Below are 72,089 nucleotides of genomic sequence, written 5' to 3'. Positions count from 1 at the left end.
GAAATAAGCCTCTTTCCAGAGAAAACAAGCAATGATCTTACTGAGTGGAAGATGAACAGACTGTGTCAGATGACACTGTTGTGATGTTTGCCCGTGGTCAAACTGGCCAATCACTGAAGACAGAGCAGTGTCAAGGTTTGATCTCACTGGCTGCTGACAAGGAAATGGAGTATAAGGGAATGAGCCCCAGGGCGGTAGCGAGCTCTCTCAGGAACAGGAGTTGTCTGATCACTGGCTGGAGCAGGCTGAGATGGAACAGGCTGATCACATGTTACAGTCTGATCTGGAGTGGTTTCTTCAAAGAGGATTGTGAAACCTCACCACGGGTATTGGAGGTTATTAAGAACAAGGTTTGTTGTAAGTCACATGATTGGTGATGAGTGTTACTTTGCTGTCGGCCCCTGCTCGGGCTGTGTTTAAACAATGCCTGGCTTCAGTGAATCCTTGTTGCTCTGTTTCAGTTAGAGTGAAGGCTGCTCTGGACCAGCTGTCCAGCTGATCTCTGCAATTTCTAAAGAAAACCACGTTCAGGGTGGGACAGGCAGCTGCCAAAGGAGAAGTGGGCCATTCAGCCCATCAAGGCCTCCCTGCCATTCAATGAGATCACAGCTGACCTGATCATCCACAACTTCACTTTCCTGCCTATTCCCCATAACCTTGATTCCTTTCCTGATTCAAAAGCCGTCTCAGTCCAATCCTCCATTCCCTTTAAAGGAAAGGCCAGCATTCCACCTGCCTTTGTGATTATCTGTGGAGTTTGTATGCTGGCCTTTTGGGATTTTTGCCTGAGGACTAAACATTCCACTGTGCTGCACTGGTCTGCAGACTGAACCCACTGAAATCATATTCATCTCCTGTTGGCTTCCTGACAAACTGCATTACCACCATTTTTCCACGTTATGGACTGTATCAGACTTTGGACACAGAAAGGTCCAGTCCTTTCCAAACTGAAACAGCTGGTATTAATGGGAAAAACCAAAGGGCCACCACAACTAGAGCTGAAAGCTTTTTGAACCTGGAGAGCCCAGCTCACGGTAGAGTACGGCACATTATTCCAGACAGCAAGAGTGATTGTCCTGAGCAATGGTCGCTATCAAATACTGGTTCAACTTCACCAGTACCATTGAGGGGTCTCCAAAATAAAGATTTTGGTGAGAGGTTGTGTCTGGTGCCAGGATTGGGTGCAGACACAGCTGCATTGGGGGCAGTGCCAGAGTGCCCCGTGGCCAAGTACTGCCAGCAGCTGCCACACATCCGTGGGAATGGCCAGGTAAAGCTTGGACTCGGTTTCACCTCAACTACACAGGTCCTCTCATGGGTTCAATGTTCTTAGTCAATGCAGATGTCCACTCAAAGTGACTGGATGTGCAAAGGGTCTATTTGTCAAACATGGGGACAACAATAGAAAAATTGTGCACATTGTTTACAATATACGGAGTCTTGGAAGTGTTAGTCACAGGTAACAGCCATCATTTACCTGCAGGGAATTTAAGTGTTTCTTCAAGTCAAATGTGATTCAACATTTAAGGACAGCTCAATACCACCCCTTACTCAATGGCCTGGCAGAAAGGGCTGTCCAAACTTTGAAGACTGGATTGAAGAAACTGAAATCATGTACATGGCCCTGCATCAGTAAGAGGCATGGTCGATGTGAAATCAGGGTCAGTAATGTACAACATTCATCTACGTGTGACATTCATCAATAAACACTCGGACCAAGTGAAAGCTGCAATTTCACAAACAGTGCAGGAGCAAATCGTGCCCTGCCCCTCGGAACCTTTGGGAAATGCTGTGGATCCACCCTCTCCTTCAAGCATTCTCGAGTCCCCTGACTCAGAGATGGACATAACTGAAGTAGCTGCCTCGCTGTCTTTGCCACTGAAAGCAGGGAGTGAAATTCTACCGAGCTGCTCCTGGAGCAAAGGGAGAGCTCCTGTGCTTTACACGCTTCCCGTGTTGGGTTCCAAGTCAGAAGAACCTGACCTGGTGCTAAAACACCCCCAGGAAGCTTTCCAAGGAAAAGGTGCAGCCTATGTCCTCAGATTCAGTGGGTCAGGGATGCAGTGATTGTAACAAGGTCAGCTGTGTAGATCTCATAGAATATGAGTTCCCTGATTGGGGCTGTAACTCTGCTCCAGTCAGGGAGCCCTGGCTGACAGATATAAAGGGGAGTATCAGAGAAGCTGTCACTTTGGTATGTGCCTCTTTATGAGACTGTACTGCAGTGAAGGAGTGTTCATGTGTAACAAAAGTGTGGCTTAGTGATGGGATACCGGCCTCTGAAGAATTATTTGACTTCAGAGACATCTGTAAGTGGTTAGTGACTTGACAGGTGCCAGAACATCAGAGCAACAGAGTTCAAGAAGAAGAAAAACATTTTCTGAAAGCAAAGTATTACAGTGAAGTGTCTGTGTGTGTGTGTCTGTGTGTCTATGTGTGTGTGTCTGTGTGTCTATGTGTGTGTGTGTGTGTGTGTGTCTATGTGTGTGTGTGGTTATGTTCGGGGGATATTTTGATTCATAATAAGCTTTTGTACTTCAACATCATTTACTCCATTCAATAATTTCTACTGGTAATAAAGTAATGAATTGTGAAGAAACCTGATGGATAGATCTTGCTGTTTAGAACCTGCTGTGGGTAATGCTTTTCAACTGATTATCTTGATAAATCTATATAATTTTTTCAGTTGTGTTGTGGACGGTGGAATAGTGAGACTCGAATGATAGGAGCATCGGTCGGAGTAACTCAACCACATGAAGTCCAGTTGGAATCTCACCCAGGGATCTATTTGCCTTTCGCTGAGACATTCGGCAACATTGACTTACCGGTGGTGTGCACACAGTGCTCTTTACACTGATAGTTATCGGGTTGGTTCTTCTTCCAATTTGTAAAATCTGTTAAAGATCCATCAGTCCAGACGAACGTCCCATCCTGTGGAGATATAAACTCATACTATTTAAAAATATACAGTTTGTTTCCCCTAAATAATGTAAAGTAGCAATGCCAGTAACGTTACCTTGTAGATATCATTCAAGCCAATCCAAAAATTTGTAGATGGAGATGAATTCTTTATAATGATTTGATTCTGCTCCTCCCAGTGTATGGAAGCAAGATGACCACCAGGAGCCAATGTTCGGCAGTACAACTTGAAATGATTTGAAAAAGACAATTTACTCCTGGTTATATTTTTATATTGAACACATTCAATTATGTTTCTCCACCAGGTTTATTTTTGAAACTTTGCTGCATTGGAGAATATGAACAATAAAACTACAGCCCCATGATTGTGTGTCCACAAGGACCTGATATGGGCTGACTCCAATTTTCAGTGAATGGTGCCACACTGAGGCTGAGGATTTGGGACCAATCTCATTGTGGCTTCAACCAATCAGATAGAAATGTCAGCAGCTTCTGTGTAACAGCTGATATTGGGCTGGGCTTGTGCTCGAACGCTCTGTGGGGGACGTTGTGTCTCCTGTTCTCCCCAAGTTTTATCCACACACAGCTGCCAATCCAGATGTGGACAGTCACTGCAGTCCATGTCACTGTGCAGTGACCACATTGACAGCAACAAATTTCTCACAATGACAGACCACAGCGCACAGATGCTTGTCAACTTTAGATTGCATTCTCAGGAGATCATGTGACTCAGTGATAGGTCCTTAGGAATTTAACAGGTTGTTGCTGTAGGGATTGTAAAGTTACACAATGACTGATTCTGGTTCAAGCTGAAATGTACAGCCAATGGATGTTGGAGAAGGGCAGAATCTTGTCAGGGCCTGACCCACATGGGATATGGTGAGAAATGTGGCAGAAACATGTGAGAGGTTCTCGATATCAGGAACAACACTCTGCAACTTTAAACTACGTTCTGGGCAATAAGGGGAGATTCTCCCTCAGTTGTGCCAGCGTCTAAAATCCTTCATGGTACATCTCCAATCCCCTAACATGGTGCTTCTGCCTTTCAATGCTGCACCTCAGCATTGAGCAAGAGATATGCAGAGATCACAGGCTCACAGTCCCACAGTTTGGTCGTTCTGTTTAATGCAGACTCAAAGCTGGGAAGGTTGTCTGGGTTGTGATCAGTTGTCAGACAGATCAAAGGAGACAACCTTGACACAGGGGGTCCCAGCACAGTAAGGCAAGGGCAGCCTCCAATACCAGTCTAGGGCCTGGGACATGGCCAATTGGCTGCTCAGGGCGGTCAGAGACAGGATGCTCAGGAGCTGGATATTGAGCATCCCACCAGCCGTCCTCACCCTCCCTGCCCTACTGTGAGCTGTTGCTGTCTGTAATGAGAGAGCATCAGGAATTGTGGGAGATAAAAGTGAGTGACTCAGCTGCTACTTTTGGTGCAGGTGCAGAGGTTCCCTGAGCGAGTGAGTTGGTAGCACTGAGGGTTTGCAGAGCCAGTGGTGTCAGGGGACAGGGTGGGTAACAGATGTCAGAGAGTCCACAGACCTGGTTGGCAACATTGGAGTGAGATGGCAGGGTCCGGTATCATAATTTCCACTGCCAGTGCTGGGGGTGGCTAACATTCCAACTCTGCACCATCCCACCACCAGGAACTCCAGGTCCCTGTCTGCAAAGGGGAGGTGCCAGATTTCCCTTTTCTGCCCTGCCCCAGGACAAGAGATCTCACTGAGCTTCAATGAGAGAAACCCTCCATGAGACTCAATGGAACTGACCCTTCGCCAACAAACATAAGATTCAGCCTGTGGAGGGTGATTGCAGCTTGAAAATGAATGTGGAAATTAGAAGGAAATTCATTCTCTAGAATGAGGACTCTGCGCTGGAATCCTTTGCTCATTCTTGCATTTAATTTGTCTGAGTGCCCAGATATTTGGAGAATGAAGCTTCAGGATACACTCAGTTTTAAAAAAACTGAAACTGACATTTTCAAAATGTTCAGAATATTCAATTCTGTCCAATAATATGAAAAGGGCACATTGCTAGATTTTCAGTCAATCATTAATGTGAGTGTCACTGAAGGAGTTTGAAGGTTGGTTAGAAAAGATGGGGAACATGGGAGACAGCCAGTAACTGAAGCCAACTCTGTTTTAGCAATGCTGCAACTGTGTGCACTGCAGGAAGGCAGCTGAATACACAGAATCTGTGTCGGGGACTCCATACGAGTTGGATCACTCTGTGCTATTCCACCAAACTCAGGGAGAAGTTCAGGAATTAACAGGCAGCTCAGTGTTTGATTCAGGAGAAATCCTGGGGAATGAGAAAGTTGCTGATTCTGTGTTAGGGGCTGGGGTCCGGCCTCAGAATAAGTCCATGAGCATGAATACTTCAGTCCAGCTGAGAGTGAGGGGATTGAAAAGCTCACAAGCAGTGTTTACTGGGTGGAGCTGAGGAAGATTGGTTCTTGGGGTGGGGTGTGTGGAATCCCAGGGTAAGACTAGCTTGGTGATCTTTGGTATCGCTGAGAGCTGGGGTTATAGTGAAACTCAGTACTGGAGTGCAGGTTGGGAGTCTCAGGGAGCTACCCCCCAGGAAAGGAGGGGAGAATCAACCAGAACGGGTGCATTCCAGGACTGAGACGAGAGAGAGGAAAATAAAGCCACATCCCCTCCCCATTATTGCAATGTAAAATGATATATGAGAGTTTAAAATTGAATCCAAACATATCCTATACCATTGCTATGGATCGCTCAACTGGAATTTGTTAATTATACTGTGAAACCAAAATATAGTCATTAATATTTCCATATCTGCAGTTCAGTGTTTTTCCATTATAAAATTGGACTAAACATGTAGACAGGAAATTCAATGCATGTACAGCGATTTACTATCATATATATCCATGTACAGGTCAATCTTTTGTATAAGTAGATCCCTTTCTTTGGCCAAAAAAATCATGTATTTTCCATATATCTTGTGCATTAGTTGACCCTGTGTTATAAACCACTTACATGATCCCATTAATCCACTTAGACAAAATCACATTCATTCATTCGTACTGGTAACTCTATTCATTGCTCTTTGTTTACTATATTGTGTCTTCATTCATTCATTCACTCATTCATTTATTAATCCATTCATAATTCTACTTACTGCACTTGGTTTATTACAGCACGTTTTGATTCATTCATTCATTCAGACTGGTACTAAGTCTATCAATATTTATTGCACTTTATTCACTACACATCCAAAAGTTAGTATCATTAAAAAATTAATCATTTCAATTGTGCCATTATATCTGAATGAAAGTGAGGTGTATTAGACAAATGTCGGTTTATCTTTAGTTCTTTGACAGGTTTGTTAATGTTGTTGAGGTTCAGAACATACAAAAGTAAATGGGAGGAAAATGGAAGAATTTGGCGGGAAAGTTCAAGATGCTTCCACATTCAGAATTTAATAAATGTTTCATTTTCCGAGTGCAATTATACCAGGCCATGATGATGTTGAACAGTGTGATTTCGAAGGATTTTATGAATCTTTAACATATAAAATTTTCATAATGATCTCTTGCTTTTATCTGGTAATTACCTTTACTGTAGTTCATTGTGTTTTTCTTTTTTACCTGGGATTAGTTGTGCGATCAAATCGACTTCTGCTAATAATATAGTATTTTGAACTGCAGCATGAATTTCAGCTTCTCAAAATGAGCATCTGTGTATTCGTCCACCCTCTAAATTGAACCCTTAATAGTTGTCTGACAAATTCAACCTGACACCTGTCTGTACTGTAATTCAGATCATGATTATATATGGCATATTTACAACATTTGCAAAAACACTGATAAAACCAAAATATTATGGAAATCCACCAAAGGCTCTAAATAAGCTATCCCACCCGCTGAAGCTCCAAGTGGAAGGTACAACATTTGAATGTAAAATATAACGTGGAACAGGACAGACAGGCCGTTCAGCCGACCATTTGTGATCACCGTGATGTCATTCTAAATGGATCCGACTTTCCTGTATGTGATCTGTCTTCTCTCTATTCCCAGCCTGTTCTTGTGTCTGTCTAAAGACATCTTCAAACATATCTGCATCTGCCACTTGCCCCAGCCATATATTCCAGATGCTGACTGACCTCTGGATAAAATATGTGCCTCATACACATCCTTTCAACTTTCCCCTTTCACCTCAAACCTATGCCACCTAGTATTTGACATTTTCACTCTGAGAAAAAGATTCCGACTATCCACCTGATCTGTGCATCTCTTATACATTCCTCAGGTCACCTCTCAGCCTCTGCTGCTCTAGTGAAAGCAATCCAAGTTTACCTCATCTCCCCTAGAGAGCTAATACACCCCAAAACAGTAGCACCTTGGTAAACATCTTCTGCACTCTCTCCAGAGCTTCAACATCCTTCCTATAATGTGACAAACAGAACTGCACATACTATTTTAAATGTGACCAAACTAAAGTTTTATTCATTTGCAACATGGTTTGCCAACTTTTATCCTCTGTGCCCTCACTGATGAGGGGAAGCATGCTGTTCACCTTCTTTACTGCCTTATCCACTTGTCCTAGTCATACAGCATGGGAACAGATCCTTCGGTCCAACTTGTCCATGCCAACCAGACATCCCAATCTGACATTGTCCCATTTGCCAGCATTTGGCCCACATCCCTCTGAACCCTTACTATTCATACACCCATCCAGATGCCTTTTAAATGTTGTAATTGCACCCACTTTCTCTGGCAGCTTGTTCAATACACGAATCACCCGCTGCATGTAAAGGTTATCCTTCAGGTCTTTTTTCCATCTTTCCCCTCGCACCTTAAACCAATGCCCTCATGCCCTCATGTCCTCGGGAAAAGATCTTAGTTATTTACCTTATCTATACCTCTCCTGATGTTATAAAGTTCTGTACAGTTACCTCTCAGCTTCCTATAGTGCAAGGACAAAAGTCCCAGTCTATCCAGCCTCTCCTTATAAATAAACCCATTATAAGGTCACCCATTACTCTCTGATGCTCCAGAGAAAACAGCTCCAGCCGACTCAACCTCTCCCTATTGCTCAAACCCTCCAATCCTGGCAACATCCTTGTAAATATTTTCTGAACCCTTTCAAGTTTCACAACATCCTTCCAATAGGAAGGAGACCAGAATTGCATGCAATATTCCAAAAGTGGCCTAACCAATGTCCTGTACAACTACAACATGACCTCCTAACTCCTGCACTCAATACTCTGACCAAAAAAGGAAAGCATACCAAATGCCTTCTTCACTATCCTATCTACCTGCGACTCCACTTTCAAGGAGCTATGAACCTGCACTCCAAGGTCTCTTTGTTCAGCAACACTCCCTAGGACTTTACCATTAAGTGTATAAGTCCTGCTAAGATTTACTTACCCAAAATACAGCACCTCACATTTATCTACATTTAGCTCCATCTGCCACTTCTCAGCCCATTGGCCTATCTGATCAAGATCCCACTGTAATCTGAGGTAACCTTCTTCACTTTCATCTGCAAACTTACTAACTATACCTCTTGTGCTCACATCCAAATTATTTATATAAATGATGAAAAGTCGTGGGCCCAGCACCAATCCTTGTGGCACTCCGCTGGTCACAGGCCTCCAGTCTGAAAAACAACCCTCCACCACCAACCTCTGTCTTCTACCTCTGAGCCAGTTCTGTATCCAAATGGCGAGTTCTCCCTGTATTCCATGAGATCTAACCTTGCTCACCAATCTCCCATAGGGAACCTTGTCAAACACCTTACTGAAGTCCATATAGATCACATCCACTGCTCTGCCCTCATCAATCCCCTTTGTTACTTCTTCAAAAAACTCAATCAAGTTTGTGAGACATGCATGCATAAAGCCATGTTGACTATTCCTAATCAGTCCTTGCCTTTCCAAATACATGTACATCCTGTCCCTCAGGATTCCCTCCAACAACTTGCCCACCACCGGCGTCAGGCTCACTTGTCTATAGTGCCCTGGCTTGTCCTTACCACCTTCTTAAACAGTGGCACTCCGTTAGCCAACCCTGCAGCCTTCCGTATCTCATCTGTGACTATCGATGATACAAATATCTCAGTAAGAGGCCCAGGAATCACTTCCCTAGCTTCCCACAGAGTTTTAGGGTACACCAGATCAGGTCCTAGAGATTTATCCACTTTTATGCATTTCAAGCCATCCAGCACCTCCTCCTCTGTAATCTGGACATTTTTCAAGATGTCACCATCTATTTCCCTATATTCTATATATTTCATGTCCTTTTCCACAGTAAACACTAATGCAAAATACTCGTTTAGTATCTGCCCCATCTCCTGCGGCTCCACATAAAGTCTGCCTTGCTGCTCTTTGAGACACCGTATTCTCTTCCTGTTACCCTTTTGTAATTCACACATTTGTAAAAGCCCTTTGGATTCTCCTTAACTCTATTTGCCAAAGCTATCTCATGTCCCCTTTTTGCCCACCTGCTTCCTCTCTTAAGTATACACCTACTGCCCTTATATTCTTCTAAGGATTCACTTGATCTATCCTGTCAATACCTGACATATGTTTCCTTCTTTTTCTTATCCAAACTCTCAATTTCTTTAGTCATCCAGCATTCCCTATACCTGCCAGCCTTCCCTTTCACCCTAACAGGAATATACTTTCTCTGGTCTCTTGTTACCTCATTTCTGAAGACTTCCCATTTTCCAGCCATCCCCTTACCTGTGAACATCTGCGCCCAATCAGTTTTTGAAAGTTCTTGCCTAATACCATCAAAATTTGTCTTCCTCCAATTTAGAACTTTTAGATCTGGTCTAACATCCTTGTAAATTTTTTTTGCGCTTTTTCCAATTTAATAACATCCAACCTGTAGCAGGCTGACTAGAATTGTACGCAGTACTCCAAATGTAGCCTTACCAATATCTTGTACTGGTGTAACATGATGTCCCCAGTTTCCTCAATGACCGATGAGCACAAGTGTGCCCAAAGTTGCCTTCAACACCTGTCCACCTGAGACACCACTTTCAAGGAACTATGGGACTGCACCCCCATGTATCTCTATTTGACTACATTCCCCATGGCCCTACCATTGACCGTGTAAATCCTGCCCATTGCTCAACAAAACCCTATTCATTGCAGGTGTAACGTTAATAATTGATCTTGTATCCACTGCTGTGTGTGGAGCATATCTCGCACCCTTTAGGTGCTCTCCCTCTTTGGAAGGCAGCATGGATCTTGCAGCTGCTCCTGGGATTGCAGGCTTAATTAAAGATTTATTATAGTTTTATTAGAGTTATTATATGTTGCTAATATTAAGACTTGTATTCATTCTGTTTTAATAAAAATTTAAAATCAAAAATACCAAACAAAATTATTTTTTTCAAATGGACATTTTTTAAGACAACTTTTTCAGGGTCGATAGTGAATGGCTGAGTTTTTTATTCTAAATTCAGAAGTTACAAAAAAACTATTCACGCTTTTAGGTTTTGTTTTGAAAAGCCAAACAGTTTCTTTTAAAATAAAGTGCCGTGTTTTTGTTTCTGGGTGTCCTACACATGTTCATCTCTGGAAAAGATTATTTCTTCCTTTGAGTAATTTATTGAGGAGAAGTCATTTTTAAAATTCAGTTAATCACCTAAGTGATTGATTTTACTTAAGTCTCATATGTTTGATGTATAAATTTTAAAATTCTTATCCATTTTAACATTATTTTCTGTGGGTAATTAGAGGTAGCTGATTTGATATAAAAGGTGTTATTGGAAGTTTCTTTTTTAGGTGTAATGTTATTGGTACATATGAGATGGCTAATAGATTGAGAAAAATGTTTGCATACCAGGATCAGTCAGACAGATGGGTGACTGTCAGGAAAGATAATGAGATATTCAAAAGCCTCCGCTCGCTATTCCTAAATGGAAGGCCAGTCAGTTATTGGACACTTGGAATAATTCTAATGTTCGGCAACGTTTAACAACATTTCATGGAATTATTGTTACAGGGGAGTCTCCGTCATAGACTGGAGATTCTGTGGTGGTCAGTGTAAATTTAGGATGGCTTGTTGCTTTCCTGGTGCAAGGATTAAGGACTTCTCTAAGTGTTTCAAATATACTGTTAAAGGTGAGATTGAGAAGCAGGAAATTATTATATTACTTGTTCACATTAATGTAATAATGTCAAATGGCATTTTTAGGAAAAAAGATTAAAGCAGTACAGAGTAAATATAAGAGGTTAAGTAATTGATTTTAAAAAAATCTCAAAAATAGTAATTTCTGTTTTATTTCCAATGCCAAACTTGAGTCAGACAGCACAGAAACAGATCCTTTGGTCTAATCCATGCCAAACATTCCAATCCATGCCGAACATAATCCCAAACTAAACTACTCCTACCTGCCTGTTCCTGGCTCATATCCCTCCAAGCTGAAAATGTGTTGCTGGAAAAGCGCAGCAGGTCAGGCAGCATCCAAAGAACAGGAAATTCGACGTTTCGGGCATAAGCCCTTCATCAGGAATGCTTATGCCCGAAACATCGAATTTCCTGTTCCTTGGATGCTGCCTGACCTGCTGCGCTTTTCCAGCAACACATTTTCAGCTCTGATCTCCAGCATCTGCAGACCTCACTTTTTCCTCATATCCCTCCAACCTTTCCTATTTTGTACCTATCCAAATGTCTTTTAAACGTTGTAATTGGACCCGCATCCGCCACTTCCTCTGAAAGTTCATTTCACACACAAAATACCTGTCTATCAAAATTGCCTCTTATAGCTTTCTCCACTCACCTTCAACCTTTGCCTCCTAGTTTTGGTTCCTGTACCCTGCAAAAAGATCTTAGTTATTCATTCTATCTGTGTCCCTCATGATTTTATAAACTTCTGAAAGCTCACCCCTCACCCTCTGAGGCTCCAGGCTTTGAGGAAATGTTGTCGAGCGGTTTGGATACTCCCCAACGATATCTATTCCTGTCAACATTTTAAAAGCAAAAGAACTTCCTTTCCCAGTTACCTTCACAACTGAAAGACATTTAGTTCCTTGAACCACTTTTCTGTCTCTGCAATGCAATGATCTTTAACGTCAGGGACCTACTTCAAACTTGAGCAGAATAATCACAAACATTTTGAACAATGAACTTTAGTGAACACCATTAAAACGATGCATGTGTAAGTCACAGAATGTTCTATTGGAACACAGAAAATCATTTTGATATTAAGTATCCAAAGAAGAAAATTCTTAAATTAAAATTGTTATGGGACAATTTTAAAACTTGGTTCATACTTTTCATTCATTGCTAAATTATTTTGTTAAGGGTCCCTCCATATCAAGCAGATTCAATGTCATAGTTGATTGTGGAGTTCACATTACCCAGGTAATGTAACACATGGCTTCAGAAATGTTCACAAATATACAAGAAGCTTCTTTCATTTTGTGTTCAGTCATTTCAGAAACACTGAGGAACAAACCCAATATCTTACAATGGAGTTTCCAAGGACTTACCTCAGCATCAATCCAAGTCCTTTTCTCAAGAACAAACTTGTAGCAATGACTAAAATAAATGAAGCCACCAGGACAATCCTGTTCATCCAGGAGACTACATTTCGCAAGGTCCTCAGCTGCAGATTAAAACAAGCTGCAATAATCACATCATTCACAGTTCACTTCCCTTTCATGAGACAAGAAACTGATGAGCACGTGGTTAATGGGGCCTGCTTCAGAGTGAGACTTTCCACTTGATTGCAATAACCTTCGCACATGGAAATACAGAGAAAGTGCAGCACAGAAACAAGTTGCTCCATCCAGTTAGTCAAAGACAGTGTTTATTTCCTACAGAGGTCTCCTACTGATCACTTCCTCCAACACTACCACCCAATCACTTCATTCCCTTGGGCTTGTCTACATTGCCCCCAATGGGGCTGTACAGTCTGCATCTGGTACACCGTGTAATGGCAAGGTTCACATTCTCAACACTCTGGAGGAGGCCATTCTCATGAATTCCTTGATTGATTTGTTAGTGACAAGCTTATATTTTATAAACCCACTTAAAATAGCATCAACATTACTCCAAATTTTCACCCTTCATTTGCCTTCATGGTTAATCTCAGCCTGCCCCCTTCCTCAATATTTCTGTTTCTGAGGTGACACTGTCAATGGCAGAATGGGATAAATGCCCCAGCTCCCACTGATGCCATCATTACACTTACTCCCATGTCACATTCTGTAATGATGCCACGGTCAATGCCAGTGTTTCTGATATCTCTCCTGTTTCTTCCCAAAATGAGAGCTCACTCCACAGTGAGTCCCTTCAACTGTCCCATTTCCCACACTTCCCCAATTCCTTCTGTTCCTTCCAAGAATCATGTTAGAGTTTGCCTTTCCCTGATCCTCTCAGACCTCCATATTGTTCACATTATCACCTCATATTTCTGCCACTTCATTCATTCCCATCCCCATTCAGCATTGCAAGACCCTGGTCAGTTCTTCAAACACTTGTCACTTGGCCATCGTCAGTATTTATGAGGTCTCATTCTCCATCTTCTCACAGACAGTGCTCTTCCTCCAGTGTGGTGGGGGAGGGGGACGGTGCAATCCTGAGCCATAAACTGAGCACAGGGATCTTCAATTCTTAAAAAAGGGAATGAGGGCGCTTCTTAAAAATGGCAGTGTATTGGAAATGAGGGGGAGAATGGGATTGGACTGGGTGAATATTAATGACTATGGGGAGTGAGCAGGACAGTGGGATTTGATTGATTTGGATATTAAATAACATGGAGAGTGAGCAGCAGGAGATAACTGAGTGAGATATGTATGCGGAGGAAATGTGAGAATAGGATCAGATTGAGTGGGTCAGTAATGGGTCTCTGTGAGTGAGAATAGAAAGGCATTAGTCTGTGGGAGTCTATTAAAGCATTTGAGCAGTGAGCAGGAGGGTAGGTTTGGACTGAGTGGAAAATGAATTCATGGAGAGGGAGCAGGAGAGTGGGATGAGAGTGGGAATGAGCAGGAATGTGGGATCAGACTAAGAGAGAAAGCTGGGCTGGACATTACCATGTGCCTGGGCACAGACAGGCAGGAGGGGGAGGGGCAGTAAAATTAGGTGGGATGGTGAAGCATGCTGTGTCCATATGGGGAGTGGGCAGACAGGGAATGTGGAATGTGTAGAATATCAAACACGTGTCAATGGTTAGGTCATTGCTCACTTTCAGAGATTCCTCAGGTACCGTCTCTGTCTGTTTTCTCTCATTCACACAACAGAACATCCATTAACTCCTCAGCTCACAGCATTAACCTGTTCTCACACACGATGTTAGGTTGACCCTACCTGCAACATCATTGACCATCAATGTACTCAGCACCAATCCCATCAGCAGCATCATGTCTGCAGTGAAGTTCCTTTCCCCTCACCTGAAACACAACAAAAATGATTCAACATCAGTGTCCAGGTTTCACAGTTAAGATGGGGCTCTCCTGCTCCTCTTCTTACCTCTCCCTCTCCGTCTCTCTCTCTCTCTCTCTCTTTCTCTCTCTCTCCCCGTTGTCTAAAGTGATGAGGTGTCAAATCTTATTGTAAATAATTATAACAGACCGTGAAGAAGGATGGGACCGTTGAAATCAGATCCAATTGACTCGAGTATCAATAATATCCAAATTTCTGCTGACCAATCAGAGACTGACAGCTCAGCACCGAAGGGATTGGAAGTCATGAGAATGTTCCAGGAGTTACACATTAAATTGTACAACGTGGCACTGGAACAGCTCAGTGAGAAAGGAAACTGTACTCATAGTTCCTGGTCTCTGTAATCAGGTGGACATGAATGCTTTGCTCAGGAAGTAATGAATGAGAATTTTAAAATGTATTTCCTGATGAACGGCTCCAACCCAAAACATCGATGTTCCTGCTCCTCGGATGCTGCCTGACTTGCTGTGCTTTTCCAACAACACATTCTCAACTCTGATCTCCAGCATCTGCAGATCCTCATTGTCTCCTGATCTTTGAGGGACCCTGTTCTCTCCCTCATTATTCTTTTGACCTTGATGGATTTATAAAAACCCTGTCCTAACTCTATTTGCCAAAGCAATCGCATGTCCCCTTTTAGTCTTCCTGATTTCCCTCTTAAGTATATTCCTATTGCCTTTATACTCTTCTAAGGATTCACTTGATATCTCTTGTCTCTATCTGACTTATGTTTGCTTCTTTATCTTAATTAAAATCTCAATTTCTCTAGACATCACTGGCTGGGCCAGCATTGATAGTTGAAGGACTTTAGGCTCAATCTACAAACTTAGTTTCTTTTATGTGTGAGCCAAGTCCTGCGTGCTCTTTAAATAAAGCAATAGGAAAAGATATTTAATCTCACACTTTTAGTTTTATTCTAACAATAAGTGGATAAAGTATACAGAGCTCTGGGTCTCAACCTTTCTGTCCCTGACAAACTACTAAGTCAGTCAGTTCACAAAGAACAAAGACGTATATCTGTCCCTGACCCAGTCTTTTATACCATACAAAACATCATACCATCACTCAAGTGAAATTGTCTTCTAATTGGCCGTTGCTCTGACTCCATTCCCCGCCTCCTCGCATTCCCGGATGTCCGATCCCACGTGACCTTCCCTTTTCTGAGACAAAGGAACACCACGTGGCCTCCTTTTGGGCGCGAAACGGCAGACTCGCATACTTCCAGGGCGCGAAATGGCCAATAACGTGACCTCCCGGCACTCTGCCGGAGCGCAAAACAGGGAGACCACATGACCGCGCCCGCGTCTCGGAGCACCACGTGGTCATCCTCTGTGCACGCATCAGAGGACCACGTGACCTCCGTGCGCCGAGGACACGCCCCCTCACAGTCAGAATCCATCCTACCGGTAAGCCTTTTATATATATATTTACATAGTCCATCCCTATTTGCCCTTGAGAAGGTGGTGGTGAGCTGCCTTCTTGAATCGCTGCAGTCCACTTGACTTTCTAGTGACTCTTACAACTGAGTGGCTTGAGAGGCCATTTCAGAGAGCAGTTGAAAGTCAACCACATTGCTGTGGCTCTGGAGTCACATGTAGGCCAGACCAGGTAAGGATGGCAGATTTTCTTCCTTGAAGAACATTAACAAACCAGACGGGTTTTTCCAACAGTTGACAATGGTTTCATGGTCATCTGTCAACTCTTTATTCCCAGATTTTTAAAAATTGAATTCAAATTCCAACATCTGCCATGGCAGCATTTGAACCAGGTTCCCGGAGCATTATTCTGGGTTTCTGGGTTAATAGTTAAGTGATAATACCACTAGGTCATCAACTCCCCAGGAGAGAATGTTTACAGTGCAGTCAGTATAAGTGAATAATATTCACATGGATGTGTGAAATATTTTGCCATTTGATCTGATGAACAAGATTGTTATACCGGATCGGAACTCCATCTGTCCCCCATTTCTCTCCTGGTTGGGAGGTTTCCTTCATGCAATAACAACAGTGAGATTGAATCTAATTATAAAGAACAGGTTCCACTCACAGGCTGCTGCTAAATGAGGACCAGGGGAAATTTATTATTCTTTGTAGAAGAAGTAGTGGTCCCAACACCAATCATTGTGGTATTCCACTGGTCACAGGGCTCCAGACTGAAAAGCAACCCTCCACCACCACCTTTGAGCCAGTTCTGTATCCAAATGGATAGTCCCTGTATTCCATGAGATCTAACCTTGCTAACCAGTCTTCCATGGGGAACCTTGTCAAACGCCTTACTGAAGTCCATATAGATCACGTCCACTGCTCTGCCCTCATCAATTTGCCCACCATCGCCGCCAGGCTCACTGGTCTGTAGTTTCCTGGCTTGTCCTTACTACCTTCCTTAAGCAGTGGCACCACGTTAACCAACCTCCAGTATTCCAGCACCTCACCTGTGTCTATTGATGATACTAATATCTCAGCAAGGGGTCCAGCAAGGGGTCCACCTCCCTAGCTTCCCATAGAGTTCTCGGGTACACTTGATCAGGTCCTTGGGATTTATCCACTTTTATGTGTTTCAAGACATCCAGCACTACCTCCTCTGTAATATGGACATTTTTCACGATATCACCACCTATTTCCTTACATTCTATACCTTTCATGTCCTTTTCCATGGTAAACACTGATGCAAAATACTTGTTTTGTATATCCCCTATCTCCTGCAGTTCCACACAAAGTCTGCCTTCCTGGTCTTTGAATTCCCTCTTTAGTTAACTCCTAATGTCTAATACATTTATAAGGATTCATTTGATCTATCTTGTCTATACCTGACATATGCTTCTTTCTTTTTCTTAACCAAACCCTCAATTTCTTTCATCATCCAACATTCCCTATAACTATCAGCCTTTCCTTGCACCCTAACAGGAATATACTTTCTCTGGACCCACGTCATCTCATTTCTGAAGGCTTCCCATTTTCCAGCCATCTGAGAACATCTGCGCCCAATCAGCTAATGAAAGTTCTTGCCAAATATCGTCAAAATTAGTCTTCCTTCAATTTAAAACTTCAACTTTTAGATCTGGTCTATCCTTTTCCATCACTATTTTAGAATTATGGTCGCTGGCTCCAAAGTGCTCCCCCACTGACCCTCAGTCACCTGCCCTGCCTTATTTCCCAAGAGTAGGTCAAGTTTTGCACAGTCATTCATCTAGTAGGTACATCCACATACTAAATTAGAAAGGTTTTCTGTACACACTTAACAAATTCTTCTCCATCTCAACCCTTAACACTATGGCAGTCCCAGTCTATGTTTGGAAAGTTAAAATCCCCGACCATAACTACCGTATCATTCTTACAGATAACTGCGATCTCCTTACAAGGCCCCAATGGATCCTTCCATATCTGTCGCAAATTCACCTGCACCTCCACACACATCATTTGCTGTATCCGTTACACCCGATGTGGTCTCCTCTACATTGGGGAGACAGGCCGCCTACTTGCGGAACATTTCAGAGAACACCTCTGGGACACCTGCACCAACCAACGCAACCGCCCCGTAGCTGAACACTTTAACTCCCCCTCCCACTCTGCCAAGGACTTGCAGGTCCTTGGCCTCATCTATTGCCAGACCCTGACCACACGACGTCTGGAGGAAGAGCACCTCATCTTCCACCTAGGAACCCTCCAATCACACGGGATGAACTCAGATTTCTCCAGCTTCCTCATTTCCCTTTCCCCCATCTTATCTCAGTCCCAATCCCCGGATTCAGCACTGCCCTCTTGACCTGCAATCTTCTTCCCGACCTCTCCGCCTCCACCCCCTCTCCGGCCTATCACCCTCACTCTCACCTCCTTCCACTTAACGTATTCCCAGTGCCCCTCCACAAATTCCCTCCCCCCTACCTTTCATCTCAGCCTGCCTGGCACACCAGCCTCATTCCTGAAGAAGGGCTTATGCCCGAAACGTCGATTCTCCTGCTCCTCGGATGCTGGCTGTCCTGCTGTGTTTTTCCAGCATCACATTTTTCAACTCTGGTGACTACAAATGTGCAGCAATGATTGGTGTGGGGTGCAATGCTTTTGTCATTTTTATAAATGATTTGAAAGTGAACATAGGACGCATGATTAATAACGTTGTTGATAACAAAATTGGTAGTGTAGAGGACGGTGCAAAACTTACCTCAGAGGACAATGGGTCCTTGATCTGATGAGCAATGGGCTGAGGAGTGCTAGATGGAGTTTCACGTAGATAAATGTGAGGTGCTGTGATTTGGAAAGGCAAATCAGGGCAAGACTTATACACTTAATGTTCAGGTCCTGAAGAGGGTTGCTGAACAAAGAGAGACCTTGGGGTACAGGGTCATAGTTCTTTGAAAGTGGAGTTGCAGGTTAACAGGGCAATGAAGGTGTTTGGTAAACTTGTCCTTATTGGTCAGTACATTGAGTACAGGGCATTGGTTAGGCCACTCTTGGAATACTATGTTCAACTCTTGTCTCCCTATTACAGGAAAGATGCTGTGAATCTTGAGCTGGTTCAGAAAAGATTTACAAGGAGGTTGCCAGATTTGGAGGGTGTGAGCTATAGGGAGTGTCTGAATAGGCTGGGACTATTTTCCCTGGAGCGTTGGAGGCTGAGGTATGCCCTCATTGATGTTTGTAAAATCATGTGGGGTGTGGGTAGGGTGAACAGTTATGGTCTTTTCCCCAGGGTAGCAGAGACCAGAATTAGAGGGCAGAGGTTTAAGGTGAGAGAGAAAGATTTTAAAAGAATCTAAGGGGCTATGTTTTCCCGCAGAGATGGATGTGTTTATGGAATACACTGCCAGAAGGGGCGGTGGAGGCCGGTGTAATTACAACATTTAACAGGCAGCTGGATGGGTATGTGGATAAGAAGGGACTCGATCATTTTCGAATATCTTGTGGACATTGATGAGTTGATACTGAAGGGTCTGTTTCTGTGCTGTACATCTCTGTGTCTCTGTGACTCTAATCCTTCCTTTGCAGAAATGAATTATAAACTATCCATGTCCCTGTTCTGCTGTCTCCTCCCCAGTATAGCATTGAAAGGACAGATGAGTAGAAAGCATCAGTGGGACAGGAAGGCTGCTATAAACTAGACTCACAGTAACAAACACACAACTCATGATGCAATTTTTATTCTTGGCTGAGAAACTAAGTCAGTACAGTCATCATTGGCTGTGACCGCAACTACAAGCAGATTGAGGCACTACATTCACTCCCAGACAGGATCCATGGAGCAGCGATAGACTCTTTCACTCGTAGCAGGGAGACGGCAGTTTGTAGGAGCAAAGGAAACACAATTTTGAATCACAAGGCAGATCGTTCCAATCAGGTTTCCATGCTGGAGAAAAGAAAAGAGTTTGGTAAATCAGACAACTATTTGTGTGATTGGTTCCTTCTGTGTTTTTAAGAGTATCAATCATCTTGTCATTTTCCCCATTACTTTATTTAGAGCATTGGTCGTAACCCTAAGCCACAGGGTGATGATGTGTAAATACCACACGATCCATTAAAAAACACCAATATTATAAGGAAATAGCTTTCATGAACAACCAGAATAGACTGGCCTGAGGTCAAGGTTCATTAAAGTTGAGAGTTAAGCCTCTTTCCAGAGAAAACAAGCAATTGTCTTACTGAGTGGAAGATGAATGACTGTGTTAGATGACAATATTGTGATATTTCTCAATGAGCAAACTGACCAATCACTGAAGACAGGGCAGTGTCGAGGTTTGATCTCACTGGCTGCTGACAAGGAAATGGAGTATAAGGGAATGAGCCCCAGAGTGATAGCGAGCTCTCTCAGGAACAGGAGTTGTCTGATCACCGGCTGGAAACAATGACTGCAGATGCTGGAAGCCAGATTCTGGATTAGTGGTACTGGAAGAGCACAGCAGTTCAGGCAGCATCCAAGGAGCTGCAAAATCGACGTTTCGGGCAAAAGCCCTTCATCAGGAATAAAGGCAGAGAGCCTGAAGCGTGGAGAGATAAGCTAGAGGAGGGTGGGGTGTGGGGAGAAAGTAGCATAGAGTACAATGGGTGAGTGGGGGAGGGGATGAAGGTGATAGGTCAGGGAGGAGGGTGGAGTGGATAGGTGGAAAAGGAGATAGGCAGGTAGGACAAGTCCGGATAAGTCATGGGGACAGTGCTGAGCTGGAAGTTTGGAACTAGGGTGAGGTGGGGGAAGGGGAAATGAGGAAACTGTTGAAGTCCACATTGAAGTGTTCCGAGGCGAAAGATGAGGTGGATCACCGGCTGGAGCAGGCTGAGATGGAGCAGGCTGATCACATGTTACAGTCTGATCCTTGGACAGGTCCACGTTATCTGGATCACTAACAATTATACGTACAAGGGTCAGCTTGTGAAGTAATCCTAGTTTTGCTGCAATTTGTTGTGTACATTGCTTCAATACAGGGCAATTAGGTCCTTTCCTTTGTTGGGATTGCCTTGGAATATTGATATCCAGTGTAAACCAGACAGACCGGGAAAAGCAGGAACAAAAGCTGAATAATGTGTTTTGGATGATATAGTTTTAAATCAGGGAGTCAAATCCTGTCAAGAGGTGGAGGGTTACTTGGAGCTATTCAGGTGAGTTCATATCCTGGAAAGTCTGCCTCTATCTGATTTGGAAAATCTAAATTAGGACCAATCAAGATAAACCTCTATTAATCATAAATGTTCATCTGGTTCTAATGGAGGTCAGTACCAGTGCACCCACATCAGTGATCGCAGAACCAGTTTTTGATCAAATTTGCTCTGGACTCCAGCCCTGAATTTTATGCAGGACCTCAGCTTGGCTGAGAATCTATCCGATGGAACCTTTGCAGATTAATGGTTCAGCCTCTGTTTCGGTCTCTTCTGAAAGGCAGCTGGTTCAGTTACTAGTGATTATAGTAAAAGACTCAGGCACAAGCTTAATGGGGGCTGCTCAAGATTCATCTAGGATGGGTTAAGATTTGTCAAATAGAAAATAGCTGCTTGAGTGAAGTCTGAGTTAAATGTCCAGAAATCTTCTCAGAAGGCGTAGAATTTCATAGAATCTCTACAGTGTGGAAACAGGTCATTTGGCCCAATAAGTGCATATCAACTCTCCAAGGATCATCCCACCCTGATCCTACTCCTGCTTTCCCGTGGCTAATCTTTGGATTGTGGGAGGAAACCAGAGCACCCAGAGGGAAGAATATTCAAATTCCACACAGAGAGTCACCCGAGGCAGGATTTGAACCCGGGTCCCTGGTGCTATGAGGCAGCAGAGTTAGCCACTGAGCCTAGGGACTATCTGAGGAACCCAGGCCACCTTGCATGTTGACCATCCATCAGTTCTGAGATTCTGCAAGGCCTGCCAAGTGCCATGTGCCTTATAGGCAAAAGAAGAGGCAGAAGTGAGAAGGCTGGAAATTGAAGGAATCATCAAACCGATCCAATTCACGGAATGGGAAGCACCGGTTTTACCAGTTTTGAAGCCTGATGGGTCGGTGCACCATTTTGGGGATCTTAAATGAAATGGTGATCCCTATTTTCGCAGCTGAATAAATACCCAATCCATGGGTTAGAGGATTTATACACAAAGCTGTCCTTCAGCAGGACATGAGCCACACTGAATTGCAATTGCAGTTTGACGAGGATTCCCAGTTAATACCCACAACGTTTTGTACCAGTATACAAAACTGCCATCTGGGGAATCATTACAGCGGATTTTCAGCGGATGATGGAGAACATTTTGCAAGGTTTACTTCAGGTCAATATTTACCATGAAGATGTTGTAATAATGGGGAAAACCAATAAGGAACACTGAGAGAACATGGACATAGTCCTTTAAATGTTTTTCCTAAGTGGGACGATGCCTTACAAGTGAACCACGAATGTTCCAGGTTCCCCAAGTGACCTACTTGAGTTCCACCCATTGGAAGATAATGTGAGGGTGATCAAAGATACCCCAGCTCCCATGCCTGTCCAGGAACTCAGCTCATTCCTTGACCTGGTAATTTATTACAGAAAGTTCAAACATAACCTGACATACACCCTGGTGCCGTTGCATCAACTTCTAATGCAGGGTCAGCTTTAGAAATGGTCTCAGACATTCCCAAGCTTACAATGAAGTAAAGTTGAAGTTATTATCCTCAAAGGTGTTGGCATTCTACCATCTCCATATGGCATTGGGGTGGTATTAGCTCTAATGTGGCTCAATGGTGAGAAATACCCAACAGCTTACACATCCAAGTCTTTTGCTCACGCAGAGCATAAATCACCCAGATAGAATACGAAGGAGATTCGGAGTCAGAAAGTTCCATCAATCCCTTTTGTGGGCTAAAGTTCATGCTAATCATGGACCACAAACCCCTACTCAGTCTGCTTAAAGAGGGCAAAGCCAACTATGAGAGAGAAAGCTGGGCTTTATTTCCTCTGTGTGTGTGTGTTCGCATTGAGTATAATAACCTACTTCTACATCACCAACTATGTTAAATCGATGAAGACTTCAATCGATAAGTTCTGTTACGAGAATAAATCAATGATTCATTAAGAAACCTGATTGATGGCTCTTTATGCTTAAAACCTGCTATAGATAAGGCTTTCAATTGATCATCTTGGTAAAATCAGTATAATTTTTTTCCAGTTATGTTATGACTGGTGAAATACTGCGACTGGAACAACAATAGCCTTGGTCGTAAGAAACTCAACTACACGGAGTCCAGTTAGAATCTCATTCATGGATCTATTTGCCTTTTCCTTAGACATTTGACAGCATTGACTTACCAACGAAATGCACAGAGTTCTTTACCACGATAGTTACAACGAATAAAATCTGAAGAAGATCCATCAGTCCAGTAGGAAAGAGTTCTCCTGTGGAGATATAAGTTCACACTGAAAAATATATCGTTTGCTTCCCCTAAATAATGTGATGCAACAAGACCAACAACGTTACCTTGTTGATATCGTTGAAGCCGATCCATGTTTGTTCTCTTTGAGAGAATTTCTTTGCAATAATACGATTCTGCTCTTCCCAGTGTATGGAAGCAAGATGACCACCAGGAGCCAGCCTTCGGCAGTGCAACTTGAAATGATTTTTAAAAAGACAGTTTATTGCTGGCTACATTTTTACACTGAACATATTCAATTATGTTTCTCCACCAGGTTAATGGTGAAAATTTGCTGTATTGGCATTAATTTTTCTTTTATGGACACATTGCTTTTTCCCATTATAAAATTTCACTCAAAAGTGTGGATAAGAAATGCAATGCCTTTGCAAAGATTTACTATTTCTGATCATCAATCTATCTAACATATTTATGACATTTCCAAAAACAATGCTCAAAATAAAATATCATGGAAACCCTAACAACAAAAAACTCTTAATAAATTATCCCACTTCATGTACCTGCTACAGCTCCAAGTGGAAAGTACAACATTTGAGTCCACAATACAGCACAGGAACTGGCCCATCAGCTCACCAGCTCTGTGATGACCATGGTACCATTGCAAAGATTTACCATTTCTGATCATCAATCTATCTAACATATTTATGACTTATCCAAAAACAATGCTAAAAATAAAATATCATGGAAATCCGAACAACGAAAGACTCTTAATAAATTTATCTTCTACAGCTCCAAGTGGAAAGTACAACATTTGAGTCCACGATACAGCACAGGAACTGGCCCATCAGCTCACCAGCTCTGTGATGACCATGGTACCATTCTAAATGCATCCCATCTGCCTGTATATGGGAGGATTCCTCTATCTCCAGCCTGCTCGTGCGTCTGTCTCAATAGCTCTAACACATATCTGTGACTTTCCCTGGCAGTGTGTTCTAGCTGCCGACTGTCCCCTCTATAAAAAGTATGCCTTGCACAGATCCTTTAAAACTTTCCCACCTCAGCTTAAACCTATGCCACCTCGTATTTGACATTTTCACCTTGAGCATTTCTGCGCAGATCATGGTGGCATTTTGAAGTAATCCCATCTGCCTGCATATGGCCTGTCTCCCTTTATTCCCCACCTGTACATGTGTCTGTCTAAATATTTCTGAAATGTAGCTATCATAGCTGTACCCACCACTTGTTCTGGCAATGCATTCCAGTCACCGACCACGCTCTGTATTAAAAAAAACTTTGTCTTTCACATATCTGTTACGATGTGGAAGACAAACCCCTCTGCTAATTAAACTAAAACACCCAGAAAAACTTGCCTCACTTTGTAATCTGCTGGAGTGTGAGGAGTGAAAGAGACCTCCTAATTTCCACTGTTTAAAGAAAAATAGCAATTTATTTTCCTAACTTTAACAGTGAACACTAAACAAAAACTTGTAACAGATCCAAGCCTCACCTTTTTCTTAACTAATTACTGTCCGATACCAACTCTATCAAACTGTTGCTCCAATAACACAATTATTAAACATTACATTAATTTAATCCCAAGTCCAAACAGACCCTTACGCTGTCTTCCCTCCAGCCATCAGAAACAGTTACTTCCTTCTGTCCTTCCTATTCTGCTGTCTTCTCCCTGAGTTGTCTTCTTACTTTCTACTGCTTTTCCAGGAAAAGATACCTTCTGATAGATTGTGCTTTCTGAGACATCTTTGAGAGCAAGATGTTCATTTCTTCAGATGATGGTTGCTCTCTGTCAGTTGCTTTGACCAATTTTCAAAATTCCCTGGTATTTTATACCCCCCAACATCATACCTTCTCATTGGTCTGATGTTGTCAATACAATAAAGTCAAATTCAATTGGGTTTAGCATCCTCGGCGTAATTTAAATTAAATGGTTAAATTCAAATTGTTGTCAAAACTGCAAACAAAACTCAGGTATCCATTGAACAGCTGATAGTTACATGTATGTATTTTGGAAAAGCCTGTCTGTAAACTAGCAGCTGGGGCTGTACTTTAAATTTAGAAAACCCTTTTTATCTTAAAGTGACCAGACACTCTTTTGACCTTGGACCATATCCTTTAAACTTTTCCCCCTCACCTTCAACTTATTCCACCTACCATTTGACATTTACACCCTGGGAGCAAGATTCCGACTATCCTCCCTATCCATGCCTCTCATAATATTCAAAACTTCGGTCAGGTCCTCTCTCAGCCCCTGATGCTCTACTGAAAAAAATCCAAAGTGCAGCGAAATCGACGTTTCGGGCAAAGGTCCTTCATCTGGAATAAAGGCAGTGAGCCTGCACCCTTCAGGCTCACTGCCTTTATTCCTGATGAAGGGCTTTTGCCCGAAACATCGATTTCACTGCACTTTGGATGCTGCCTGAACTGCTGTGCTCTTCCAGCACCACAGATCCAGAATCTGGTTTCCAGCATCTGCAGTCATTGTTTCTACCTCATTGATTTTGACCCTACTGTGAATCCTCTTGCAAGGATGCCTGCCTTGAAGAAGTTTTCCTCCTCTCTCTACAAGAATCTCAGGGAGTCCCTCTCCCACTGAAACTCCCAGGTCATTTCCTCTGCCCTGAAGCTCTTCAACCATGTTGTGAAACAAACTCGCTACCACAGCCACATTTGCTTCCTCAGTGCCTGCCTCTGTAACCAACTCATCCCACACGGACTCCGGACCACCTTTAAACCAGCAGAGTTCGGACCCGAACAGGACAAACAGTACAGACTACAGATTCAAAAACACCAGCAACGGTTCTCCTTCAAGATCCTCCGCTCCACACACGAAGCAATGCGCAGGCACCTAACCTCTGTACAGTCAGCCCTGCCTCAGCTGATGGCCACACTCTCTCAGAATTGCAAAGGACCCACTCTGTACTACATCCTCAGGAGAATTCATACTCTCAACAAACAGTATTTCAATTCCATCTCAAACATCAAAAACTGTAAGTACAGCAAACTTTTATCCACCCACCTCCATAACCAGCGCTCCTCAAACATTCCAGAAGATTCCCCTGGCCTCAGAAACGACTCGGACACCATTAACCATGTGGCTGATGCAGCTACCACCCCCACGCTGATGGGTGATGTCACTTCCGCCCCCATCATGGCCACTCCCACAGCCACTTCCGCCCCTCACATCATCGCTGATGCCACACGCTCAGTGAATTCCTCCACCACTACTGCCGTGGTCATCACCACTTCCGCTCCCACCAGCACCATTCACCTGCATTCTGCTGACACGCCCCCACAGACCCCACTGTCACTATTCCCACCCCCAGAACCCCGAGAGGAACACTACCCCTGCTCCTAACTCCACTCCCACTCCCCCCACCATCACACCCACTCCAGTTACTGGCTCCGACCCCACTCCCAGCTCCACACCCACACCAGATCCCAGCTCCCAGCCCTGCCGAGTTTTCATCATCCTTCCAGACCTTCCCCTCACTGAGGATGAATGATCAGTCCTCAGCAAAGGACTCACCTTCATCCCCCTCTGTCCATGCATCAATGAATTTAACACACTCCATGACATCGAACAATTCTTCCGTCGCCTCCACCTCTGAGCTTACTTTCACAATCAGGATTCCTGTCCACCTTCCGAGGACCCCTTCGCCCACCTCCAACACACTGCATCCACCTGAACGCCCCGTGCTGGCCTATTACCTGCACTCGACCTCTTCATTTCCAACTGCCGTCGGGACATTAACCGCCTCAACCTGTCTATCCCCCTCCCCCACTCCAACCTCTCACCGTCACAATGCACAGCCCTCCAATCCCTCTGCTCCAATCCCAACCTCACCATTAAGCCGGTGGATAAAGGGGGCGCAGTGGTAGTCTGGTGCACTGACCTCTACACCGTTGAAGCCAAACACCAACTCGAGGACACCTCTTCCTACTGCCCCCTCAACCATGACCCTACCCCCCCATCACCAAACCATCATCTCCCAGACCATACAGAGCCTCATCACCTCAGGAGATCTCCCACCTACAGCTGCTAACCTCATAGTGCGGGAACGCTACACTGCCCGGTTCTACCTCCTTCCCAAGATCCACAAGCCTGACCACCCTGGCCAACCCATTGACTCAGCATGCTCCTGCCCCACTGAACTCATCTCTACCTACCTTGACACTATCCTATCCTCCCTAGTCCAGGAACTCCCCACATACGTTCGAGACACCACCCACTTCATCATCTCTCAGGGAAGGTTGATGATAATCTGTCCTGAATGCACTGGGAAGTTGAAAGATTGATGTCAATCTGGGATGGGAAAGGTTTCAGAGTGCAGTAAGTATTCCATTTTGATGTGACATACTGCTCACTGAGCTGATGTGGTATATTATACTCATAGAGTCACTGAACTGTACAGCACAGAAACAGAGCCTTCAGTTGAACTCCTCCTTGCCAACCAGATATTCTAAATTAATCTAGCCCCATTTGCTGCATTTGGCCCATATTCCTCTAAATCCTTCCTATTCGTATACCCATCCAAGTGCTTTTAAATATTGTAATTGTACCAGCCTCCACCACCTCCTCCAGCAGCTCATTTCATACACGAACCACCCTCTGTGTGAAAAAGTTCCTCCTTATGTCCCTTTTAAATCTTTCCCCTCTCACCTTAAAACTATGCTGTTTAGCTTTGCCCCCTCCAGTCCTGGGGAAAGGCCTTTTTATTCACCCTACCGATGCCCCTCATGATTTTATAAACCTCTATGAGGTCACTCCTTAGCCTCTGACACTCCAGGGAAAGTAGCCCCAGCCTATTCAGCCTCTCCCTATAGCTCAAACCCTCCAAACTTGGCAACATCCTTGTAAATCCTTTTGGAATCCTTTCAAGTTTCACAACATCCTTCCTATGGCAGAGAGACCAGAACTGAATGCAATATTCCAAATGTGGCCGAACCAATGTCCTGTATAACTGTAACATGACACCCAACACTGATACTCAATGCTATGACAAATAAAGGAAAGCATACTAAATGCCTTCTTCACTATCCTATCAACCTGTGACTCCACTTTCAAGGAAGTATAAACCTATACTCCAAGGTCTCTTTGTTCAGCAACACTTCCCAGGACCTTACCATTAAGTTGATAAGTGCTGGCCTGATTTGTCTTTCCAAAATGCAGTGCCTCACATTTATCTAAACTCAACTCCATTTGCCACTCTTTGGCCCATTGGCCCAACTGATCAAGCTCCCGTTGAACTCTGAGGTAATCTTCTTTGCTGTCCACTACCCTTAAAATTTTGGTGTTGTCTGCAAACTTACTCACCATACCTCCTATGTTCACATCCAAATCACTTATGTAAATGATGAAAAGTATGGCCCAGCAACGATCCTTCTGGCCCACCATTGGTCAGAGGCCTCCAAGTCTGAAAAGCAACCTTCCACCACCATCTCCTGTCTTCTACCTTCAAGCCAGTTCCACCTCCAAATGGTTAGTTCTCCCCGTATTCCTTGTGATCTAAACTTGCTAACCAGTCCTCCATGAGGAACCTTGTTGAACGTCTCACTGAAGTCTATATAGACAACACCCATCATTCTGCCCTCATCACTCCTCTTTGTTCCTTCTTTAAAAAACCAACAAGTTGCTGAGGCTGAAGCTGAATGTACGATGGAGACAAGGAGTATTGATGAAACTAAGTATTGGAGTGCAGGTGTGGAATCTCAGTAAGCTTACTTCCTGGAAATGGAGGAGGATATCAATTAGAACAGATGTATTTGATGACTGAGACTCAAGAGGAAAATAAGGCCACATCCCTTCCCTGTAAATGCAATGCAAATTGATGTATGAGAGGTTAAAATTAAACCTATGAAATCCGATTGCACTGATATGGATTGCTATCCTGGAATTTATTAATTATCCTATGAAACACAAATACAGGCATTCATTTTACTTTTACATAAACATGGGTATTTTCCCCTATTATAAAATTCGACTCAAAGTGTGGAGAAATAATGCAATGCACACACAGCGATTTACTATTTCTAATCATTATTCTATTCAACATATTTATGACATTTCCAAAGCAATGTTAAAAATTAAATATCATGGAAATCCTGACCACTAAAGATGCTAAATAAATTAGGAGAAAGTGAGGACTGCAGATGCTGGAGATCAGAGCTGATAAATGTGTTGCTGGAAAAGCGCAGCTGATGAGACAGCATCCAAGGAGCAGGAGAATAAACGTTTCAGGCATGAGCCCTTCTCCTGAAGAAGGGCTTGTGCCTGAAATGTCGATTCTCCTGCTAAATAAATTATCCCACTTTATTTACCTGCTACAGCTCTAAGTGGAAAGTACAACATTTGAATGTAAACACAGAACAGAACAACATTGCACAGGAACTGGCCCAACAGCTCACCAGTTCTGTGATGTCCATGGTACCATTCTAAACTCACCCCATCTGCCTAGGAATGGGAGGTTTCCTCTATTCCCTACCTATTCATGTGTCTGCCTAAATAACTGTAAATTTGGTAAGCTTGGCTAATTAAATGATTCAAATTAATCCCTTCAAACTACACTGTTTACATAATCCAAATTTGTCAGCAGGACCAGAATATTGAGTTAATGATTAAGACCAGATTTTGTTGAATACAGTTAAATAAGACACTCATCTCACAGTCAACAACAATTTCACTCCCAACTCCAAGACCTAGACATTATAATCGTATGAAACTCAAAATCGGCTTCAAACTGGGCCCAGACCCGGGCTCATGGACAGCTTCCTTCCTCAAACTGAAACATCTCTGTGTAGGGTCAGGGTCAGAGATCACAGGGACCAGCTCTGGCACCCTTCCCCCAGACCCCACACACTGTCCTGATCCCACACCCTGCCCCTACCACTATACCCTGCCCCCGACCCCCACACCCTGCCCCGACCCCCAGACCCTGCTCCTCTCCCTCACACCCTGCCCCCGACACCCACACCTTGCCCCTGAACCCCCACACACTGCCTCGACCCCCACACCCTGCCCCGACTCCCACACCCTGCACCTGACACCCACACCCTGCCCCTGACACCCACACCCTGCCCCTGACATCCACACCCTGCCCCCGACCCCCACACCTTGCCCCAACACCCACACCCTGCCCCGACCTCCACACCCTGCCCCCGACCCCCACACCTTGCCCCAACACCCACACCCTGCCCCCGACTCCACACCCTGCCCCCGACTCCACACCCTGCCCCCGACCCCCACACCCTGCCCCCGACTCCACACCCTGCCTCCGACCCCCACACCCTGCCCCCGACCCCCACACCCTGCCCCGACCCCCACTCCCTGCCTCCGACCCCCAATCCCTGCCCCAATACCCACGCCCTGCCCCCGAACCCCACACCCTGCCCCCGACACCCACACCTTGCCCCTGAACCCCCACACACTGCCTCGACACCCACGCCCTGCCCCGACCCCCACACCCTGCCCCTGATCCCCTCACCCTGCCCCCGAACCCACACCTTGCCTGGAACCCCACACCCTGCCCCCAACCCCACACCCTGCCCCTGACACCCACACCCTGCCCCCGACCCCCACACCTTGCCTCTGACCCCCACACCCTACCCCCAACTCCCACATCCTGCCCCCGATCCCCTCACCCTGCCCCCGAAACCCTCACCCTGCCCCGACACCCACACCCTGCTCCCAACCCCCATACCCTGCCCCGATCCCCTCACCCTGCCCCTGGCCCCACACCCTGCCCCCGACCCCCACACCCTGCCCCGACACCCACACCCTGCCCCCAACCCCCATACCCTGCCCCGATCCCCTCACCCTGCCCCTGGCCCCACACCCTGCCCCCGACCCCCACACCCTGCCCCTGACTCCCACACCCTGCCCCCGACACCCACACACTGCCCCCAAACCCCACACCCTGCTCCCGACTCCCACATCCTGTCCCCGATCCCCACACCCTGCCCTCGAACCCCACACCTTGCCCCAAACCCCACACCCTGCCCCTGACTCCCACACCTTGCCCCCGACACCCACACACTGCCCCCAAACCCCACACCCTGCCCCCGACCCCCACACCCTGCCCCCGACCCCCACACCCTGCCCCCGACCCCCACACCCTGCCCCGACCCCCACTCCCTGCCCCCGACCCCACACCCTGCCCCCAACTCCCACATCCTGCCCCTGATCACCTCACCCTGCCCCGACACTCACACTCTGACCCCTACACCCACACCTTGCCCCCGACCCCCACATCCTGACCCCGACACCCACACCCTGCCCCCGGCCCCCACACCCTGCCCCCGACCCCCACACCCTGCCCCCGAAACCCACACCCTGCCCCTGACTCCCACATCCTGCCCGGATCCCCTCACCCTGCCTCCGGCCCTACACCCTGCCCCCAGCCCCATATCCTGCCCTGACACCCACACCCTGCCCCCGACACCCACACCCTGCCCCCGAACCCCACACCCTGCCCCCGAACACCTCACCCTGCCCTGACACCCACACCCTGCCCCCGACACCCACACCCTGTCCACGAACCCCACACCCTGCCCCCGATCCCCTCAGCCTGCCCCGACACCCACACCCTGCCCCTGACACCCACACCCTGCCCCTGACACCCACACCCTGCCCTGACACCCACACCCTGCCCCTGACCCCCACACCTTGCCCCGACACCCACACCCTGCCCCGATCCCCACACCCTGCCCCAACCCCCACACCCTGCCCCCGGCCCCCACACCCTGCCCCGACCCCCACTCCCTGCCTCCGACCCCACTCCCTACCCGCGACTCCCACACCCTGCCCCCGATCACCTCACCCTGCCCTTGAACCCCACACCCTGCCCCCGACCCCCACACCCTGACCCCAAAACCCACACCCTGCCCCTGACCCCTCACCCTGCCTCTGACTCTCACACCATGCCCCAACCCCTACTCCCTGTCCCTGACCCCCACACTCTGTCCCCGACCCCCCACACCCTGCCCCCGGCCCCCACACCCAACCTCTGCCCCGACCACCACACCCTGCCCATGACCCTACATGCTGCCCCCAACTCCTACACACTGCTCCAACCCGTACACCCTGCACTGACAACCACACCTTATAAGGGGTTACCTTATCAAGGTTTATAAGCCTCTATAAGGTCACCCCTCAATCTCCAATGCTCCAGGGAAAACAGCCCCAGCCTATTCAAACTCTCCCAATAGCTCAAATCCTCCAACCCTGGTAACATCCTTGTAAATCTTTTCTGAACCCTTTCAAGTTTCGCAACATCCTTCCGATAGGAAGGAGACCAGAATTGCTTGCAATATTCCAACAGTGGCCTAACCAATGCCCTTTGCAGCTGCAAAATGGTCTCCCAACTACTGTACTCAGTACTCTGATCAATAAAGGAAAGCTTCCTCACTATCCTATCCACCTGCGACTCTACTTTCAAGGAGCTATGAACCTAGGCTCCAAGGTTTCTTTGTCCATCAGTAATCCCTCGGACCTTACCATTAAGTGTATAAATCCTGCTAAGATTTGTTTTCCCAAAATGCAGCACCTCACATTTATCTAAATTAAACTCCGTCTGCCACTTCTCAGCCCAATGGCCCATCTGATCAAGATCCAATTGTAATCTGAGGTGAACTTCTTCACTGTCCACTAACCTCCAATTGTGGTGTCACCTCTAAATTACTAAATATACCTCTTATGCTCACATTCAAATCATTTATATAAATGATGAAAAGTTATGGACCCAGCACTGATACTTGTAGCATCCCACTGGTCACATGTCTCCAGTCTGAAAAACAACCCTCCACCACCATTCTCTGTCTTCTACCTTTGAGCCAGTTCTGTATCCAAAAGGATAGTTCTCCCTATATTCTATGAGGTCTAAATTGTAGCCAGTCTCCATTGGGAAACCTTGTCAAACACCTCACTGAAGTCCATATGGATCACATCTATGGCTCTGCCCTCATCAATCCTCTTTGTTACTTCCTCAAAAAACTCAATCAAATTTGTGAGACATGATTTCCCATGCACAAAGCCATGTTAACTATCCTTAATCAGTCCTCGCCTTTCAAAATACATGTACATCCTGTCCCTCAGGATTCCCTCCAACAACTTGCCCACCACTGATGTCAGGCTCATTGGTCTATTGTTCCCTGGCTTACCCTTATCACCTTTCTTAAACAGTGGCACCGTAGTAGCCAACCTTTCAGGTTTCTGGCATCTCACCTGTGACTATCGATGATACAAATATCTCAGCAAGAGGCCCAGCAATCACTTCCCACAGTGTTCCAGGATACACCGATTGGATCCTGGGGATTTATCCACTTTAATGCATTTCAAGACATCCAGCACTACCTCCTCTATAATATGGACATTTTTCAAGGTATCACCACCTATTTCCCTACACTCTATACCTTCCATGTCCTTTTCCACTGTAAACACTGATGCAAAATATTCGTTTAGTATCTGCCCCATCTCCTGCGGCTCCACACAAAGGCTGCCTTGCTGGTCTTTGAGGGGCCCTATTCTCTTCCCAGTTACACTTTTGTCCTTAATGTATTTGTAAAAACCCCGTGGATTCTCCTTAACTCTATTTGCCAAAGCTATCTCATGTCCTCTTTTTGCCCTCTTGATTTCCCTCTGAGGTATACGCCTACTGCCTTTATACTCTTCTAAGGATTCACTCGATCTATCCTGTCTATACCTGGCATATGCTTCCTTGTTTCTCTTAACCAAACACTCAATTTCTTTAGTCATTCAGCATTTCCTATACCCACCAGCCTTTCCTTTCACCTTAACAGGAATACACTTTCTTTGGACTCTCGTCGCCTCATTTCTGAAGGCTTCCCATTTTCCAGCCGTCCCTTTACCTGCGAAAATCTGCCCCCAATCAGCTTTTGAAAGTTTTTGCCTAATACTGACAAAATTGGACTTTCTCAAATTTAGAACTTCAACTTTTTGATCTGGTGTATCCTTTTCCATCGCTATTTTGAAACGAATAGAATTATGGTCGCTGGCCCCAAAGTGTTCCCCCACTCACATCTCAGTCACTTACCCTGTCTTATTTCCCAACAGTAAATCAAGTTTGCACCTTCTCTAGTAGGTACATCCACATATTGAATCAGAAAATTTTCCTGTACATACTTAACAAATTCTTTTCCACCTAAACCTTTAATACTATAGCAGTTCCAGTCTATGTTTGGAAAATTAAAATCCCCTACCATAACCACCTTATTATTCTTTGTGATAGCTGAGATCTCCTTATAAATCTGTTTTTCAATTTCCCTCTGACTATTAGGGGGTCTATAATACAATCCCCACGAAGTGATCATCCCTTTCTTATTTCTCAGTTCAACCCACAATTATTTCAGTACAAGAGGCCTAACAGGGAAGGCAGATGAATTCAGGCATGGTTAGAAACATGGGAACAGGATATCATATCAATCCCAGAAACGTGGCTCGAGGATGGACAGGACTGGCATGTCAATGTTCCAGGATACAAATGTTACAGGAAGGAAGGATAGAAAGGGGGGCAAGAGAGGAGGGGGAGTGGCATTTTTGATAAGGGATAGCATTACAGCTATACTTATGGTGAATGTTTCTGGGAATACATCCAGGGAAGCTATTTGGGTGGACCTGAGGAATAAGAAAGGGATGATCATCTTATTGTGCAGGCCAGGTGATTGAGGTAAGAGGATGGCTGGAAAATGGGAAATCTTGAGAAATGAGAAAACGAGAGTCCAGAGACAGTATATTCCCTCTGGGGTGAAAGTGGAGGAGTATTTTGGGACTAGCGACCATAAATCTATTAGTTTTAAAATAGTAATGGAAAAGGATAAACAGGATTTAAAATTCAATTTCTAAATTGGAAGAAGGCTAATTTTGACAGTATGAAGCAAGAACTTTCAAAAGCTGATTTGGGGCAGTTGTTCGCAGGTAAAAGGATAGTTGGAAAATAGGAAGCCTTCAGAAATGAAATAACGAGAGTCCAGAGACAGTATATTCCTATTAGGGTGAAAGGAAAGTCTGTAGGTATAAGGAATGCTGGATGACTAGAGAAATTGAGGTTTCAGTTAAGATAAAGAAGGAAACATAAGTCAGGTATAGACAAGAGATATCGAGTGGATCCTTAGAACAGTATAAAGGCAATGGGAATATACTTAAGAGGGAAATCAGGAAGGCAAAAAGGCAAAAAGATAGCTTTGGCAAATAGAGTTAGGAGAATGCCAAAGGTTTTTATATAAGGATAATTAGAGAGAGAATAGGGCCTCTAAAAGATCAGGAGACAATGTGGGTCTGCAGATGCCAGAGATCAGAGTTGAGTGTATGTTGCTGGAAAAGCACAGCATCCAAGGAGTAGGAAAATCGATGTTTTGGGTTAGAGCCCTTCATCAGGAATTATATTAGTCAGTTTGCAGATGACACAAAAACTGGAGGTGTAGTGGACAGCCAAGAAGGTTACCTCAGAGTTCACTGGGATCTTGATCAGATGTGCCAATGGGCTGAGGAGTGGCAGATGAAGTTAAATTTAGATAAATGCAAGATGCTGCATTTTGGAAAAGTAAATCAGAGCAGGACTTATACAGTTAATGTTAAGGTCCTGGGGAATGTTGCTGAACAAAGAGACTTTGGAGTCCAGGTTCAAAGTTCCTTGAAAGTAGAGTTGCACATAGATAGGATAGTGTAGAAGGCGTTTGGTATGCTTTCCCCTTTTTGATCAGAGTATTGAGTACAGGAGTTGGGAGGTCATGTTGTGGTTGTAAAGATGTTGGTTATGCCACTTTTGGAATATTGCATGCAATTCTGGTCTCCTTCCTATCAAAATGAAGTTGTGAAACCTAAAAGGGTTCTGAAAGGATTTACAAGGATATTGCCAGAGTTGGAGAATTTGAGCTATAGGGAGAGGCTGAACTGTTTGGTTCTGTTTTCCCTGGAATATCAGTGGCTGCAGGGTGCCCTTATAGAGGTTAATATACTCATGATGGGCATGAATAGAATAAGTTGACAAGGTCATTTCCCTGAGGTGGAGAGTTCATCATGAGAGAATTTAGGTTTAGGGTGAGAGGGGAAATATATAAAAGGGACCGAAGGGGCAACGATTTCATGCAAGTATGGAATGAGCTGCCAGGGGAAGTGCTGGAGTCTGGTACAATTGCAGCATTTAAAAGGTATCTGGATGGGTATATGAATAGAAAGGGTTTGGAGGGATATGGGCCCAGTGCTGGCAAAGGAGACCAGATTGGTTTGGGATATCTGGTCGGTCTGGACAAGGTGGACTGAATGGTCTGTTTTCTATGACTCTATGACATAATGTGATTCACTTCACTTGATAGAAAGGAATTCCTACACACATTGAATGCTGCAGAAGCTATGGGCCCTGATAACTGTCTGACAATGGTACTGTAGATCTATAGCTCAAGAATTAGCTATTTCTCCTCTCAAGTTGTTTCAATCCAGCCACAACAATGGCATCTAATCAACAATATTGGAAATTGGGGTAAAAAATGAGGTCTGCAGATGCTGGAGATCACAGTTGAAAATGTGTTGCTGGTTAAAGCACAGCAGGTCAGGCAGCATCCAAGGAATAGGAAATTCGACGTTTCGGGCATAAGCCCTTCATCAGGAATGAGGAGAGGGTGTCAGGCAGGCTAAGATAAAAGGTAGGGAGGAGGGACTTGGGGGAGGGGCGATGGACATGTGATAGGTGGAAGGAGGTCAAGATGAGGGTGATAGGCCAGAGTGGGGTGGGGGCGGAGAGGTTAGGAAGAAGATTGCAGGTTAGGAGGGCGGTGCTGAGTTGAGGGAACCGACTGAGACAAGGTGGGGGGAGGGGAAATGAGGAAACTGGAGAAATCTGAGTTCATCCCTTGTGATTGGAGGGTTCCCAGGCGGAAGATGAGGCGTTCTTCCTCCAACCGTCGTGTTGTTATGTTTTGCCGGTGGAGGAGTCCAAGGACCTGCATGTCCTCGGTGGAGTGGGAAGGAGAGTTAAAGTGTTGAGCCACGGGGTGGATGGGTTGATTGGTCCGGGCGTCCCTGAGGTGTTCTCTGAAGCGTTCCGCAAGTAAGCGGCCCGTCTCCCCAATGTAGAGGAGGCCACATCGGGTGCAGCAGATGCAATAGATGATATGTGTGGAGGTACAGGTGAACTTGTGGCGGATATGGAAGGATCCCTTGGGGCCTTGGAGGGAAGTGAGGGAGGAGGTGTGGGCGCAAGTTTTACATTTCCTGCAGTTGCAGGGGAAGGTGCCGGGAGTGGAGGTTGGGTTGGTGGGGGGTGTGGACCTGACGAGGGAGTCACGAAGGGAGTGGTCTTTGCAGAACGCTGATAGGGGTGGGGAGGGAAATATATCCCTGGTGGTGGGGTCCGTTTGGAGGTGGCGGAAATGACGGCGGATGATACGCTGTATAGGGAGGTTGGTGGGGTGGTAGGTGAGACTGAACTGGTCCTCACCCTGAATAACTTCTCTTTTCAATCCTCCCACTTCCTCCAAACTAAAGGAGTTGCCATGGGCACCCGCATGGGCCCCAGCTATGCCTGTCTCTTCGTAGGATATGTGGAACAGTCCATCTTCGCAACTACACTGGCACCACCCCCCACCTTTTCCTCCGCTACATCGATGACTGTATCGGCGCTGCCTCGTGCTCCCACGAGGAGGTTGAACAGTTCATCAACTTTACTAACACCTTCAATCCCGACCTCAAATTCACCTGGACTGTCTCAGATTCCTCCCTCCCCTTCCTAGACCTTTCCATTTCTATCTCAGGCGACCGACTCAACACAGACATCTACTATAAACCGACTGACTCCCACAGCTATCTGGACTACACCTCCTCCCACCCTGCCCCCTGTAAAAACTCCATCCCATATTCCCAATTCCTTCGTCTCCGCCGCATCTGCTCCCAGGAGGACCAGTTCCAACACCACACAGCCCAGATGGCCTCCTTCTTCAAGGACCGCAGATTCCCCCCAAACGTGATCGACGATGCCCTCCACCTCATCTCCTCCACTTCCCGCTCCTCCGCCCTTGAGCCCCGCTCCTCCAACCGCCACCAAGACAGAACCCCACTGGTTCTCACCTACCACCCCACCAACCTCCGTATACAGCGTATCATCCGCCGTCATTTCCGCCACCTCCAAATGGACCCCACCACCAGGGATATATTTCCCTCCCCTCCCCTATCAGTGTTCCGCAAAGACCACTCCCTTCGTGACTCCCTCGTCAGGTCCACACCCCCCACCAACCCAACCTCCACTCCCGGCACCTTCCCCTGCAACTGCAGGAAATGTAAAACTTGCGCCCACACCTCCTCCCTCACTTCCCTTCAAGGCCCCAAGGGATCCTTCCATATCCGCCACAAGTTCACCTGTACCTCCACACACATCATCTATTGCATCCGCTGCACCCGATGTGGCCTCCTCTACATTGCGGAGACGGGCCGCTTACTTGCGGAACGCTTCAGAGAACACCTCAGGGACGCCCGGACCAACCAACCCAACCACCCCGTGGCTCAACACTTTAACTCTCCTTCCCACTCCACCGAGGACATGCAGGTCCTTGGACTCCTCCACCGGCAAAACATAACAACACGACGGTTGGAGGAAGAACGCCTCATCTTCCGCCTGGGAACCCTCCAACCACAAGGGATGAACTCAGATTTCTCCAGTTTCCTCATTTCCCCTCCCCCCACCTTGTCTCAGTCGGTTCCCTCAACTCAGCACCGCCCTCCTAACCTGCAATCTTCTTCCTAACCTCTCCGCCCCCACCCCACTCCGGCCTATCACCCTCACCTTGACCTCCTTCCACCTATCACATCTCCATCGCCCCTCCCCCAAGTCCCTCCTCCCTACCTTTTATCTTAGCCTGCCTGGCACCCTCTCCTCATTCCTGATGAAGGGCTTATGCCTGAAATGTCGAATTTCCTATTCCTTGGATGCTGCCTGACCTGCTGTGCTTTAACCAGCAACACATTTTCAACTGTCAATATTGGAAATTGCTTAGGGATGTCCTGCCCAGAATAAGGAGGAGTTCCAGCCTGCCTCAGAAAATGTATTTGACAGGTCCCAGCTCTCTGTCCAATGCCAACTAATTGTGATTCAAAATTGATTTTGGGAAAGAAAGTTCTTAACTATTGAGATCAAAATTATAACATTGTTAATTGTTTAATGTGACAGCAGTCTGCATTTTAAAAGGATGATTTTCGTTCTCTCCCCCAGCTTGACGTTTGGCTTTGGACAGATGGATCTCCGGTGGACTGTCCAAATTGGCATATGAATGAACCTCATTTGGATCCCAAGGCGAGATGTGTGCAGTTTAACATTGGTTAACTGATTTATGTGTAAGAGGAAATTATTTCCAGAGAAAGGAATAGAATACCAGCTGAAATGAATGAGATTCTATGTGGGGACAGTGAAGGTTAATTTTAGATTTAGACAGAGATCAATGTCCTGTTAGCAACAGATTACAGCCACAATTTGCTTGGGTTTTTCTGGATTCTCAGAACACAGTGCCTGGGAGCTGACCAGGCCATTTCCCCGTAATGCAGCTCATTCCCCCCGTGACATCCTGATCTCCATTTTGGCATCTCTCTTTATCTTGAGCTTTCAGTTTAATCTTGAGCATCATTCACTGTGTAACTTGTCCCTTTTCCTCACCAGGTCTCGCAACTCTCTGCCTCCCTTTCCCTTCTCTTCCCTGAAACTCTCACAGTGGGTCTTCCCTTTGCTGCTCTAACAGCTGCTTTGTGTGGAGGCTGATAATGTTGACAAAAGAAATCTCATCAGCTTTTGGTTCTTAACAGGGACTTGGGTACGTAATGGTACCAGCTGAAATCTACACTGGACAGGGAGATCCCAGAATGAACCCTAAGAGCTTCTTGTGGTAAGTGATGGTGTCTCTACTTCTGAACCATAAGGCTGAGGTTCAAACCCCACCTACTCTACAATTGCATTGTATTGGCTAATGCATATGTTCATGTGCTAATATTTGAAGAACTATTCACTGATAGAGGAATGTACGTTGGGTGTCATTTAGCAGATAGACAAACATCCACTACTATAACACTGTGGATAAAGAAGTATACACTGGGGTAAAATTAGACAGAGTCATCTACTCTGGAAATATCACTATAGGAAAAGGAACATATACTGGATGTAACAGCGCTGACAGAGGAACGTGGACTGAGTGTAACATTGGATATGAAAGAATGTACACTGGTTATAACAGTGCAGAGAGAGCAGAGTGCACAGCAGATAGTACTGCAGAGAGAGCATCATGCACGAGGCTTAGCTGTGCAGGCAGTGGAATGTCCACAGGTTATGTCCAGGTAGATTAACGTTCACTGTGTATAATTGTTGACTCTGAGAGATGTACAATGTATGTCACACTGTGGATTGAGGTGCTTACACAAGATGTAATAGTGCACAAAACGAAACATAAAACTGATTGCAATGATTCAAATAGAGAGATATCCATTGAGTCGAACACTACGCAATGGGAAAACAACATTAGAATTAATCCTGCAGCTAGAGGAATGTACCTGGAGTGCAGGATCCAAACAGGCAATTGTTCACTGTTTCTAACATAAACATTCCAAGGCAGTTACCCTGCAGGGACAGGCACACACACAGTGAATGGCCCTGCAGTTACAGGCACACACACTGGTAGTGACTCTGCAGTTACAGGCACATACACTGGGAGTGACCCTACAGTTACAGGCACATACACAGGGAGTGAACCTACAGTTACAGGCACACACACTGGTAGTGACCCTGCAGTCACAGGCACATACACTGGGAGTGACCCTGCAGTTACAGGCACACACACTGGTAGTGACCCTACAGTTAAAGGTACACACACTGGCACTGACCCTGCAGTTACAGACATACACACTGGCAGTGACCCTGCGGTTACAGGCACGTGCACTGGGAGTGACCCAACAGTTATAGATAAACACACTGGGAATGACCCTATAGTTAAAGGCACATATACTGGAATGACCCTGCAGTTACAGGAATACGCACAGGGCTTATAGTTACAGGCACATACACTGGAATGACCCTGCAGTTACAGGCACACACATATAGGGAGTGACCCTGCAGTTACTGCTACACACATAGGGACTGACCCTGATGTTACAGGCACACACACTGGGAATGATCCTGCAGTTACAGGCACACACACTTGCAGAGACCCTGTGGTTACAGGCACATACACAGGGAGTGATTTTGCAGTTGTAGGCACATGCACTGGGTGTGACCCAACAGTTACAAGGTGACACACTGGGAGTGATCCTGCAGTTACTGGCACACACACTGGGAGTGACCCTGCAGGTACAAGCACACACACACAAGGAATGACCTTGTAGTTACAGGCACACACAATGGGAGTGACCCTACAGTTACAGGCACGCACACTGAGAGTGACCCCTAATTTCTTCCTTAAATTAGTGTGATAGTCTTGCCCTGAAAAACAGGCAGACAAGGTACAGATTTGGATTTAACAATGAGACAGAAATGTATTAATAAAAAAAATGAAAATAAACAAAACAAAAAAAAAATGTACTTTGGAAAATCTTAAAAGACATGGAAAACCAAAATCCCACCTCCTCCCCAAAATGATCACATTGCACTTACATGAAGAAACAGAGAAATTCCATCTGTATCAAATCCATTGGTTTGTCTGAATTTCTCATTCTCAGTTCGAGTCCTGTGAGGTGGGAGATCTATTCTTTGACCACTCTCACAATGGAGAGCACGGATTTTATCAATCTTTTGAAAATCCAAGAATTCTAAATACATTCCAAGTCTAAACATGTCCCTTAGATCTGCAGTTTCCTGCTGTCTTTTACAAGTGAAATAATATTTAGCTCTTGCATTCTTCCTGCCAAAGTGCATGCCCTTACATTTCCCATATTATACTCCATCTGCTAAGTCTTGGCCCACCCATGTAACCTGCCTTTATCCCTCTGTTGACTCTGTATCATCCTCTGTGTCATCCTGACACACCTGTCTCTCTGTGGGGCACATGGAACATTCGTGTTCCAATCCTACTCAGGACCCTCCCCACATCTCTGTCAAAGACATCATTGGTATTCCTTCCCTCTCTTATTCACAATTGGAAATATGTATAAATTTTGCTTCCAATTTCCATGCAGCTCTCACCTTTCACTGGTCCAGCTTGGACTCCTCCTTCCCTTCCTTCACGTTTCTGCTTCAATTTACGGGGAAATGCTAGCCACCAGAACCTCATGCAAACCCACTGGCTGCTGTTAGCTGCATTTTACAGTCTCACACCCTGCTCCCCATTCTCCCAGTTTCTCCATTCTGATATCCCCCAGTCCTCACTTACCAGCAGCCTCCACATCCAAAGAATCATAAGTCATCTGTCTTCTCCAGTGGGATGCCACCACCAGACACATATTCCCCTCCCTTCCCTTGCCAGCATTTCACATGGACATTTTCCTCCGAGACACGCTGGCCCACTCCTCCTTCGTTCACAACATCTCCTACACACCCCCATGCCATTGCAGAGGATGGGATACTTGCCTCTTTAACTCCTCCCTCTCCAAGCCACCAGACACAGCTTCCAGGTGAAACAGAGATTTACCTGAACTTCACTCATTCTAATCAACAGTGTTCATTGACACCAAACCTCCTTTATCGAGACCTAACCAGTGATTTGTCAGATAGCCTACATTACCAGATAGGGGCTTGAGGGAATTTACAGATCAAACTGTAAATAAACAATTCTTCCAGAGTTCCATTGACACCGGGAGGTGAATAAGATCACACATTCACAGATTTCATTATCTCCCTGTCCCTCAATGTCACTCCTGAACAAACCTCGATCATGTTCCTTTTTGAAAGCTGCCAGTGATTGTGAATGGACCCTGTTCTTTATAAACAGATTCAATCTCACTGCTATTGCATGAAGGAAACCTCCCAACAGGGAGAGAAATGGTATAACAGATCTGGTATAGCACTCTTATTCATCAGGTCAAATGGTAAAATATTTTACACATCCATGTGAATATTATTCACTTATAGTGACTGCACTGTAAACATTCTCTCCTGGAGAGGTGATGGCCAAATGGTATTATCACTTACCTATTAATCCAGAAACCCAGAATAATGCTCTGGGAACCTGGGTTTGAATCCTGCCATGGCAGATGTTGGAATTTGAATTCAATTTTTAAAAATTTAGGAATAAAGAGTTGACAGATGACCATGAAACTGTTGTCAATTGTTGGAAAAACCTGTTTGGTTCATTAATGTCCTTCAGGGAAGAAAATCTGCTATCCTTACCTCGTCTGGCCTACATGTGACTCCAGAGCCACAGCAATGTGGTTGACTTTCAACTGCTCTCTGAAGTGGCCTCTCAAGCCATTTAGTTGTAACAATCACTAGAAAGTCAAGTGGACTGCAGCGATTCAAGAAGGCAGCTCACCACCACCTTCTCAAGGGCAAATAGGGATGGGCTATCAATGCTGGCCCAGCCAGTGATGCCTAAGTCCGAGAAATGAAGAAAAGAAATTCTCATTGTGAACGTTCATTAATTCCTGATCCTAGCAATGTATTCACTTCCACCTTATTACATAGATCAGGAACCATGAGTACAGTTTCCTTTCTCACTGAGCTGTTCCAGTGCCACGGTTTACAATTTAATGTGTAACTCCTGGAACATTCTCATGATTTCCAATCCCTTCTGCGCTGAGCTGCAAGTCTCTGATTGGTCAGCAGGAATTTAGATATCATTGATACTCGAGTCAATTGGATCTGATTTCAATGGTTCCTTCCTTCTTCACGGTCTGCTATAATTATTTACAATAATATTTGACACCTCATCACTTCAGACAATGGGGAGAGAGAGAGAGACAGAGACAGAGACAGAGACGGAGAGGGAGAGGTAAGAAGAGGAGCAGGAGAGCCCCATCTTAACTGTGAAACTTGGACACTGATGCTGAATCATTTTTGTTGTGTTTCAGGTGAGGGGAAAGGAACTTCACTGCAGACATGATGCTGCTGATGGGATTGGTGCTGAGTACATTGATGGTCAGTGATGTTGCAGGTAGGGTCAACCTAACATTGTGTGTGAAGACAGGTTAATGCTGTGAGCTGAGGGGTTAATGGATGTCCTGTTGTGTGAATGAGAGAAAACGGACAGAGACAGTACCTTGAGAGATCTCTGAAAGTGAGCAATGACCTAACCATTGACACGTGTTTGATATTCTACACATTCCACATAAACTGTCTGCCCACTCTCCATATGGGCACAGCATGCTTCACCATCCCACCTGATTTTACTGCCCCTCCCCCTCCTCCTTCTGTGCCCAGGGCACATGGCAATGCCCAGCCCAGCTTTTTCTCTAAGTTTGATCCCACATTCCTGCTCATTCCCATTCTCATCCCACTCTCCTACTCCCTCTCCATGAATTCATTTTCCACTCAGTCCAAACCTACCCTCCTGCTCACTGCTCAAATGCTTTAATAGACTCCCACAGACTAATCCCTTTCTATTCTCACTCACAGAGACCCATTACTGACCCACTCACAATCTGATCCTATTCTCACATTTCCTCCTCAAATGTATCTCACTCAGTTATCTCCTGCTGTGCTGACTCTCCGTGTCATTTAATATCCAAATCAATTGAACCCCATAATCCTGCTCACTCCCCATAGTCATTAATATTCACCCAGTCCAATCCTAGTCTCCCCTCATTTCTAATACACTGCCAGTTTTCAGAAGCTCCCTCATTCCCTCTTTGAAGAATTGAAGATCTCTGCGCTCAGTTTATGGCTCAGGATTGTGTCACACCTTCCCCCACCACTTTGTAGGAAGAGCACTGCCTGTGAGAAGGTGGAGAATGAAGCCTCATAAATACTGATGGTGGCCAAGTGACAAGTGTGTGAAGAACAGACCAGGATCTTGCAATTCTGAATGGGGATGGGAATGAATGAAGTGGCAGAAATATAAGGTGATAATGTGAACAATGTGGGAAATAAACACTGTCTTTGACTGACTGTACTAAGCAGCTTGTTTCTGTGCTGGACAACCACCTGATGAAGGAGTGGCGTTCCAAAAGCTTCCAATTAAACCTGTTGGACTATAACCTGGTGTTGTATGATTTTTAACTTTGTTTCTGTGCTGCACTTTCTCTATGTTTCATGTAAACAAACAATGTGTGCGAAGGTTATTGCAGTCAGTTGGAAAATCTCACTCTGAAGCCGGCCCCATTGACCACGTGCTCATCAGTTTCTCGCCTCATGAAGGGGAAGTGAACTGAGAATGATGTGATTATTACAGCCTGTTTTAATCTGCAGCTGATCAACTGGCTACGCAGAATTCAGCACATACGGATCAGGACTTCGAGAAATGTCGTCTCCTGGGCAAACAGAATTGTTATGATGGCTTCATTTATTTTAGTTCTTGCTACAAGTTTGTTCTTGAGAAAAAGTCTTGGATTGATGCTGAGGTAAGTCCTTGGAATCTCCATTGTAAGATATTGGGTTTGTTCCTCAGTGTTTCTGAAATGACTGAACACAAAATGAAAGAAGCTTCTTGTATATTCCTGGATATTTCTGAAGCTGTGTATATATTACCTGGGTAACATGAACTCCATAATATTCTAAATTAAATGAGGAAGGAAATCAACTATGACATTGAATCTGCTCATTATGGAGGGTCCCTTAACAAAATAATTTAGCAGGAATGAAAAGTATGAACCAAGTTTTAACATTGTCCCATAACAATTTTAATTTAAGAATTTTCTTCTTTAGATACTTAATATCAAAATAATTGTCCGTGTTCAAATAGAACATACTGTGACTTACACATGCATCATTGTAATGATGTTCACTAAAGTTTATTGTTCAAAATGTTTGTGATTATTCTGCTCAAGTTTGAAGTAGGTCCCCGACGTTAAAGATCATTGCATTGCAGAGACAGAAAAGTAGTTCAAGGAACTAAAAGTCTTTCAGTTGTGAAGGTAACTGAGAAAGGAAGTTCTTTTGCTATTAAAATGCTGAGAGGAATAGATATCGTTGGGGAGTATCCAAACCGCTCGACAACATTTCCACAAAGCCTGGAGCCTCAGAGGGTGAAGGGTCAGCTTTCCGAAGGTTATAAAATCATGAGGGACACAGATAGAATGAATAACTAAGGTCTTTTTGCAGGGTACAGGCACCAAAACTAGGAGGCAAAGTTTGAAGGTGAGTGGAGAAAGCTATAAGAGGCAATTTTGATAGACAGAGGTGGTTTGTCTGAGAAATGAATTTTCAGAGGAAGTTGTGGATGCAGGTCCAATTACAACATTTAAAAGATATTTGGATAGGTACAAAGTAGGAAAGGTTTGGAGGGATATAAGCCAGGAACAGGCAGGTAGGAGTAGTTTAGTTTGGGATTATGTTCGGCATGGATTGGAATGTTTGGCATGGATTAGACCAAAGGGTCTGTTTCTGCGCTGTCTGACTCTATGACTCTGTCATATCCCCTCTCTGCCTTCCTGATTCCTTTCTTAAGAATGCCCCAACATTCTTTACATTGATTAAGAGATTCAACTGAACCAAGTTGTCTATGCTTAAAAGTAAGATTTTCTTTTATCCTTGACTAGAACCTCTCTATCTTTATTCATCCATTATTCCTGAATCTCACCAGCCTTAATGTGGATGTGCCGGTGTTGGACTGGGGTGGACAAGGTCAGAAGTCACATGACACCAGGTTATAGTCGTATGACTTCTGATCGTTACCAGCCTTACCCTTTTCTCAAAAAGGAACAAAATGCCTCTGAACTCTCATCATCACACTCTTGAGCGCTTCCCACTTTTCAGACATACTTTTACCTTCAAAGAGTTCACTCAAATCAACTTTTGAAATTTCTTGACTCGTATCATTAACATTTGTCTTTTTCCAATTTAAAAAAATCTAACTTTTATGGAAGACTTATTCTTTACCATAACTGTTTTAAAAGTAATAGAATTATGATCATTTGACCCAAAGTGTTCCCTCACTTTTTCCGCAGTCACCTGCCCTGCCTTATTTCCCAAAGAAAGGTCTAGTTTTGCTCTGCCTTGAGTTGGAGCATCCACACACTGACAAAGATAATTTTTTGAACAAAATTGACAAATTCTTAATCATCCAAACCATTGACACTATGCTATCCCTAGTTAATGTCTGGAAAATTAAAATTCCCCCATTATTAGAACCTTCTTCTGCTTACATATATCTGAGATCCCTCTTCATAGTTGTTTCTCAGTTTCCCTCTTATTATTGTGGGGCGTTTAGCACAATCTCATCAAAGTGACCTTTCCTTACTTATTTCTAACTTCTACCCATATATTTTCACTGGCCGATTTTTCAGAAATATCTTCTCTAGTTCCAGCAGTAATTTATTCCATAATCAAAAATGCCACTTCCCCTCCTTTCTTGCCTCCTTTCTGATCCTTCCAATAGCATCTAAAACTTAGATCATTGAGCTACCAGTCTTTCCCATCTCTCAGCCAAGTTTCTGTAATAGCTATGATGTTTCAATCTCCTGTTCCTGAACATGCCCTCAGTTCATCAGCCTTACCTGTAAGACCTCTTGCACTGCAATAGGAGCAATTTGCTCCTTCAGTGTTACTACAGACTCTGACTCTTTCCTGTCTTTCTTTTCTAATTGATGTTCTCACCACATTCTGAACCTTACCCCTCAATCCTTTTATTTAATTGCTGCTTAAACTTCCTCCACTCCCACTCTCTTTCATTACAACGTCTCTCTTAACGGAACGAGCAAATCTCCCTGCTTAGATAGTTGTCCCTTTCCAGTTCAAGTGAGACCCATCCCTTTTGAACAGGTCTTAGCAATCCCAAAAGACGTTCCAATTGTCCAAAAAGCTGAATCCCTGAACAATGGCTCTTCAGCCATTGATTTATGACCTTTAACCTTTTGTTTTCTCCCTTGTTTGAATTTGGCATTGGGAATAAAACAGAAATTACTACTTTTGGGATTTTTAAAAATCAACTACCTTACCTCTTATATTTACTTTGTACTGCTTTAACCTTTTTCCTAAAAATGCCATTTGACATTATTACATTAATGTGAACAAGTAATATAATAATTTCCTGCTTCTCAATCTCACCTTTAACAGTATATTTGAAACACTTAGAGAAGTTCTTAATCCTAGCACCAGGAAAGCAACAAACCATCCTAAATTTACACTGACCACCACAGAATCTCCAGTCTATGACGGAGACTCCCCTGTAACAATAATTCCATGAAATGTTGTTAAACATTGCCGAACATTAGAATTATTCCAAGTGTCCAATAACTGACTGGCCTTCCATTTAGGAATAGCCAGCGGAGGCTTTTGAATATCTCATTATCTTTCCTGACAGTCACCCATCTGTCTGACTGATCCTGGTATGTAATCATTTTTCTCAATCTATTAGCCATCTCATATGTACCAATAACATTACACCTGAAAAAAGGAACTTCCAATAACACCTTTTATATCAAATCAGCTACCTCTAATTACCTACAGAAAATAATGTTAAAATGGAAAAGAATTTTAAAATGTATTTATCAAACATATAAGACTAAAATAAAATCAATCACTTAGCTGATTAACTAAATAAAAAAAGACCTCTCCTAACAAATTACTCAAAGAAAGAAATAATTATTTCCAGAGACGACCGTATGTAGGACACCTGGAAATAAAACACAGCACTTTATTAAAAAAACTGTTTGGCTTTTCAAAAATATCTTCAAACCTTTTTTTTAACTTATGAATTTAGAATAAAACACCTCAGCCATTCACTATCGACCCTGAAAAGCTGGTTTTATAAAATGTCCATCAGAAAAAAATAATTTTGTTTAGTATCTTTGTTTTTTTTAATTTTATTGAAATAAAATGAATAAAAGTCTTATATTAGCAATATATAATAACTCTAATAAAACTATGATAAATCTTTAATTAAGCCTGCAATCCCAGGTGCAGTTGCAATTCATGCTCCCTTCAAAAGAGCAAGAGCACCTAAAGGGTGCGAGTATTGTTCCACACACAGCAGTGGATACAAGATCAATTATTAACTTTACACCTGTAATGGATAGGGTTTTGTTGAGCAACAGGCAGGACTTACGCAGTCAATGATAGGGCATGGGGAATGTAGGCAAATAGAGATACATAGGGGTGCAGTCCCATAGTTCCTTGAAAGTGGTGTCTCAGGTGGACAGGGTGGTGAAGGCAACATTGGGCACACTTGTGCTCATCGCTCATTGAGGATGTGTGATGTCATGTTACACCTGTACAAGATATTGGTAAGGCCACATTTGGAGTACTGTGTACAATTCTAGTCAGGTTGGATGTTATTAAATTGGAAAGAGTGCAATAAAAATTCACAAAGATGTTAGACGAGATCTAAAAGTTGAAGTTCTAAATTGGAGGAAGGCCAATTTTGATGGTATTAGACAAGAACTTTCAAAACCTGATTGGGTGCAGATGTTCTCAGGTAAAGGGACTGTTGGAAAGTGGGAAGCTTTCAGAAATGAGGTAACAAGAGACCAGAGAAAGTTTATTCCTGTTAGGGTAAAAGGAAAGGCTGGTTGGTATAGGGAATGCTGGATGATTAAAGAAATTGAGGGTTTGGATAAGAAAAAGAAGGAAGCGCATTTGAGGTACAGACAGGATAGATCGAGTGAATCCTTCAAAGAGTATAAAGGCAGTAGGAGTATACCTAAAAGAGGAATCAGGAGGGCACAAAGGGGACATAAGATAGCTTTGGAAAATAGAGTTCAGGACAATCCAAAGGATCTTTACAAATACATTAAGGACAAAAGGAAAGCCAGGTAGAGAAGAGGGCCCCTCAAAGATCAGTAATGCAGCCTTTGTGTGGAGCCGCAGGAGATGGGGCAGATACTAAATGAGTATTTTGCATCAGTATTTACTGTGGAAAAGGACATGGAAGATATAGAATGTAAGGTAATAGATGGTGACATCTTGTAAAATGTCCATATTATGGAGGAGGAAGTGCTGGATGTCTTGAAATGTATAAAAGTGGATAAATCTCCAGGACCTGATCTGGTGTACCCTAGAACACAGTGAGAAGCTAGGGAAATGATTGCTGAGCCTCTTACTGAGATATTTGTATCATCAATAGTCACACGTGAAGTGCCGGAAGACTGGCACTGTGATGCCACTGTTTAAGAAAGGTGGTAAGGACAAGCCAGGGAACTATAGACCAGTGAGCCTGATGTCGGTGGTGGGCAAGTTGTTGGAGGGAAACCTGAGGGACAGGATTTACATGTATTTGGAAAGGCAAGAAAAGATTAGGGATCGTTAACATGGCTTTGTGCATTGAGAATCATGTCTCACAAACTTGATTGAGTTTTTTGAAGAAGAAACAAAGCAAATTGATGAGGGCAGAGCAGTAGATGTGATCTATATGGACTTCAGTAAGGTGTTCGACAAGGTTCCCCATGGGAGACTGGTGAGCAAAGTTAGATCTAATGGAATACAGGGAGAATTCGTAATTTGGATACAGAACTGGCTCAAAGGTAGAAGACAGAAGGTGGAGGGTTGTTTTTCAGATTGGAGGCCTGTGACCAGTGGAATGCCACAAGGATCAGAGCTATGTCCATTACTTTTCATCATTTGTATAAATAATTTGGCTGTGAGCATAAGTTAGCAGATGACACCAAAATTGGAGGTGCAGTGGACAGTGAAGAAGGTTACCTCAGATTATACTGGGATCTTGATCAGATGGGCCAATGGGCTGAGAACTGGCCGGTGGAGTTTAATTCAGATAAATGTTAGATGCTGCATTTTGGGAAAGAAAATCTCAGCAGGACTTATACACTTAATGGTAAGGTCCTAGGGAGTGTTGCTGAACAAAGAGACCTTGGAATGCAGGTTCACAGCTTCTTGAAAGTGGAGAAACAGGTAGATAGGTTAGTGAAGAAGGCGTTTGGCCTGCTTTCCTTTATTGGTCAGAGTATTGAGTACAGGAGTTGGAAGGTCATGTTGCGGCTGTACAGGACATTGGTTAGGCCGCTGTAAAATATTGCGTGCAACTCTGGTCTCCTTCCTATGGAAAGATGTTGTGAAACTTGAAAGGGTTCAGAAAAGATTTACAAGGATCTTTCCAGGATTGGACGATTTGAGCTACAGGGAGAGGTTGAATAGGCTGGGGCTGTTTTCCCTGGAGAGTTGGAGGCTGAGGGGTGACCGTATAGAGGCTTATAAAATCATGAGTGGCATGGATGGCCCTGAGGTGGTGGAGTCCAGAACTAGAGCACATAGGTTTAGGGTGAGAGGGGAAAGATATAAAAGAGACCTAAGGAGCAACCTTTTCACACAGAGGGTGGTACATGTATGGAATGAGCTACCAGAGGAAGTGGTGGAGGCTAATACAATTGCAACATTTAAAAGGCATATGGATGGATATGTGAATAGGAAGGGTTTGGAGGGACACGGGCTGGGTGCTGGCAGGTGGGACTAGATTGGGTTTGGGTGTCTGATCAGCATGGACAAGTTGGAATGAAGGGTCTGTTTCCGTGCTGTACATCTCTGTGACTCCATAACTCTATATCGAGACCGGATGGTTTGATTTATAAGGAGAGGTTGAATAGACTGGGACTTTTGTCCTTGCAGCATATGAGGCTGAAAAGTGATCATATAGAGCTTTATAAAATCAGGAAGAGTATAGATAAGGTAAATAACCAAGATCTTTTTCCGAGGATATGGGAGTCCAAAACTAGAGGGCATTGGTTTAAGGTGCGAGGGGAAAGATGGATAAAAGACTTGAAGGATAACCTTTACATGCAGCGGGTGATTCGTGTATTGAACAAGCTGCCAGAGAAAGTGGGTGCAATTACAACACTTAAAAGGCATCTGGATGGGTGTATGAATAGTAAGGGTTCAGAGGGATGTGGGCCAAATGCTGGCAAATGGGACAATGTCAGATTGGGATGTCTGGTTGGACCAAAGGATCTGTTCCCATGCTGTATGACTAGGACAAGTGGATAAGGCAGTAAAGAAGGTGAACAGCATGCTTCCCCTCATCAGTGAGGGCACAGAGGATAAAAGTTGGCAAACCATGTTGTAACTGAATAAAACTTTAGTTTGGTCACATTTAAAATAGTATGTGCAGTTCTGTTTGTCACATTATAGGAAGGATGTTGAAGCTCTGGAGAGAGTGCAGAAGATGTTTACCAAGGTGCTGCTGCATTGGGGTGTATTGGCTCTCTAGGAGAGATGAGGTAAACTTGGATCGCTTTCACTAGAACAGCAGAGGCTGAGAGGTGACCTGAGGAATATATAAGAGATGCACAGATCGGGTGGATAGTCGGAATCTTTTTCTCAGAGTGAAAATGTCAAATACTAGGTGGCATAGGTTTGAGGTGAAAGGGGAAAGTTGAAAGGATGTGTATGAGGCACATATTTTATCCAGAGGGCAGTCAGCATCTGGAATATACAGCTGGGGCAAGTGGCAGATGCAGATATGTTTGAAGATGTTGTTAGACAGACACAAGAACAGGCTGGGAATAGAGAGAAGACAGATCACATACAGGAAGGTCGGATCCATTTAGAATGACATCACGGTGATCACAAATGGTCAGCTGAAGGGCCTGTCTGTCCTGTTCCATGTTGTATTTTACATTCAAATGTTGTACCTTCCACCTGGAGCTTCAGCGGGTGGGATAGCTTATTTACAGCCTTTGGTGGATTTCCATAATATTTTGATATTAGCAGTGTTTTTGCAAATGTTGTAAATATGCCGTATATAATCATGATCTGAATTACAGTACAGACAGGTGTCAGGTTGAATTTGTCAGACAACGATTAAGGGTTCAATTTAGAGGGTGGACGAATACACAGATGCTCGTTTTGAGAAGCTGAAATTCATGCTGCAGTTCAAAATACTATATTATTAGCAGAAGTCGATTTGATCGTACAACTAATCCCAGGTATAGAAGAAAAACACAATGAATTACAGTAAAGGTAATTACCAGATAAAAGCAAGTGATCATTTTGAAAATTTAATATTTTAAAGATTCATAAAATCCTTCGAAATCACACTGTTCAACATCATCATGGCCTGATATAATTGCACTCGGAAAATGAAACATTTATTAAATTCTGAATGTGGAAGCATCTTGAACTTTCCCGCCAAATTCTTCCATTTTCGTCCCATTTACTTTTGTATGTTCTGAACCTCAACAACATTAACAAACCTGTCAAAGAACTAAAGATAAACCGGTATTTGACTAATACATCTCACTTTCATTCAGATATAATGGCACAATTAAAATGATTAATTTTTAATGATATTAACTTTTGGATGTGTAATGAATAAAGTGCATTAAGTATTGATAGACTTCGTACCAGTCTGAATTAATAAATGAATCAAAATGTGCTGTAATAAACCAAGTGCAGTAAGTAGAATTATGAATGGATGAATAAATGAATGAGTGAATGAATGAATGAAGACACAATATAGTAAACAAAGAGCAACGAATAGAGTTAATAGTACGAATGAATGAATGTGATTTTGTCTAAGTGGATTAATGAGATCATACAGTTTCCTTTGTAAGAGGTTTATAACACAGGGTCAACTAATGCACAAGATATATAGAAAATACATGATTTTTTGGCTAAAACAGGGGTGTACTTTGACAAAAGATTGACCTGTACATGGGTATATATGACAGTAAATCTCTGTACATGCATTGAATTTCCTGTCCATATGTTAAGTCAAATTTTACAATGGAAAAACACTGAAGTGCAGACATGGAAAAATTAACGGCTATATTTTGGTTTCACAGCATAATTAACAAATTCCAATCTAGCAATCCATAGCAATGATATAGGCTATTTTTGGACTCAATGTTAAACTCTCATCCATCATTTTACATTGCAATAATGGGGAGGGGGTGTGGCCTTATGTTCTTCTCTCTCATCTCTGTCCTTGAATGCACTCATTCTGGTTGATCCTCCCCTCCCCTTCTTTCCTGGGGGGAAACTCCCTAAGAGTGTGCCAAGAGATATTTGAAACTGGCACCCAACATGAAGGTCCTAACGAAGCAGGTCATGGGTTGACGTTGCCAGGTACTCACTGTCCATGTTCTGAATTTTCAGCATCTGGTTTGCTCCTGGCAGGTAGTAGGATGGGCAGCTGCATATTAATGAGTCAATATTTGCAGTTAACAAAGATTATTCCTCCTTAATAAGCAACTTACTACCCCCCAGTGAGAATCTCATCTCATTGCTGAGAAAGTAGTTTAAAGTTGCAGAGAGTTGTTCCTGATATCGAGATAGGCCTTGCAGGACCTCTCACATGTTCCTGCCACATTTCTCACCATATCCCATGTGGGTCAGGCCCTGACAAGACTCTGCCCTTCTCCATCATCCATTGGCTGTACATTTCAGCTTGAACCAGAATCAGTCATTGTGCAACTTTACAATCCCTACAGCAACAACCTGTTTAATTCCTAAGAACCCATCACTGAATCACATGATCTCCTGAGAATACGATCTAAAGTTGACAAGCATCAATGTGCTGTGGTATGTCATTGTGAGAAATCTGTTGCTGTCAATGTGGTCACTGCACAGTGACATGGACTGCAGAGACTGTCCACATCTGGATTGACAGCTGTGTGTGGATAAAACTTGGGGAGAACAGGAAACACAGTGTCACCCACAGAGCGTTTGAGCACAAGCCCAGCCCAATATCAGCTGTTACACAGAAGCTGCTGACATTTCTATCTGATGGGTTGAAGCCACAATGAGATTGGTCCCAAATCCTCAGCCTCAGTGTGGCACCATTCACTGAAGATTGGAGTCAGCCCATATCAGGTCCTTGTGGACACACAATCATGGGGCTGTAGTTTTATTGTTTATATTCCCCACTGCAGCAAAGTTTCAAAATTAAACCTGGTGGAGAAACATAATTGAATGTGTTCAATATAAAAATGTGACTAGGAATAAATTGCCTTTTTAAAATCATTTTAAGTGGCACTGTCGATCGCTGGCTCCTGGTGGTCATCTTGCTTCCATACACTCGGAGGAGCAGAGTCATTTTATTCGAAAGAATTCATCCCCATCTAAAGGTTTTTGGATTGGCTTGAATGACATCTACAAGGTAACGTTACTGGCATTGCTACTTTACATTATTTAGGGGAAGCAAACTGTATATTTTTAAATAGTATGAGTTTATATCTCCACAGGAGGGGACTTACCTCTGGACTGATGGATCTTCATCAGATTTTATGATGTGGAGGTTGAACCAACCCGATAACTTTCGTGGTGAAGAAAATTGTGTGCAAGCCGTCGGTAAGTCAATGTTGCCGAATGTCTAAGGGAAAGGTAAATAGATCCCTGGGTGTGATTCCAACTGGATTCTGTGTGGTTGAGTTTACTCCGACCGACGCTCCTATCATTCGAGTCTCACTATTCCACCGTCCACAACAAAACTGAAAAAAATTATATAGATTTTAGGAAGGGTTTGGAGGGATATGTGCTGGGTGCTGGGTGCTGGCAGGTGGGAATAGATTGGGTTGAGATATCTGGTCAGCATGGACGGGTTGGACCGAAGAGTTTGTTTCCATGCCGTATATCTCTATGACTCTATGATCAGTTGAAAAGCAGGTTCTAAACATTAAGATCTATCCATCAGGTTTCTTCACAATTCATTAATTTATTACCAGTAGAACTTATTGAATGGAGTATTAATCGATTTAACATAGCAAATGATGTTGAAGTGCAAAAGCTTATTATGAATCGAAATATCCCCTGAACATCACCACACACAGACACACACGCACTCACACACACAGAAACACAAACATGCAGGCACACACACACACACACACACACACACACACACACACTCACATATAGACAAACACAGACACGGACACACACACACAGACACACAGATGCACATACAGACACACGCATTCACACACAGACAAACACACACAAACATGCAGACATACACACATACATGCACACACACACACTCACACACAGACGCACAGACACACAAACATGCAGACACACATACTCACACCCAGACACACAGACACACACACAGAAACACACACACATTCAGAAACACAGAAACACACAGACACACGCACAGACACACGCACAGACACACGCACACACTCGCAGACAGACACAGACACACACACACACAGACACTTCACTGTAATACTTGGCTTTCAGAAAATGTTCCTTTCTTCTTCTTGAACTCTGTTGCTCTGATGTTCTGGCACCTGTCAAGTCACTAACCACTGATAGTCTCTGAAGTCAAATAATTCTACAGAGGCCGGTATCCCATCACTACGTCACACTTTTGTTACACATGAACACTCCTTCACTGCAGTACAGCCTCATAAAGAGGCACATACCAAAGTGACAGCTTCTCTAATACTCCCCTTTAAATCTGTCAGCCAGGGCTCCCTGATTGGAGCAGATTTACAGCCCCAATCAGGGAACTCATATTCTATGAGATCTACACAGCTGACCTTGTTACAATCACTGCATCCCTGACCCACTGAATCTGAGGACATAGGCTGCACCTTTTCCTTGGAAAGCTTCCTGGGGGTGTTTTAGCACCAGGTCAGGTTCTTCTGACTTGGAACCCAACACGGGAAGCGTGTAAAGCACAGGAGCTCTCCCTTTGCTCCAGGAGCAGCTCGGTAGAATTTCACTCCCTGCTTTCAGTGGCAAAGACAGCGAGGCAGCTACTTCAGTTATGTCCATCTCTGAGTCAGGGGACTCGAGAATGCTTGAAGGAGAGGGTGGATCCACAGCGTCCAGCAGCATTTCCCAAAGGTTCCCAGGGTCAGGGCATGGTTTGCTCCTGCACCGTTTGTGAAATTGCAGCTTTCATTCAGGAATGTTGCACGTAGCTGAATGTTGTACATTACTGACCCTGGTTTCACATCGACCATGCCTCTTACTGATGCAGGGCCTTGTACATGATTCTTATATCAAACTGCATACCCTGTATCAAACTGTCTTTTACATTTGGCAGAGTCTTGGGTCCAGCATTAGAGTTCTTGATAACATTTCACTCTCCCCTCAGTTTGGGAAGATTTAAACCTGTCCTACCCATTAGTGACTCTGCTGGTGCTGTCCCTGTAGTAGCATGTGGCATCGTCTTTTAATCAAACAGGAAGTGTAACAGCTTGGTATCTAGTGAGACTATATGCTGTTTCTTCAATCCAGCCTTCAAAGTTTGGACAGCCCTTTCTGCCAGGCCATTGAGTGAGGGGTGGTATTGAGCTGTCTTCAAATGTTGAATCACATTCAACTTGAAGAAACAACTAAATTCCCTACAGGTAAATGATGGCTGTTACCTGTGACTAACACTTCCAAGACTCCGTATATTGTAAACGATGTGCACAATTTTTCTATTGTTGTCCCCATGTTTGACAAATAGACCCTTTGCACGTCCAGTCACTTTGAGTGGACATCTGCATTGACAAAGAACATTGAACCCATGAGAGGACCTGTGTAGTTGAGGTGAAACCGAGTCCAAGCTTTACCTGGCCATTTCCACGGATGTGTGGCAGCTGCTGGCAGTACTTGGCCACAGGGCACTCTGGGCACTGCCCCCAATGCAGCTGTGTCTGCACCCAATCCTGGCACCAGACACAACCTCTCACCAAAATCTTTATTTTGGAGACCCCTCGATGGTACTGGTGATGTTGAACCAGTATTTGACAGTGACCATTGCTCAGGACAATCACTCTTGCTGTCTGTAATAATGTGCCGTACTCTACCGTGAGCTGGGCTCTCCAGGTCCAAAAAGCTTTCGGCTCTAGTTGTGGTGGCCCTTAATACCAGCTGTTTCAGTTTGGAAAGGACTGGATCTTTCTGTGTCCAAAGTCTGAGACAGTAGGCTGTGACAGGGAGTGTGTCCAGAAATTGTAATATCATTGCAGAGTCTACCATTGGGAGTACCACCACTGGTGTATCTGGTCTTGGGAGGCAGTTCAATACACCCACATTCATTACTCAGCCTCCTGGACAGTGCTTTATGTTATAAGTATAAGCCCACCACTGAATGTGGCCCCAAGCTATGGGAGGCACTGCCTTGTCCTCTTTAAACAGACCAAGAAGGGGTTTGTGGTCCATGATTTTTGTAGATTGTTGCCCATAAAGGTATTGGGGGAACTTGCTGACCCCAAATCTCCCTCTTTTCTTTCTGGGCATTTTTTCCCTCAGACTGCATCAATGTCCTGGATGCCAATGCTATTGGGCATTTGTTATCATGGAGCCACCTTTGAGCTAATGCCATCCTGACGCTGTACTGAGAAGCATCGCACATCAACACCAGATTATTCTAGGGACCATAGTGTGCCAACACCATCGAGGAAGACAGCTGTATCTTTAGTTCATTGAAAGCAAATGATTGTCTGTGAGAGCACTTCCAAGCCTGACACTTTATTAGGAGTTGATGAAAAAGTGCCAGGGTGGATGCCAGGTCACGCATGAACTTTCTGTAATAATTTACAAGTTCAGGTAATGACCTGAGCCTCTGGATACATATGGGAGCTGGGGGACCTTTGATCACCCTCACTTTATCTTCCAATGGCTATAACTGGTCTTGTCCACTCTGTCACCCAGGTAGGTCACTTGGGGAGCCTGGAACACAAGTTCCCCTTCTAAAATCTCCAAAGTGCTAGCTCCAATTTCTCAGAATGTTCCTCATTAGTATTCCCTGTTTTTATGATAAATGGTGATCTGGGTAGAAACTTGCAAAGTGGAGGAAGCCCAGGATTTGTATGTCCTTGGCAGATTGGAAGAGGGAGTTGACGTGGTCAACCACAGGACGGTGAGGTTGTTGGATGTCCCAGAGATGGTCCTTGAAATGTTCTGCAAGTTGGCACCTATCTCCCCAAAACAGAGGAGACCACTCAAGAGCAATGGACACAGCAGGGATGAGGTGTTTGGATGTGCAGGAAAATCTCTGCCAGAGATGGAAGGATCCTTTGGGGCCTTGGATGGAAGGGAAGGGAGAGGTATGGGTGTAAGTTTTACACCCCTTGTGGAGGCTGTGGAAGGTGCTGTGAGTGAAGGATGTGTTGGTGGGGGCGTTGGGGGGGTGTGGGCCAAACGAGGGTGTTCCGGAAATTAACAGAGCCTTTCAGGAAAGGTGTATTCTCAGAGGTGCAGCAGGCTGATCTTGTTCCAGTCACTACATCAAGTCTTGCAGATGCAATTTACCCAACAAATCCCACAGTCACTCTCTCAACAGAACAAACAGGTTCCACAGGGATTAGTGTTAGGTCCATGATCATTTAAACCATATACTAATGATTTAAAGGATGAAAGGGAACCTACAGTCACCACTTTGTGGATCACACAAAAACGAGGTAAGCCAGGAATGTCACAATGAGTCAGCAATCGTATAGAGTCTGGTCAAATGAGTCAGCAAAATCTTGGGAGATAGTCCATAACGTGGAAAAATGGTGGTAATGCAGTTTGTCAGGAAGCCAACAGGAGATGAATATGATTTCAGTGGGTTCAGTCTGCAGACCAGTGCAGCACAGTGGGATGTTTAGAGTCCTCAGGCAAAAATCCCAAAAGGCCAGCATACAAACTCCACAGATAATCACAAAGGCAGGTGGAATGCTGGCCTTTCCTTTAAAGGGAATGGAGGATTGGACTGAGACGGCTTTTGAATCAGGAAAGGAATCAAGGTTATGGGGAATAGGCAGGAAAGTGAAGTTGTGGATGATCAGGTCAGCTGTGATCTCATTGAATGGCAGAGAGGCCTTGATGGGCTGAATGGCCCACTTCTCCTTTGGCAGCTGCCTGTCCCACCCTGAACGTGGTTTTCTTTAGAAATTGCAGAGATCAGCTGGACAGCTGGTCCAGAGCAGCCTTCACTCTAACTGAAACAGAGCAACAAGGATTCACTGAAGCCAGGCATTGTTTAAACACAGCCCGAGCAGGGGCCGACAGCAAAGTAACACTCATCACCAATCATGTGACTTACAACAAACCTTGTTCTTAATAACCTCCAATACCCGCGGTGAGCTTTCACAATCCTCTTTGAAGAAACCACTCCAGATCAGACTGTAACATGTGATCAGCCTGTTCCATCTCAGCCTGCTCCAGCCGGTGATCAGACAACTCCTGTTCCTGAGAGAGCTCGCTACCGCCCTGGGCTCATTCCCTTATACTCCATTTCCTTGTCAGCAGCCAGTGAGATCAAACCTTGACACTGCCCTGCCTTCAGTGATTGGTCAGTTTGACCACGGGCAAACATCACAACAGTGTCATCTGACACAGTCTGTTCATCTTCCACTCAGTAAGATCATTGCTTGTTTTCTCTGGAAAGAGGCTCATCTCCCAGCTTTAATGAACCTTGACCTCAGGCCAGTCTGTTCAGGTTGTTCATTGAAACTATTTCCTTGCAGCAGAAGTGTGTGTTGTTTAAAGAACCATCGGATATTTATACAGCATCACCCTGTGGCTATTGACAAATAATTATCACACATCTCGTAGACAGTGTCTGTTTTAAATCAGAACTCAGAACTTCAGCCAGATAGTGACAACACTTACATTATTTAATGTAAACACACATCCCTTCAGACAACACTGAAAAGAGTAATGAAGACATCGTCCAACTAATTGATCTTTCAATAGAGAAGCTTCAAATGATTTTCTTTTCCCCATTGTGGCTGACCCAGTAAATATAAGGTTGTGACCGATATCTTACATCACGCAATGGGATAATGACAAGATGGGATCGAGTTAACTCAGTTGGATGGATGGTTGGTTTGCAGAGCAGTGTGATGCCAACAGTGTGGGTTCAATTCCCATCATCAGTTTGAGGGTACCATGAAGGACTCTTCTTCTCAACCTCTTTCCTTGACTGAGGTTTGGTGACCCTCAGGTTAAATCACCACCAGTCACTTCTCTCTAATGAGAGAGCAGCCCCTATGGTCTGGTCAGACTATGGCAATGCAACAACAACAAATGACGAGATTATTGATGCTCCCAAAAACAGAGGATGAACCAATCACACGCACAGTTGTCTAATTCACTGACCTCATTCTCTCTTTCCTCCAGGGAAGTTACTTTACTGGAACGATATGTTCTGCAAAGTCAAATTACATTCCCTTTGCTCCTACAAACTGCCAGGTCTCTGCTCTACTAAATGAAACCAACAACGCTCCATGGATCCTGACTGAGAGTGGATGTAGTGCCTCCATCTACTTGTAGTTGCGGTCACAGCCAATGATGACTGTACTGACTTAGTTTCTCAGCCAAGATTAAAAATTACATCATGAGTTGTGTGTTTGTTACTGTGAGTCTAGTTTATAGCAGCCTTCCTGTCCCACTGATGCTTCCTACCCATCTGTTCTGTCAATGCTATACTGGGGAGGAGACAGCAGAACAGGGACATGGATAGGTTTTATAATTCATTTCCACAATGTGAGTATTACTGCAAGGTCTAATTCTATTCCCCTTTGGGAAGGTGCTGGCTGTGAGCTTCCTTCTTGAATTAGTGCAGTGTGACTGGAACAGGTACATCCCGTCTTCACCGGGAGGGTGTTCTAGCATTCAGATACAGTTGGGATGTGGGTTAGCCACTGCAGAATTCACAGCCTCTGACCTGTATGTTATACAGCTGGTCCTGCAAATATTCTGGTTAATAATATTCAACTGTTTTTGTGGGCATTTGAAAAGCAAAGGCAATTGGTTGGATTATCTCTTGCTGACAATAACATTTGTGCATTATAAATGGTAAATCACAGAGTCAAAGATAAAGCAGCTGAAGCTACTTGGCCAAAGGGATTATCCTGAGGAAGTGGTGGCACTGTGGCTCAGTTGGATAAAGCATCTGGCTCATTAAATACATTTGCACAGAGACACAAACAGGAAAGGTTGAGAGAGACATGGATCATACACAGGCAAGTGGGACTAGATGAGTTTGGGCAGCTTGATTACAAGGATGAGTTAGACCAAAGTGCCTGTTTGTTTGCTTTTTGACTCAATAACTCCGTGAGTCGGTGATTGTTGTTACTCGCGCAGTCTCTGTGCACCACCTCAAATCACACATTGTGCAGTTAATGAGTTCTAGGGAGCAGTGAGCACGCTGGGCAATGGTTCCAGGGGAAGGCATCAAGGTGGGAGAGATGGAGAGGATGCTGGGGGTGTCAGAGATGGGAGTGAACTGGAGATGGGAGTGTGGAAGGGAGATAGGGTTGTGAGGGGTTGTGGGTAGAGAGAGCTGGAGAACACAGTAGGAGGGGCAGAGAGAGTGAGAGAAGGAAGGCCCACTCCCTCAGGCCCTCCTTGCCCAGTTCCATTTAATTTGTAATAATTTCATCGCCCATCTCCCTGCAGTGAAGGTGTTCAGGGTCAGATAATGGTCACAGCCGACTTGCACAATGCCACTGGTCCTTGCAAGTTGAACTTGGACATTTCAATGATTCTGAACTCAGCAGCAATGATTTTACAAAAGGCCAGCACTGGCTAAAGGTGAAGCATTGTTTGTTCAATGTGTGAGGATGATGTGAGAGCCACACACCATCACTTCATCATCTCTCATGGAAGGTTGATAGTAGTCTGTCCTGAACGCACTGGGAAGTTGAAAGATTGATGTTGATCTGGGATGGGAAAGGGTTCAGAGTGCAGTAAGTACTCCATTTTGATGTGACATACTGCTCACTGAGCTGATGTGGTATATTCACCAAGTTGCTGAGGCTGAAGCTGAATGTACGATGGAGACAAGGCCCTCATTACTGGCGTGCATGCAGCATGTCCCACTGTCTGGGGGAGTGTGTTGTGTCCACACCTGCAGGTGTGTGTCACCAATGACTCTCCTCAGACTGAAGAACCTCCTTCACTCCTTGGGTTTCCCAATTTTCACTGAGATTCCTGCATCCTGCCTCTGGTGGGAGCAGGTGTTGGGAGGGATGAGGGGGGGAGGGGGGGTGGAGGTTGGCTTTGGGGTCCCTGCTCGATTGCCCAGTTCAGGGTGTGAATGATTACACTCATGTGGGCATTTAGTGTCCCACAGACCCAGCCAGCAGCCGAGATCTATAGGAAGGGTTACCATCCCATCAATGTCTGATGGGTTTACACCCACCGTAGATGGATCCTTCAGGTGGAAGTGTAGTTCCAGGAAGCAGTATAAATGCTTCAGATGGTCACAGCTTTTCCAGTTCCAGGTACCTTCAGGCTGGATATGAGGAGACCAGGAATACCCACTGAGGAAATGGCTGCTCACTCTTGTGACATAAATAAACAGATGCAGATGTCAGCTCCAAGATATTCCACAGGGCAATCCGAGTGACCATGGAGAAGGTCACTGTCTCTTGATGATGGGATTCAGGTGCTGAGATTGATTGGGTAATGCCCTTCAACATTCCCTCACAAGGGTCTGGTGTACTGTGGGGATGGGATGTGCTCTACACTGTCTGGATGGGGTTAGGATGATGAAGCTGTGAACAGTGGGGTTACTGTGCAGCACATGGCCCTGTTCAATGGTGTGGACATGGAGGGAGATGCTGATCTGATGACCCTTAAAGATCACAGAAGAGGCACAATGAGATGCTCACAGAGGATGATTGGGATGTGCTACTGGAGGATTGTTTGTTGTGATCCTCACCAACAAACCCAATAAAGATACAACATTCTGTTAGATTGGCTGCTGCTTCCTTTACCACTCCTTCCATTTCCCTGGACACAGACAGACATGGGACTGTGTCATTGGAAGTTCTTTGAGCTCACGTTGTGTGGTCCTTCACATTGTTTCCTCTGAGGGAGTTAATGCCTGACTGAGAAAGTGGAAGGATTCCTCTTGCTTTACAACATTGCACATTTATTGTAGAACAGAAAGATTGCAAAGCAGCAACCCCTTCTGCTCCAAGCCCAACACAGTTATTCCATAAGTTAGCCTTGAGCAGTGTACATTTACAGCAATAATACAGTGCTATTTTAATGGGTTTGTGATTGTGAAGGAGCAAAGATGGCCTTTAGTAGGTGATAGGCTCTTCTTGTTGAATGTGGGAGTTTTGGGAGTATTACATGTTACTGAGGATTATGTCTGCAGGAAATGTATTTGGTTGCAAATCCTCTCAGATCGAATGAATCAGTTGGAAGCCCTTCTGCTCCAAGCCCAACACAGTTATTCCATATTTTCCCAGCTCCTCCATGCAAACTGATATCCCTGGAGCCAAACAGGAACTCTCTTTCTGAGATCTGTCACAGTTAGAATGGGCAGAATGATTTGTTTTGGTGCTGGAAACTTCAATGGTTATAATTCAGGACACTGGCAGTACCAAGATAGGCCAGCAGATGGTGGTGTTGAGCTACAGGAACATTAGTCTCAACATTGCCACCATGTGTTCTATACTGGAACTACAGCATCTCCAGCTGCAACAATGGAAACAATGGGAATACATGGAACTGCTGCACCATTACCACGAGAAACCACCTCACCATCCAACAAACACACACATTTATATAACACCTTTATTGATGCGATAGAAAGGATGAGTCATGTGGAACACTGAATTCATTGCCAGCCTACCTCATGTACAGGGTTGATTCAAAGCTGAGCGGAGGACAGTACATGTTCCAGAGTCACAGAGTTACCCTCTGTTCCTGGCAAAATCCTGGTAAATATTTTCTGGCCCCTCTCCAATTTAATCATACCCTTCTTACAACAGGGCAACTAAAACGGGACACAGAAGAGGCCTCACCAATGTCCTGTACAACCTCAACATGACGTTCCAACTCCGACACTCAAAGGTCTGAGCAATGAAGGTTAGTGTGCTAAAAGCCTTCTTACCCACCCTGTCTACATGTGATGCAACTCTCAAATTATGTCCCTGAACCCCTACATCTTGCTGTTCTACGGTATGACCTAAGGCCCTGGTTTTAACCGGATACGTCCAACTCTTGTTTGTTTTTACCAAAAAGCAATACCTTGTATTTATCCTCGTTAAACACCATCTGCCGCTCCTGGGCCCATTCACCCAATTGGTTGCGATCTCTGTCATCTTAGATAGCGTTCTTCACTATCCAATACACCACCAATTTACATCACATCTGCAAACTTACTAACTTACTTCCTTTTCTTTCATATATTCAAGTGTGTTGTTTGGTTTTAGTTTGTTGCTATAAAGCTAAGCTTACAATGGCAGGGGGCCTCAGGCCTATGGCATGTGCCACTTCCCTGATGTGGGAGCTCAAGGATGTGGCTGATGTTCCTGACTCTTACACTTGCAAGAAGTGTGTCTGGCTGCAGATTTTGTTTGACCGCATGATGGCTCTGGAGCTGTGGATAGACTCACTATGGAGCATCTGCAATGCTGAGGAGGTCGTGGATAGTACATTCAGTAAATTGGTCACACCGCAGATTGGAATTGCTGAGAGAGACTGAATGGGTGACCAACAGACAGAGAAAGAGTAGGAAGGCAGTGCAGGTGTCCCCCGCAGTCATCTCCCTCCAAAGTAGGTATACAGTTTAAGATATGGTTGGGGGAGATGACTCACCAGAGGAGGGCAGCAGTTGCCAGGATCATGGCACCGTGGTGGGCACTGCTGTTCAGAAGGGCAGGAAAAAGACTCATAGGGCCATAGTCATGGGGGATTCTATTGTGAGAGGAGTAGATAGTCGGCTCTGTGGCTGAAAACGAGGCTCCCAGATGGTATGTTGTCTCCCAGGTGCTCGTGTCAGGGATGTCACCGATCGGCTGCAGAGCGTTCTGAAAGGGGAGGGTGAAGGATGGATCCTTCAGGTGCAAGTGTGGCTCCAGGAAGCAGTATAAATGCTTCAGATGGTCACAGTATTTCCAGTTCCAGGTACCTTCAGGCTGGATATGAGGAGACCAGGAATACCCACTGAGGAAATGGCTGCTCACTCTTGTGACATAAATAAACAGATGCAGATGTCAGCTCCAAGATATTCCACAGGGCAATCCGAGTGACCATGGAGAAGGTCACTGTCTCTTGATGATGGGATTCAGGTGCTGAGATTGATTGGGTAATGCCCCGCAACATCCCCTCACAAGGGTCTGGTGTATTGTGGGGATGGGATGTGCTCTACACTGTCTGGTACCCCAGGCTGGCCGGGGTGGGGGGAGGATGGTGAAGCTGTGAACAGTGGGGTTACTGTGCAGCACATGGCCCAGTTCCATGGTGAGGACATGGAGGGAGATGCTGATCTGATGACCCTTAAAGATCACAGAAGAGGCACAATGAGATGCTCACAGAGGATGATTGGGATGTGCTCCTTGAGGATTGTTTGTAGCGATCCTCACCAACAAACCCAATAAAGATACAACATTCTGTTAGATTGGCTGCTGCTTCCTTTACCACTCCTTCCATTTCCCTGGACACAGACAGACATTGGATTGTGTCATTGGAAGTTCTTTGAGCTCACATTGTGTGGTCCTTCACATTGTTTCCTCTGAGGGAGTTAATGCCTGACTGAGAAAGTGGAAGGATTCCTCTTGCTTTACAACATTGCACATTTATTGTAGAACAGAAAGATTGCAAAGCAGCAACCCCTTCTGCTCCAAGCCCAAAACAGTTATTCCATAAGTTAGCCTTGAGCAGTGTACATTTACAGCAATAATACAGTGCTATTTTAATGGGTTTGTGATTGTGGAGGAGCAAAGATGGCCTTTAGTAGGTGATAGGCTCTTCTTGTTGAATGTGGGAGTTTTGGGAGTATTACATGTTACTGAGGATTATGTCTGCAGGAAATGTATTTGGTTGCAAATCCTCTCAGATCGAATGAATCAGTTGGAAGCCCTTCTGCTCCAAGCACAACACAGTTATTCCATATTTTCCCAGCTCCTCCATGCAAACTGATATCCCTGGAGCCAAGCAGGAACTCTCTTTCTGAGATCTGTCACAGTTAGAATGGGCAGAATGATTTGTTTTGGTGCTGGAAACTTCAATGGTTATAATTCAGAGAACCAGCAGTACCAAGATAGGCCAGCAGATGGTGGTGTTGAGCTACAGGAACATTAGTCTCAACATTGCCACCATGTGTTCTATACTGGAACTACAGCAACTCCAGCTGCAACAATGGAAACAAAGGGTATACATGGAACTGCTGCACCATTACCACGAGAAACCACCTCACCATCCAACAAACACACACATTTATATAACACCTTTATTGATGCGATAGAAAGGATGAGTCATGTGGAACACTGAATTCATTGCCAGCCTACCTCATGTACAGGGTTAATTCAAAGCTGAGGGGAGGACAGTACATGTTCCAGAGTCACAGAGTTACCCTCTGTTCCTGGCAAAATCCTGGTAAATATTTTCTGGCCCCTCTCCAATTTAATAATACCCTTCTTACAACAGGGCAACTAAAACGGGACACAGAAGAGGCCTCACCAATATCCTTTACAACCTCAACATGACGTTCCAACTCCGACACTCAAAGGTCTGAGCAATGAAGGTTAGTGTGCTAAAAGCCTTCTTACCCACCCTGTCTACATGTGATGCAACTCTCAAATTATGTCCCTGAACCCCTACATCTTGCTGTTCTACGGTATGACCTAACGCCCTGGTTTTAACCGGATAAGTCCAACTCTTGTTTGTTTTTACCAAAAAGCAATACCTTGTATTTATCCTCGTTAAACACCATCTGCCGCTCCTGGGTCCATTGACCCAATTGGTTGCGATCTCTTTGTCGTCTTAGACAGCGTTCTTCACTATCCAATACACCACCAATTTACATCACATCTGCAAACTTACTAACTTACTTTCTTTTCTTTCATATATTCAAGTGTGTTGTTTGGTTTTAGTTTGTTGCTATAAGCTAAGCTTACAATGGCAGGGGGCCTCAGGCCTGTGGCATGTGCCACTTCCCTGATGTGGGAGCTCAAGGATGTGGCTGATGTTCCTGACTCTTACACTTGCAAGAAGTGTGTCTGGCTGCAGCTTTTGTTTGACCGCATGACGGCTCTGGAGCTGTGGATAGACTCACTATGGAGCATCTGCAATGCTGAGGAGGTCGTGGATAGTACATTCAGTAAATTGGTCACACCGCAGATTGGAATTGCTGAGAGAGACTGAATGGGTGACCAACAGACAGACAAAGAGTAGGAAGGCAGTGCAGGTATCTCCCGCAGTCATCTCCCTCCAATGTAGGTATACAGTTTAAGATATGGTTGGTGGAGATGACTCACCAGAGGAGGGCAGCAGTTGCCAGGATCATGGCACCGTGGTGGGCACTGCTGATCAGAAGAAAGACTCATAGGGCCATAGTCATAGGGGATTCTATTGTAAGGGGAGTAGATAGGTAGCTCTGTGGCTGAAAACGAGGCTCCCAGATGGTATGTTGCCTCCCAGGTGCTCGGGTCATGGATGTCACCGATCGACTGCAGAGCGTTCTGAAAGGGGAGGGTGAAGGATGGATCCTTCAGGTGGAAGTGTGGCTCCAGGAAGCAGTATAAATGCTTCAGATGGTCACAGTATTTCCAGTTCCAGGTACCTTCAGGCTGGATATGAGGAGACCAGGAATACCCACTGAGGAAATGGCTGCTCACTCTTGTGACACAAATAAACAGATGCAGATGTCAGCTCCAAGATATTCCACAGGGCAATCCGAGTGACCATTGAGCAGGTCGTTGTCTCTTGATGATGTGATTCAGGTGCTGAGCCTGATTGGGAAATGCCCTTCAACATCCCCTCACAAGGATCTGGTATATTGTGGGGATGGGATGTGCTCCACACTGGTACCCCAGGCTGGCCGGGTTGGGAGGAGGATGGTGAAGCTTTGAACAGTGGGGTTACTGTGCATCACATGGCCCTGTTCCATGGTGAGGACATGGAGGGAGATGCTGATCTGATGACCCTTAAAGATCACAGAAGAGGCACAATGAGATGCTCACAGAGGATGATTGGGATGTGCTACTGGAGGATTGTTTGTTGTGATCCTCACCAACAAACCCAATAAAGATACAACATTCTGTTAGATTGGCTGCTGCTTCCTTCCTCGCTCTTTCCATTTCCCTGGACACAGACAGACATGGGACTGTGTCATTGGAAGTTCTTTGAGCTCACATTGTGTGGTCCTTCACATTGTTTCCTCTGAGGGAGTTAATGCCTGACTGAGAAAGTGGAAGGATTCCTCTTGCTTTACAACATTGCACGTTTATTGTAGAACAGAAAGATTGCAAGGCAGCAACCCCTTCTGCTCCAAGCCCAAAACAGTTATTCCATAAGTTAGCCTTGAGCAGTGTACTTTTACAGCAATAATACAGTGCTATTTTAATGGATTTGTGATTGTGGAGGAGCAAAGATGGCCTTTAGTAGGTGATAGGCTCTTCTTGTTGAATGTGGGAGTTTTGGCAGTATTACATGTTACTGAGGATTATGTTTGCAGGAAATGTATTTGGTTGCAAATCCTCTCAGATCGAATGAATCAGTTGGAAGCCCTTCTGCTCCAAGCCCAACACAGTTATTCCATATTTTCCCAGCTCCTCCATGCAAACTGATATCCCTGGAGCCAAGCAGGAACTCTCTTTCTGAGATCTGTCACAGTTAGAATGGGCAGAATGATTTGCTTTGGTGCTGGAAACTTCAATGGTTATAATTCAGGACACTGGCAGTACCAAGATAGGCCAGCAGATGGTAGTGTTTAGGTACAGGAACGATAATCTCAACATTGCCACCATGTGTTCTATACTGGAACTACAGCACCTCCAGCTGCAACAATGGAAACAATGGGAATACATGGAACTGCTGCACCATTACCATGAGAAACCACCTCACCATCCAACAAACACACACATTTATATAACACCTTTATTGATGCAATAGAAAGGATGAGTCATGAGGAACACTGAATTCATTGCCAGCCTACCTCATGTACAGGGTTGATTCAAAGCTGAGCGGAGGACAGTACATGTTCCAGAGTCACAGAGTTACCCTCTGTTCCTGGCAAAATCCTGGTAAATATTTTCTGGCCCCTCTCCAATTTAATGATACCCTTCTTACAACAGGGCAACTAAAACGGGACACAGAAGAGGCCTCACCAATGTCCTGTACAACCTCAACATGACGTTCCAGCTCCGACACTCAAAGGTCTGAGCAATGAAGGTTAGTGTGCTAAAAGCCTTCTTACCCACCCTGTCTACATGTGATGCAACTCTCAAATTATGTCCCTGAACCCCTACATCTTGCTGTTCTACAGTATGACCTAAGGCCCTGGTTTTAACCGGATAAGTCCAACTCTTGTTTGTTTTTACCAAAAAGCAATACCTTGTATTTATCCTCGTTAAACACCATCTGCCGCTCCTGGGTCCATTGACCCAATTGGTTGCGATCTCTTTGTCATCTTAGATAGTGTTCTTCACTATCCAATACACCACCAATTTACATCACATCTGCAAACTTACTAACTTACTTCCTTTTCTTTCATATATTCAAGTGTGTTGTTTAGTTTTAGTTTGTTGCTATAAAGCTAAGCTTACAATGGCAGGGGGCCTCAGGCCTGTGGTATGTGCCACTTCCCTGATGTGGGAGCTCAAGGATGTGGCTGATGTTCCTGACTCTTACACTTGCAAGAAGTGTGTCTGGCTGCAGCTTTTGTTTGACCGCATGACGGCTCTGGAGCTGTGGATAGACTCACTATGGAGCATCTGCAATGCTGAGGAGGTCGTGGATAGTACATTCAGTAAATCGGTCACACCGCAGATTGGAATTGCTGAGAGAGACTGAATGGGTGACCAACAGACAGAGAAAGAGTAGGAAGGCAGTGCAGGTGTCCCCCGCAGTCATCTCCCTCCAAAGTAGGTATACAGTTTAAGATATGGTTGGTGGAGATGACTCACCAGAGGAGGGCAGCAGTTGCCAGGATCATGGCACCGTGGTGGGCACTGCTGTTCAGAAGGGCAGGAAAAGACTCATAGGGCCATAGTCATGGGGGATTCTATTGTGAGAGGAGTAGATAGTCGGCTCTGTGGCTGAAAACGAGGCTCCCAGATGGTATGTTGTCTCCCAGGTGCTCGGGTCAGGGATGTCACCGATCGGCTGCAGAGCGTTCTGAAAGGGGAGGGTGAAGGATGGATCCTTCAGGTGGAAGCGTGATTCCAGGAAGCAGTATAAATGCTTCAGATGGTCACAGCTTTTCCAGTTCCAGGTACCTTCAGGCTGGATATGAGGAGACCAGGAATACCCACTGAGGAAATGGCTGCTCACTCTTGTGACATAAATAAACAGATGCAGATGTCAGCTACAAGATATTCCACAGGGCAATCCGAGTGACCATGGAGAAGGTCACTGTCTCTTGATGATGGGATTCAGGTGCTGAGATTGATTGGGTAATGCCCTTCAACATTCCCTCACAAGGGTCTGGTGTACTGTGGGGATGGGATGTGCTCTACACTGTCTGGATGGGGTTAGGATGATGAAGCTGTGAACAGTGGGGTTACTGTGCAGCACATGGCCCTGTTCAATGGTGTGGACATGGAGGGAGATGCTGATCTGATGACCCTTAAAGATCACAGAAGAGGCACAATGAGATGCTCACAGAGGATGATTGGGATGTGCTACTGGAGGATTGTTTGTTGTGATCCTCACCAACAAACCCAATAAAGATACAACATTCTGTTAGACTGGCTGCTGCTTCCTTTACCACTCCTTCCATTTCCCTGGACACAGACAGACATGGGACTGTGTCATTGGAAGTTCTTTGAGCTCACATTGTGTGGTCCTTCACATTGTTTCCTCTGAGGGAGTTAATGCCTGACTGAGAAAGTGGAAGGATTCCTCTTGCTTTACAACATTGCACGTTTATTGTAGAACAGAAAGATTGCAAGGCAGCAACCCCTTCTGCTCCACGCCCAACACAGTTATTCCATAAGTTAGCCTTGAGCAGTGTACTTTTACAGCAATAATACAGTGCTATTTTAATGGATTTGTGATT

At 44.7% G+C, this 72,089-nt stretch overlaps 1 protein-coding gene across 1 annotated transcript; it reads left to right on the top strand.

The window, feature by feature from the left end:
* The first annotated feature begins 15,639 nt into the window (after positions 1–15,639).
* LOC132826584 (C-type lectin LmsL-like) lies at positions 15,640–61,467 on the top strand. Its single transcript, XM_060842542.1, has 6 exons — positions 15,640–15,756; positions 44,161–44,227; positions 45,497–45,648; positions 55,164–55,292; positions 55,378–55,483; positions 61,247–61,467. The coding sequence occupies exons 1-6, from the start codon at positions 15,640–15,642 to the stop codon at positions 61,336–61,338; spliced, it is 663 nt and encodes a 220-aa protein (XP_060698525.1). The 3' UTR covers positions 61,339–61,467.
* Positions 61,468–72,089: the final 10,622 nt, after the last annotated feature.

This window comes from Hemiscyllium ocellatum, chromosome 23 (assembly GCF_020745735.1).
Source record: "Hemiscyllium ocellatum isolate sHemOce1 chromosome 23, sHemOce1.pat.X.cur, whole genome shotgun sequence".
Classification (NCBI taxonomy): domain Eukaryota; kingdom Metazoa; phylum Chordata; class Chondrichthyes; order Orectolobiformes; family Hemiscylliidae; genus Hemiscyllium; species Hemiscyllium ocellatum.
The sequence above is the reverse complement of the archived record's forward strand: the minus strand, read 5'-3'. Positions and strand labels throughout refer to the sequence as shown.

Bases quoted from the DNA above. Each gene is read 5' to 3' on its own strand.
- LOC132826584 (XM_060842542.1), top strand. From the start codon at position 15,640: ATGACCGCGCCCGCGTCTCGGAGCACCACGTGGTCATCCTCTGTGCAC. The intron at 15,757-44,160 runs GTAAGCCTTTTA...GTTGTGTTTCAG, and splicing joins AGTCAGAATCCATCCTACCG to GTGAGGGGAAAGGAACTTCA. The intron at 45,649-55,163 runs GTAAGTCCTTGG...AATCATTTTAAG, and splicing joins AGTCTTGGATTGATGCTGAG to TGGCACTGTCGATCGCTGGC.